This window comes from Haliotis asinina, chromosome 12 (assembly GCF_037392515.1).
Source record: "Haliotis asinina isolate JCU_RB_2024 chromosome 12, JCU_Hal_asi_v2, whole genome shotgun sequence".
Classification (NCBI taxonomy): domain Eukaryota; kingdom Metazoa; phylum Mollusca; class Gastropoda; order Lepetellida; family Haliotidae; genus Haliotis; species Haliotis asinina.
Window position 1 is genome coordinate 18,318,906 of NC_090291.1, and position 60,948 is coordinate 18,379,853.

At 40.3% G+C, this 60,948-nt stretch overlaps 3 protein-coding genes and 1 pseudogene across 3 annotated transcripts; all 4 read left to right on the forward strand.

The window, feature by feature from the left end:
* The first annotated feature begins 12,122 nt into the window (after positions 1–12,122).
* Positions 12,123–25,645, forward strand: LOC137258145 (uncharacterized). Its single transcript, XM_067795712.1, has 5 exons — positions 12,123–13,075; positions 19,659–19,946; positions 21,155–21,301; positions 22,348–22,568; positions 24,574–25,645. Exons 1-5 carry the CDS (start codon positions 13,009–13,011, stop codon positions 24,739–24,741), a joined length of 891 nt encoding a protein of 296 aa, XP_067651813.1. The 5' UTR covers positions 12,123–13,008; the 3' UTR covers positions 24,742–25,645.
* A 3,599-nt stretch (positions 25,646–29,244) lies between these two features.
* Positions 29,245–32,819, forward strand: LOC137257809 (probable E3 ubiquitin-protein ligase MID2). The gene is made up of 3 exons (XM_067795254.1): positions 29,245–29,282; positions 30,270–30,561; positions 31,031–32,819. Exons 2-3 carry the CDS (start codon positions 30,270–30,272, stop codon positions 32,002–32,004), a joined length of 1,266 nt encoding a protein of 421 aa, XP_067651355.1. The 5' UTR covers positions 29,245–29,282; the 3' UTR covers positions 32,005–32,819.
* A 6,730-nt stretch (positions 32,820–39,549) lies between these two features.
* LOC137257808 (protein wech-like) lies at positions 39,550–43,199 on the forward strand (annotated as a pseudogene).
* A 3,560-nt stretch (positions 43,200–46,759) lies between these two features.
* On the forward strand, positions 46,760–59,854 carry LOC137257810 (uncharacterized). The gene is made up of 6 exons (XM_067795255.1): positions 46,760–47,066; positions 52,155–52,391; positions 53,094–53,231; positions 54,403–54,638; positions 56,410–56,724; positions 59,004–59,854. Exons 1-5 carry the CDS (start codon positions 46,961–46,963, stop codon positions 56,704–56,706), a joined length of 1,014 nt encoding a protein of 337 aa, XP_067651356.1. The 5' UTR covers positions 46,760–46,960; the 3' UTR covers positions 56,707–56,724; positions 59,004–59,854.
* The last annotated feature ends 1,094 nt before the right edge of the window (positions 59,855–60,948 follow it).

The following is a 60,948-nucleotide window of genomic DNA, read 5'->3' on the forward strand; positions in this document are numbered from 1 at the left end:
GAAGACGAAAGTGGTAAAGCTCTTAGACCTGCTCCTCCTTGTGACACTAAGAAACACGGATGACGTCTTAAAACAGCAACATTAGGTGGATCAAGTATTTCTGTGGTGTAACAACATAATGTAACAGAATGTTTTTCATATCTCTTCGCCCAATATAATTTCATTGTGTAAGGTGAAGTGCGGAAGTTAACCATACTATTTAGAAGATATTTATAGTCTGTAGTTCTGTGCACAGAGCGCTATCAGAAATTCTTTGGAAGGGTGACCGTGTTTTACAGCTTGACTCCTGAGAGTTTGAAGATGTACAGTTCTGGGCCAAGATTTTCGAAGTTCTATTACCGGTAAGGTAATCATAAGTGCCATTCATTAACATTAACTTACGACTATCCTTCGAGCTAACAGAGCTTCGAAGATCTAGGCCCTGCTTCACAACGAACCACAAATGTATTCCTACCTTAGGCATGTGAGTTCAAAACTGCCTTTGTTTACCCAACGGAATATTGTTACCAGGAGGATAAATATTGTTACCAGGGGGATAAATATTGTTACCAGGGGATAAATATTGTTTCCATTAACCATCTAGCGCCTCCAAGGCAGCACGGAGGCAGCATCCGGGTAAATAATATCAATCATGTTGTATACACTTAGAACACGTCCTTGCGACAAGGATTTCAGTGTTTTTTAAGTGGCCATATAGTTATTATTACTACAGTTTCGAATGGGTCCAATATATTGATCATAATGATACCAGTCACAGTGTAACCGCGCCTTGATAAGGAGAAACATGTTTCTAAAGAATTCTCTGATATGTATTTGGTCTCAATCTACAAACACATGACTGATATTCTACATGATCCGATTACTTGGTGATCGTGATACGGCTACGATCCAAGCCTTTGAATTCAAAACGGGAATATTGACATTAAAGATCCCAGAAGTGGTTCTTGTCTGTGGCAACAGTCTTATATTCATCTGCTATCCAAGGTAACGATCTTTAAAGTCATAGCTATCTGTGGCATGGCGTTGTTGAATGCACGAGGGACGTTGTTCATGTTTTCATCAAAGCAACAGGAAGCAGAACCTCAGGAATGAGTTTTATTATTAGTGTCTAACTGCGTGATACACGGTTATTGAATTACAAGCCAGGGGTAGGACTGACAGAGACATTTGTTGCTAATGAAATTACATCTACACGAAGTTTCAGGAACCAGTTATTTCAGAAAAGGTCAGATGCTGAGGATATCAATAACATGAGGCTGTATTATACTTGATATAAAGGAGAATACGCGAAATGTCGATCACCCAATGTATCCGAAATTTAGTATAAACGAAACTGAGTACATAAAGGAGATATTCTGTAAAACATTTCTTTATCCTGAAATAGGTGGTGCTTTTTTCAAATTTCACCTTTTCCATGGTAGTAACCATTAAATTCACAAACAGATACATTTGTAACACGTTATAGTTCACGTGGCTCTGGCGTAACATACATACTGGTCAAACTGGTTCCAAAACAATGTTCTCACTAACGAAATTGCATCAAACACTTTGTTGTAATTACGAAGTGAAAAAGTATAGATGTGATGACTGGTGCTGTGCTCTAAAACACAAGCGCCATCGTGACCATCAATACAATGACGACGTGTCATTTGAAAACTTATGAATGTAGTTGTAAGCAGAGGTGGTCGATTGTACGAACACTGGTCTGTATTCCGTTCATCGCGACGCCTAAAGTGACGTAGTCATTCTTCAGTGAGTCTTGTCACTTTTTATTACTTTTTCCCTTTTTCTAAATTGAACTCTGAAGCCTGTTAATGTGATTTCCCAACACAATGTTGAATTGAATCCACATATTTTTCGGTGATTTAGTTATCTGGGAATTTCATTCCATTCAGAAACACGCGAAGCTAATATTATAAAAAAAATAACAAATATCTATCTTCAAATTCAAGTCGTAGAGGTTCTTTGAATATATACCTAGTGTAATCGGTATCAAATAAAGTGCAAACGTCTAATCAGTATCAAGTAGAGTGCAAACGTCGACTCAGTATCAAGTAAAGTGCAAACGTCTAATCAGTATCAAGTAAAGTGCAAACGTCTAATCTGTATCAAGTAAAGTGCAAACGTCGACTCAAATGTAGCGATCAGCTGTATAACCAGTAATATTTTCAGTTCACATGTATAGCTGTTGGGACATAGATAATTGGGATGAATCGAAACACTAATTGAAACAAATGTGGTGACGGTTTGATGCTTGGGTGTGGCTACATTCAATGTTTTATGATGGAGAATAGTCCTCTGTTTTCATGCGGCCCAGAAGTGATCACAACATTATTCATGGTGATGCATATTGACTTCATCCCGAGAACGATAATTTACGAAACGGACATGAGTCACTCGAAATAGCACGAAAACACGACGTCTAGGATATCCGTCGAGGTTCAAACAATCAAGTTCTTTCTTTTCTGATAAGCCCCACAGCACGGGATGATTACAACAATGTCAGAGTTCAACACAAGGCAAAACGGATTCATCCATCTGTTCACGGGACGTTACATTGCACAAACGGCAATGTGAGAAAAGCACCACCTGTTTATTTATGTTTTTTTGCATATGTTTTTTTTATATACTTGTTGTCTCAAGGAAGTGGAAGGAATTTTGGCAACTTTATATTTTGATGCCAGAACCGAGAAAAATGGTAGCCAGAAAGTCACTCTTATGGTCTGGGAAGGTATTATTCAACAGCACCTTGAACATTTAAGGCAAGGTGTATTGAAACTGTAAGCTCATCGACATCTAGGCATATGTCCTTTTCAAACTGTACTGTATTTCAAAATCTAATTCTGTCGAGCATCGGATGACGCTTACATGTCAGCACAAGTACTATCTGAAAACAATACTCCAATCTCCGTCAACAGAGCCAAAACATTTCTCCCTTGTCCCAGTTCTAACCCCTTCTTGCCTTTTCGCCAAACTCTTGAAATATTCACATAATGTTCGGAAACAATATCTTAATAACGAGATGAACTATCACGACTATGTGATTAGTTGATGCTTGAAATGAAATAACCATCAATAGAAGTGAGTGAGTGAGTTATCATTTACCTTCACATCGGCGATATTTCAGCCATATCGTGACGAGAACAATCTAATTTCAATGTGAAAATCAATAAAGTTAGAACATAAAAAAAACTCTCGTCGAAACACAGTAAAAATACTATCTACAGTATCACAGATACGCTGTCGTAAAATTAAATGACTACAGGCAGTACAAAATAATAATGGGATATAGATCACCAACAACTGAGCCATCCATAAAAAGTAAACCTTTTTAGCTTGTAGTTAGTCGGTTTCGTTGTCTTGCCATAAATGAAGGTGCCTAATTATATTTTCCGAACGGAACTTAAAACATCTCAGATTATGTTTTCCAGAAAAATGGGATTGGCAATGTAGATGATGGAAAGAGAACTTACCCCAATGTCCATGACATATGTCTACATTGTCATTTGGAAAACCGTACATTAACATATTCCACTGTATCAGGATGGAAAAGATTAAAATGCACTTTAATTCTCATCAGCAACGTTTGTTGCGTCTGACTTCTATATGTAATATTGAACCATTCTATTTCACAACCGAATCCATGACATATACGGTGTTGGAGAATACTAGCACCCTTTACAACGCATAAGTCTTAGGCTGATGTCGATCTCAAATAATGGAAATATTGTGAAGCTGTTTCATTTAGTGCTTGTCACACAGTTTCATACTCTAGCCAATGTATAATCAAATGTTTTATCAGAAAAGTAAACTATGAAGTGTCTGTCACGAAAGGATAACACAAAACGCAAAACGGAAACTACGACTCCGAAAGACGAAACCCAGTCACTGAGAAACTCTTGGGTACGGATAACACAAAATGCACAACGAAAGCTACCTTCCCGAAAAACGAAACCCAGTCACAAAGAAACTGGGGTACTTTGCCTTCGTTGTTACCCTTGCTAAGAATGATGGTGGAGTTCCTTTACATTATTTCTCAGACCAGTGTCTCATTTCTTTCAGATATTTCGTAATGACGATTCTCGGTTGTGTGTCGTACACGACGGTACCTTTACCCACCATTGTGCAGAGCGAGACAGACGTTAGAACAGATGGTACAGATAAACGTTTGTAAACTGTCATCCATTATGACAAAAGTGATGACACACACCTTCATTGGCTGTAACATTGCAGCGATTTGTTGTATATTAATTGTATATATAACAAACTGTAAACACAAACATCATATATTGGCAACTGACTACCTGCGAAAGCAAAATCACTAGTGTCTACTCATATCAATTATATCAACACGAGATGATGAAGCTGTCCGAGATTTTTCCATGATATTTTTACCCTTATCAACACGTGTAACATATGTTATATTTGGGATAACACTCTCTTAGTAAAGAGCAAATTCTAGCACGTTGTTGAGTTGAGTCCCATCATGGATTCGAACCCACACCCTCCAAGTCAGGTACCTGATCGCCACAAAGTCAGCCGTCTAATCCGTTCAGCCACCACGAGTGTTGATATCACTGATATCAGTAGACACGAAGGTGAGATTCTGTTATCATCAAAAATCATTCTTCGTGAGTTTTCAATGAAAAGTTCATCTCTCAGCACTGTACCACCATCTGTTCCATGAACTATCATGAAGTTCATAACGTCATATCATTGACAGGGCATTGTACAAAATCTACTGTCAAAACGATCTCTCCTTGGAGGTATATGGTCTCACACGAGCGATATCTATTGTGGATGATTAGTACAAATTAACCTATAGTATCAGTGTTACAGACAGAGAGACATAATAGTTATTATTGTGTCGCGTGAATGTACATATTGATCAAAATGTCAGGAGTAAAACAACATAGTTTCTGCAGACACCAGACAGGATGACTAATGGGACACACTAGATAATGTGCGCGTAAGAAGTCATTGGTTGCCAGCAGCTGGAATGCTATCGATTGAAACTTTAACCAAAGGTTTGAAGTTCGGAAAAAAGATCATGGATATAATATTTTCGAGTTTGCGTTACTCATATCGAAAACCTGGAAAATTAGGTACCTTGAAAATTTCCTGGTATACGGTATCTAGTATCTGGAATGAATCGTCAAAGAATGTTCAAATGTCCAATGAGCACATATTATAAACAACAGAATACCCAGAATGAGTGAGAGCGGATATTCCAGTTCAAATGTCGGACATTCCAGTATCCAAGTGGGAAATAGTGGTCTAAAAGTTGGCAAAACATCATATCTCTAATTATAGTACAGTTGTATTTCGATAACCAATTGGTCATGACCGTCATAGATATTCGGTTAAAACGGGTGCGAGATGATTGTGACGACATGAAACGAAGTAGATGAATTAATGAGTTTAGTTTTATGCCCCTTTTAGCAATATTACAATGTAACGCGGAGGACGCCAGAGAAATTGGGTTAACGCATTGTGTCCATACCGGAAAACGAACGTTTGTCTTATGTAGGACTAGCGAACGCTTTGTCTGTTGGGCTACCCTACCGCCGGAACGAAATAGAACTATCCATACGTTATAGTCACCTTATCAAATACAAATATTGGTCTCGTTTTCCAACATTACAGTTTATACATATAAGTGTATGAAATGATATGCTTACAGTCATATACATGCAACATTTACATCAGCACGAAACACGGTTCAATAAAGTATGATTGATCTAATGCAGTTTAAATTTCAAATATAATCATAATTTAGCAGTTTGTTTCACATTTTGTAATAATCATTATATTCGGGCTTTTAACGTAACAGGATTCAGATGGGTAATGTTGCTAATTTGGATGCGTACAAATGTCTTTTTGCGCGGCAAGGAGGTGTGTAGCAAAGGAATAGAACAGCTCTAAATGATAATTATCACCATCATTATAACGTTATATCGTTATGTGGTATTTAATCTCTGGCACATACTACAACCATCACAAGAGACATTTACCAATACTCTTGTATTTCATGTATATATTTCAGAATCATGTGTATATTTCAGAATCAGATATTCGCAGAAATCGATATACAATCTCCCTCTCTCACTCCCCCCTCTCTCTCTTTCTCTCTCTCTCTCTCTCACAGGGTACATAACCAAGTGCATATATGTGTGTATACATACATACGAAGTCACTGAGCTGGATGTTTACTTCCCATGAATTAATCACGAATTAGTCCCTCGTGAGCGTGCTCACTTTCAGCAAGATATTTCTCAGGTGTATTTCAAATACAAATATCGTGTTACCTTATCATATTCAACATAAGTATCTCCCACTTATGAAGTAACCAGAAGCAACCACATCGGTTTGACATGAAAGCCCATAAATACCAAGGACACGAATGTCAATAAATACCGTGGTATGAAAGCCCAAAACTACTATGTAGAAAGTCAGTAAATACTGTGGTAGGGAAACCCATAAACAATATGGTAGGAAAGCCCACAATGTTCCATGGTTGGATAGCCCATGGTTGGAAAGCCAGTACACACCAGACTAGGTGGAAAGGTCCCTAGACATCATAGCAGGAAAGCCCACACTAAGCATGATGGAAAGTCCATTGTCAGCTTGGTAGGAAGGTACATTGTCAGCATGATCGGAAATGTCATAAAAAGTCCATAAACACCGTAGCAGGATCGCCAATGAATACCATAGCTCGAACGGCAGCAGTGAGTCTGGTATGAAATCCCACTGACTCCACTAAATGACAGCTAAGGCTATGCCAGAAACACTCTCTGTAACCTCACAGTTATCTCACTAAGACAATGACCAAGTTGAGAAACCATCGGTGAAATAGTCATTAACTGATGATGGATGTGTTTAAGGTTGGGAGGAGAGAAAACAAAAGCTGATGTAGATGAATGCGAAACCAACAAGAATCAACTCTAAGACTCCCGAGCATTCAGATGGAAATATATAGGCACTGCGTCGTAGAATACTCAAATGTAACTGTAAGATAACTGAGCAAACCCGTTGCGAAGATTCCGCTGTATAGACGCTCTCTGACATGGGATTCCTAATAGCAAGAGATATTTGTACAGGATCGATACCCTCTGACGTACACAAACAAAGATGACATATGCAGCCTCAGCTTTGGGTGAACCTAATTAGCAAATTATGGAAGAATCTCCATGCACGGCTCCGTACAAATCTCCCTAACAAGCAATCACTAGGGCATTCCTCGACATACATGTTTGTAAGCGTATGCTTGATCTCGTTGGTGACGTATTCACATAATTTACTGAGACATCTTCTGTAACAAAGACATTAGAAGCTCTTTGAGGCATGACACACTCTTCCCAGAACAAATCCATCAATAAGTGGATGTCACTAATTACCAAGTATTTGGCCTAGGACGGTGAACATGGATCCTGCCGAGTCCTCCACAAGAATCATTGACTATTGATCTTACAGTGAAGAGCCACGGCTGTTCCATAACGGTTGAGCTGTGTACGACGCTTTTCCAGGCGTAGTCGCGTACGGCTGTGCGACAGGGCGGTCCCGTGGGACAGTTGCTACCTTTCATAGGTACAACACCTGACCTGTATGTTTTAATGGTCATGAAAATTTGATCATGCCATACCAACGGATAAATACCATCTGAAGAATTCTGAAATCATTGGCAACAAGAGAAACTCAGCTGTGTGGAATCGATGATGTTGAGAGCTTGCATTATGGTGGATATGACAGATTGTTTCATGTGAAGGGATTAGTGTCCATTGCGAAATGTGTTCTGGTGTTAATGTTGTGGATATGTCGTGATGTTGGCACACTTGTGCAGCTTGTCATGACAGGAAGAAGAGGTAATGTATTTGAAATTCCATCAAAAGTTTCAACACGCATCTTTATCAAGTAATTCATATTGTGGGTTGATGCGCCAACTTCACTTAACTTTAGGTACGCCAAGCTCGATGTGTTAACGTTCAGGTTTGTACACTGTAATCACTGGAACATGAGACTATTAGACAAGGTCAGCCGGACTATCTCTGTCTTTATGAAACGTCCTTTACCTAGACAGTCATTATGTATTGACAAAATGATTACGGCAAGCGTGCTTGAAAGCGAAATTTGCTGGCAAGATGGAAGCGCTTTCAGACATGTTTTGCCACTTATGGTATGTCCTTTATAGCACGTGCATGTAGATATGATTGGTTCAGTAAATGCTGTGAATATGTCATGGGATGACGTCAATAACCCTTCAGTGCTAGGAGATTTAAAACAAAAATCAATTCTCTTTCGAAATTAAACATCTATAGGACTAGATGATGAACAGGATAATCAAATAAACATAAACAGAAACATCAAGCTCAGAAAATTGCACCAAGCTAGTATGCACATGCTCTGTATGTTTTATGCACTCCAACAAACTGCGCTCCCACACAATCAATATATGTGCTAATTTAGGACTTAATAATTGAATTGCTCTACTGCCTGAGGAAAATTAGGATCAAGTAGCGCGTTGACACACCTGCTTGGATACCTGCTTTGGATACATGGTAAGTCGATTATGTCCGCGAGCATTGGCAAGTCCACCTTTTGTGAGAGTGTCTTGGTATGGACATGATAGTGAGAGTTTATAATTAAGCTCTGTTATTTCGGTGGACCCCGAACAAGTGCGCCTGGAAGTCAGTAGCAAGTTTTGTCAATGCCGTCTACCCAATCCCAGGTATGTCAGTTCTGATTATGACATCGAGAGTTAACTATTAAGTTAATTAATTTTATCGGTGAGTCCGTAACGTGTTCATTCTATTTCCAAAACTCCTTGACAAGTCGTGTTTGCGTCAAGTATTTTAATTAGTCATTTCAGATCCTGATAGTGTACATGTCCGTGAGTCGTGTGATGAATACTCAGTAAGAGTAATTCCGGTTCATACCTCCTTGTTTTTAGCAACTATAGATAGCAAAGAGTTTCTTGTTGGAAGTCGCAACTTAGTTAATATGCAATGTATCGCAATCGTCTAAGCATGGGTCTTTGTAAGGGACATAATGCTTTATAGTTGTGGACCTTTCACTACAAAGAGTGTTTTCTGAGCATATCTAACATGCTTTTTTTCTGTCACACGGAGCAACGGTCTGGTCAGTGTTTGTCTAAATGAACCAGGAAATGAGTTGCTGTAGTAACTACCAGGACACAATGACTGAGTGGAAATGCATTCTTAGACCATTTTAAGAAGAGTTCGCAGACAAGAAACAGAGTCTAATGCGTTGCGATCGATGAATTGGATTTTGTTTCGAGAGACTGGCCAATTAGACAAAGGTGCTAGTGAAGCCTGGTTCTCTGATCGCACACGTTGGACGGAAAGGATGAAGCCGTTCCTGTATTGATTACCTATGTCACAAGGGAGTCACACATCAGCTCAAATGTTTGTTCTTGCTCTATAAAGACACAGGACATATTTTCTTCCTTGTGGGTATTTCTCCTACATCAAAACTTTTGTCTGAAAAATTTGTCCTCGTTAGACGAGATACTTTTTTATCTAGACGTATATAATTCGTTAATGCAGTAAGGCTGCCTATCGTGAAATTCCTATGAAGGACTTTATTCCATAAAGAATTACATAGAACATGTACCCTAATCCTCATTTCGTCACCGAATGGCATCTTTGCTGTGTGCATGTCTACAGTGTATGTACACAGTTTGGTTAACTGTTGTCGAAGTAGTGCATTCTTTTTTGTGAGTTTGAGCATTCACACCAAAACTTGCACTTCGGAAAATTCTGTTTCAAAATTCAAATCAAATATTTCATATTTGCTTATTTGGCTTGTGGCGCTAGCTTCCTTCATCACCGGTACAGCTATTTGAACACAAGAACATCATTACGTTCTATAATGCTTTATAGTTGTGGACCTTTCACTACAAAGAGTGTCGTCCGTGTGATTTCTTTTAAATACTTCTAGTTTGACACGCCAAGCAGTCATTGTATATTTATACTGCTCTGAAATGCATCACCACCATTTGATTTGATTTGCTTTGTGGAGCACGGCGCCTTTGGAAGTCATACGAACCGGTATAATTCAATAAAGACCCTTCGAAACGTATCCAAAAATAGTTTACCCTACATAGCATCACGCTGCCATCAAAGTGACAGATTGTTCAAAAGGACGGTTTTGTCACGGCAGAACTGCATTTTTGCAACATGCATGTGTTTAGAGTCGTAAAAAGAATCATTTTCAAGGAAGAGGGATTCTATAGTGATTATATACTACTGATTTTGATTTTGTTAGGAAAACATATTGAAATCTGACATCGGATGTCTCATAGCATACTAGAATCTGCTGCCATGTGCCTTCATACTATCGTCCAATCGTGTGTATATCCACGGTATATTCGCCTTTCAATCCACCGTGTCCTTCTCTGCACAATGCTTGTTTCCGCTGGTTCATATATTCACATGATTGATCACTGGTTCGTTTGTATATCCACTAGTTTGCTTGTTCACATTATCAACTACTGGTCGGTAGATTCTTGTTACGACCTCCAGGTAGATTTCATCCCCCTTATATCTCACGGCCGTTTTCAAATTTTCGCCCCGTCTGTTGCTTGTCCTGCACCCATAGGCGGATGGACACTTAGTGCTTATTTTCTAAAATGGCTGAGACGCTAATTTACTCACAGAGTCAGCAAATTCAGAGACCGCCCAAATCCCTAAACCATTTATAATGACGTATACAAAATTCATTTGTTCTGAGTAATACTGTCAGATCGCAGAGGCTGTTGGTTTCAAAGACCGCTGTTACTTCTGGAACACAGCCTGGTAGATCATGGTGACATGGTAACATGAAACGAACCATCAATTTTTAAAGAAAGAAAAGCATTTCCTTGTGATCGATCAATGAAAGCTCACACGGTATGTTGCTGTGTAAGAGTAGTTTTTCGCAAGAGCTTCCTGTCAGAAGCATCCGTTTTAAATCCAGATAATGCATGCAACATTATGAAAGATTGAACTTGCTTTTAGAACGAAAACGACAGATTTCAGTGAGCGGGATAGACATCGCTTCCTCGTTGCATTTGACGATGTATAAACGTAATACAGTCTTAAATAACGAGAAAACGGTATTTTGCTTGTGTTCTTCGGAACTCTTCCTGGCTACAGCATTCACTTCGAGCTGTAAATACTATATTTTAAGGTGAAAACGTTTACAAATCATTGTATGTTCGAGAACCAGGTGACAAATTATGCCGAAAGATCTACGTATAATCGGGCTTGTTCGGGGCGATAAGCAACCAAATGAAGTTAAAATATTCCGTGTTGAAAACGTCACGTTCACCGTACAAAATGAATTTGTTTTCAGAGATCTGGTGACAAGGTACAATTAACGGAAGCTGTAGCAGACATCAGTTCCAAGGCGCCTCCACACCTTGTTCGCTGGAAGTATTTACAAGCTGAGTCAATAACGGAGACACAGACCGGAATTAGAAGAGTGATCAGCGCTTGTGTGCAGATTCCTACTGATAAATGTGTTCACCAAGGAAAGATTAATACATTGATACACTCTGATCATTAATCAATGTCCCGGCAAGATTGTGGAAAGGGGTACAAATTCAGGTCTGGCAAGTGACAGTGCTCGCGCTTGCGACAAGCTTACAAGATACACTGTCTAACAGGATAGAGCAATAGCAAAGTGAGGAGCAATGATTCTGTGACGTGTACATAACCTAGAATGGAGAAGGAGGTCTTACATAATTAATGATCAGCGCGATAACGGTAGCCAACAGTTGACAAAGTCAAGAAATATATCGACATTAGTGTATGCTATATGTGTATATGTTACAATGAATGTCATGTGAGGAGGTCATGTATTGATTCCCTAAAGAATGAAATACAAACAGTTTGTTTGGTAATTTTGACCAAGGTTATTCTACACTGGTTCTATTTTGTCACCAAATCCATTTTCTTGATTCGATGGCAGTTCAAATTTTCCTACTAATATCGTATTGCATTGGTTTCCGCAATAAAAAGACGAAATGTTGTTTCTTCACGAATGGTGTATGGCACATGCTGTGCAAAATCGACAAGAACGATTTTAGCGTTGGGCAGAATGTGAAATGGTGAATTGTTAATAGTTATTGTCACAGTGTGCGGCATCAAGGCAGCTACTTTATTACCATAAATATTCCTGATTCTGAGGTAAATTGCCATGTTATTATGGTTGTCGACCATGTTCATTTCGATGAATAGGAAAAGTTCTCGGTGTCAGTTCCCATATAAAGATTGAATCACACACCTGGAGCGTCATGGATTTGTCAAGAGAGTACAAGCTTGGTGACATTTCATTTGAAATCATTTCACCCGAAGCTGATACCATGTCTGATATTTGGATACAACCTCAACGATGGCCACAGGTACACTACCATTATATCTTACAGCTCAGACAGAGAGTGTAAACACTGCAATCTCGATTAATCTGTGAAACATCAGTGACATATATTAATCGTCAGAGACAGAGGTTTGAATGCAACACTTCTGGTGAACACCACTATAAGCATCACCTGAGAGTGTCGGGTTTCAACACAACGCCTTGGATGTTACTGATCAGAGCGTAGACTAGGAACACAGTGCCACTGGAGATCAAAGAAAATCAGTTGAAGGTTACAGTACAGGTTGTGAAGTTTTAACACATGAGCCAATGATCAAAATTAAACAATGATTGCAGTCTATTTTCAGTTGATAGTGTGAGGTTTTAGAGCACACAAGCAAATGATCAAAATTATGCTTCAGTTCAAAGTGTGACTACACGCGATGGCGCGTGTCCCGGCAGTCATATCACTATATGATCCTAGTGGATTTTATACATAACACATTGGTAATAAGACGTGACTCGACATCAGTTACTGGGACAAGGCATGTTCTTCGTCAGGAACATTCACAACTGTCGATGTGGCGTGGACGATAGATGCGTTAATTATTCCATGTCTCAACTAACATCAGCAGGGTTGTTACAAGTGCAATGAAGTTTCTACACAGCTGCCTTCTTCTCTCCGTCCACCTCCACCTCGTCCTGCCTCTTCTGACATGTGAGTAGTGTTTCGATAGTCATCAGCGTCCCATACGTCGCCCTTAACCATGTCTTCTAGATGTAACACTTGAATGTGTGACACAGTATATTTACTTTGGGTTAGCTTTCATATCAACAAATCCGTGAAGATCAGAGTTAGAAACTCATGCCTGCCGTAAAGGGCGACTGACGAGACTGGGTGGTCAAGCCGGCTGATCTGGTTGACACACGACATCGTATCTCAGTTGCGTAGATCGATGCTCATGATACTGATCACTGAATTGTATGGTCCAGACTCGATCATTTGCAGAGCGCCACGACGTATCTGGAGTGTGGCGTTAAACAATAAACCAAATCAAGTCACATACATGACTGCAACTAACAATGTCCATACACAACATATACCTCATGATGTTCCCGTCTACATCTCTTTCACTTGTGCCAAGACTTCATTTTCACCTCATTGTGATTTTCTGAATGTGATCTTGATCTTTGTATTGCGAGAACATTACCTGGGACGGGTACTTTTTTTAGAAAGGAGGGATGCGCAGCTACCAAGAGAGGTTGTGGGTGTATCATAGTTTCACGCGTTTTCTTTAAAATTTCTGGACGAAGGACGCACCTTTACACCTACCTCTGAATCTGACCATGATAAGAATGCACTTACGCTTGTGACCCCCAAATGGTTATATCACATTATAAAGAATACGTCAGGTTTCAGTGACGACATGTGGTCTGTTTGATATGCATTCAGAATACAAATCCTACTGGGCCTTTCAAACACTATAGCTTAATTACTAGTTACAGTGATGCCAATGTCGATTGAGAATATTGAAGGATGATTTTACCTTCAAGGAATATTAACTAATTTATGTATCACACGCAAAAGTAGACTATCTGTCATCACTTGCATACCACTTCTTAAATGGCAACGGGTTGTCGTACAGGAAATCTTCTATTCTAGGTTCGAATCCCACTTCAGATCATAACAGCATCACTCTATGTTGGAATTTACTCCATGCAGTTTTGGTTTCAAGGTAATTGAGGCACAGGACCAACATCACTCGCCGTCCTTCCATATCAAGGTGGCACATCTTAATATAACTGAAATGGTGATCAATTCAGCGTAAAATAAACCTTTGTCAGTCAATCTTCTTAGAGCCCCATTGTCGAGCCAATAGAAGGTCACTAGAGATAGTCATGTTATCTAGTTAGATTTAGGTTCTAGACAATGCAGTTTTCTGATCATAATGCTCCGGGCCCATTTATCCCATTGCAACGCTACATTGCCTCGCCATTACAACATTCCGAATGCCCATTTCCACAAAGCTGACAGTCAGTTAGTTTAATCGATCCTTAACGCTAGACATCAGATGTATGTCCGTGGGCTTGTTTGTCCCATTTCACAGACAGTCAGTTCAGCCCCCAATTCCCAGAAGTGTTTGGTCAGCAATTGCGCTCGTGAAGGCAGGGGAACTATCGGTAAAAAATCATACATTAACCGAGTCGTTTTTATACAGAAACTTCTCACACCAAGTAGGTTGTTGTTGTGGCACGTTCGGGTTGATTCTACCTTACAGTTTAATAGATTTAGAAGGGTGACAGATAATTACAATGGCATTTATTGGCCATGGTTTGCAATAATATGCGTAATGTACATGTATTGATACTGTTACATGTTCTGGAATTGAAGAACCTATCTACAAATTTCGCCCACTCTCTAACCACGTTCCCTTTTAATGGATCTGCATATATAAACAACCATATGTCTTCTAACGTAGTGGTGAAAAATGAACGTATTGTAACAATACAATAACTAACTATATAATTTTATAACTAATTACTAACTAAACAATTATATTCGACAGCGTTTATGTGGTCAAATTTAACCATTCCTCTTCCAGACACTGCATCCATGTTTGAACAGCTTCACCTCATTCGACAATAGAAGGGATGCACAACAAATTATTGATTTGGGCTTTAGTTACAGTTTTATTATCTCCACAACGCCGTGCAAAACCTTGTGTGTGTTCTGCATCAATTGCAATAGGGTATCCAAATACAAGAATTATGGTATTGGTGTTGTCTGCATATATTATAACCATGCATGATGTTCCGAGAATGGCTTTGTGTATCTTGCAGGGAACACATTCAGTAACATGCACTAAACCGGAGAGACAGTGTGCCCTTTTGCCCTAGGACACCTCTCATCTAGAAATATGCACATGAATATTTACAGAATACAGTCCTTATTATAAATGGCAATTATGAAAGTTCTCTTTGTTGATGTATATGCTTAGCAAACCCTTGGCATATTCCACGTATTGATGTGGAGACTGTTTTACACTGATTACAAAAACATTTAAGAAAACAAAATGATATAAAAAGAAAATTAAAGTCCCTGGAATTAGGTAACTTGCAAACTTCCTCTGAGAGGAATTCACAAAACGTGAATATCAACGATACCAAAAGGATAAAGGTATTCAGAACTACATCTCATTGTCGCAAAGTTCTCAAATAATGGTTGTTATGATTGTATGAACGACTTCTAGTGATCCATTGTACAAATAACGACTGTCAGTAACCATCCTCGACCAAGCTTTGAGTTCCCAGCGTTAGAATTCTCTGCAGTTTCTCATGGAATGGGTATTGTAATTCCTGGACACATTTAGTGGGAGAGTCTCTATCTTGAACCTGATGTTACAATGTTCGATGGGATTGATATAGGGGCTCCTTGTGGGCCATGTTAACGTTCCTTGAAAGTTGAGATCTTCCGTATAATCCCTGAAAATCGGACGACTGGCTGGGGGGTGGGCATCACCTTGAGGCAGGCTCGGCGGTACCCAGTACCTCTGTTCATAACGTTCAATACTAAGTGTGCCATATACTGTTCTGAGATTGATCATACGAAAATACTATTATTGAACCACTAGCAGCAAGTATACTACCCCTCAAAAGTTAAGACTCACTTAAAGTGAGTGAGTGAGTTTAGTTGAACGCCGCACTCAACAATATTCCAGCTATATGGCGGCGGCCTGTAAATAATCAAGTCTGGACCAGACAATCCAGTGATCAACAAGTGAGCATCGATCTGCCCGATTGGGAACCGATGACATGTGTTAACCAAGTCAGCGAGCCTGACCACCCGATTCTGTTAGTGGCCTCTTACGACTTTTATGGCAAGCATGGGTTGTTGAAGGCCTATTCTACCCCGGGACCTTCACGGGTCAGACTCACTTAAATCACTGATTATATGTTATGTATATACATGTGGTTACATCGAAGACTGACTTCCCCACTAGCTTGGGGCAATCAACTGCAGACTTTATTCTGGTGAATTGCTCGAGAGTCATGCTTCAAATTGCCGGAAAGCATATGCAAATATTGTTAACTGCTGCGTTGTGGGGTAGAGTTTTGAAAGAACTTGAAACTTTTCTTCATTTATTGACCTCATGGCAATAACATTTTCAAAGTTACGATTGTGTATTATAATGCATCAGTACACGTGTAAGCAATACCTTTCAACAGTAAAATCAAAATCAAGTTTAGAAACGTTGATTGAAGTGGCTACACTCCCATTATAGTGAGTCTACCTTTTTATGGATAGTATAGTTCAGATACATGGATCATATTCCTGGTGATATGGTTATTTAGGGCGTCTCAGCGAGACCACCGAACTAATCACCGCGTCCTCCAGTTGAGATTTTCTGCGGACAGACCTTCCTGTTTGTGAGGAAAGGACGTCTGATCGAATGACGTTCCTTTAGTCCAGCAGCCTTAGCCTCATACTGCTGGCACAGGTGGTGCCCACTCTCTACTGCCAGTTCAGTGCACACGGGAATGCGTCTTGCCAGACAGAAAAAGACACAGTCATGACGGTAACTGGCCTCTTCTGCCTCCCATGTTTTTGGCGATGTTTTACTTCACCGACGGCGACATGTTTTCAAACTGTTATTAATCGACTAATAACCGTATGGTTGATGTTAAAATTAACACACAGGACGTCCCAAGGGCATACATGTGAAGAACTTTAACATTCTGAAAGTCTTTTCATGCTAGCTCTGTCAAGCTTCTGAATACTGTAATGCTGCTCCTGCAACTATGAGGTGAGTTTGCGACCAATAGCGTTTGCGATTTTGCACATGCCTGATACACATGTGCTCATGAAGGCAGGGTATTATCATATTATCACCTGCTTGTACAAAATTGTTTAAAATATCACTTGTGCTCAGGTGGTGCTTGATTAATTCTTATGTGTATGTTTGCACACGTTTTGTTATTAGTACTAGTACTAGTCCGCTTGTATTGAGCTCATGTCCGGTCATCTCCCCGGGAACCATACAGTCATGCTGCCTGTTATGCGCAATCAACTAAACAGTCTCATTGCCAGCACATCCTCACGGGTACACATTTGGATCAATATGGATATCCTGTCCAAGGATACTACATAAATGTGCCCACCCCGGGAGCCGAATGGAGGTGCCTCCACCGGGGATCGAACTCGGGCGTTCATTGTGATAGGCAGATGCCTTACCACTGCACTACTGCGCTCCACATTGTTATAATAACCATTTCGTTTGCTGCTAGTAGGGCAAGGGTTATCTATAAGCTCTTCAGCGGTATAATGAACTTAACTATTGACCCATGCTCAACACTCAAACCACAGTATGCCACAATATAGTGAGCCTCTCTTCAAAACTTTGAACATCAAACAGTGTAAACAGCTCAGTGCTTGTTTAATCCCATACAGAGTTCGCTCGAATCTAGATCTGTCTGAGCAAATACAAAGAATATTGACATACTGGGTCTTTGCAAACTGCAGGTTTCATTATATGGTTAATATGAAGCACATGTGCACAGTCACTGCATCGACCGCAGGAAAACTGTACGGCTCCATCAGACATTACGATATTGAGTTTGTGTGTTACGGTTCTCGTGGGGAAGATACGTCCATTCTCATAAACCTAATGGCTTGTTGGTGCAACCATGTAATTCAACCATCGAGTAGTGTCGATGGGTCTGGCCATCAGTTGATTAGCAATCGCGATTGAGAATCATATTGTGCAGGATTTACATGCTTAAACTTCAGATGCGTTCATGCTCAACATTTAGGTTGTGGAGGTCCCTAGATAAATCGATGGGGTTGCAAAGTTGTTTGAAGGATTGAATTAACACTTTCTTTCAACTTTTAATGGCAGTGCGGTCGCATTACGGTTTGGTGCGTGCGTGCGTGCGTGCGTGTGTGTCTGTGTCTGTGTGTGCATACGTGCGTGGGCGGTCCGCATGGTTTACATAAGGATTTATGTATATGTATAGATGATACAAAGGAGACAAATTTGGAATTCAAATCATGGTTAGTTATCGGAGAATAATTATTGTCACAATGCTTTAGATGTTCACCCCGGTAATAAAACTCGTGAAGGTCCAGGTTTGACTTGGTCTTCAATAACCAATGTTTGTGATGACATCGTTCTCAGTTGCGTAGATTGATGCTCATGCTGTTGATCACTGAATGCTTTTTCTGGATTCGATTATTTAAGCCGCCAGAATATTGCTGACTGATGCGTTAAAGAACAAACCATCCAAGCAACATATAGGACATGTGCTCCAAAACACAAGGTTGCTCTGTAGCGTAGTGATATTGTTGTCACTTAAGGTAGTTCTAGGCGTGATGCAAACGTCATGGAATAATATTCGTCTTGCGTTGTCCCAACAGAAGGGTTGGTGGATTCATGGTGACACGTTACTTTTGACATGGACGTATTTGCGTTTTGCTTCATGTCAAGTAAGGGCGGTGGTGTAACCGAAGTTCGGGTTTGATTCCCCACATAGGTACAATATGTGAAGTCCACTTCTGGTGTTGCCGGTGTTGCTGGAACTCACCAACTCACTCACTGCCAAACATTGAGACCATCTATTACAGTGTCTAGTTGTAAAATGTGAAATCGTTTTCTTCAGTGTTTCACAAAATACAACTTGTAATACAAGAGTCCTGCGTCATATATTCCTTAAAAAAAGGGAAACATTTTTTTACACTGAATATTAGCCAGTTCTCAGGAAGTAACACGAAAGCTGCAAATGAGTGTTGACCTTTGCTTGGGTATCATTACGATTATGTTTTAACTGAACACTTGTAAACATTCATAAAGGATACTGTGACAAACTGGTGCCAGACTAAGGTCAGGTCAAGCATCCAGGAATAATATCAAACCATTTTTGTCATGTATTGTGAAACCAAAAAGCGTCAAATGACTGCGTTGAATGTGATTTACGAGCTTAAACATGGAAAGCAATTGTGTGTACTGCGTCGAAAAAGAAATGCTTTCAGTTCCTTTTTCAGGTGATTAAATTGTTTTCTCTCGAAGACGGTCATGAACTGCATCCCGGATGCATCATGTCTGGCGTTTTAATAATAACAGAATAGACATAAAAGCACGGGTCAGTCGGGAGTAACTAGAACTTATTAACACATGAACTGGCTGCCAGACAGCCTGAAATAATTGACTCAAGATGGTTTCAGTGAACATGTGCTCGCGCCTTGTCTCATTTTTGTTGCATTAGCAGATGGAAGGTTGAGCACGTTGCGTCGATCTCTGTTTCAGACTACATGACAGAATGGTGCTCTATGGGTGTGCTAAATATGATGGACCGTCCAATCTCTGCGGGAAGGCTGCGTCTCACGTACGAGAATGAACGATACCGGAAGGACATGTCTTGCACGATGTCCATCCGGACACCTGCTGACCATCACCTGATGGTCAGATTTCTGGACATGGAGATCGAAGGGTTCATGTCGGAGGGCTGTGAGTCTGATTACTTGATCCTCTATGATGGTCCGGATGACAAGAGTCCTTCTATGGATAATCATAAATATGTCGAGCAATATACAAGTAAGTCTGAAGTACCAGTTTTCGGGGTGAGTGGATTTAGTTTAATCAACCAACATTCCCCCTGTATCACCTCCGGGGAGATCAGGATGGGTTTTCAAGTGTTATTAAAATGAACCATTTCCGTTTTTTAAACTTCTTTCTAAATTCAGAGATCGTACCATTGCGATATGAATGTTTCAATAAGTATATTTTCAATTTTCAGTTTTACAAGAATGAAAAATAAACATCATTGGTCTCTGTTAAATAGCATTTTACCTTTAATTCTAATGGCTTTACGTGTTAAAATTGCACGATCACGAATTGTGACCTCATCTAGTGTATGACAGTGTTCAGTGTGACGTCATGTGTTTCGCACAGGTGTTTGAGTACACGTAGGATTTCTCCACCATTTATAGAACATCACCCTAATCACAGATTCATAAACATTGTCAGATAAGGTTCGATCAACCACCCATATAATTAAACTCAATAAAGACTCTTACAATGAAAAAAAATTACACAAACGGCAGGTTAAACAAGCAGTTTAGTCAGGGCTAAATACAGCCGTAAACCTTTTACAATGATTTTTAACACAACATCTGGATGCAATAAATTTGACCATCATTGTGCCGATAGTAATTCCCTGTTTTGACATCCTCCATCGTACAATGGACTTAAGAATTGATTTGCACCACAGTTCGTTTCTTCTAAGAAAAAAACACGTTAACGCAGTGAATGTTAGAATAGTATGCTTCTCAACATGTTACATAACCCTATGAGGACTGCAAGTTACAAGTGTCCAGCAGCACTGGATCAGTGTCTTATCAGATTTCTCCACAATTTTGTTCGGGTTTAGGAAGGGACGTTAACATTATCCTATGGCATTATTATTTACCATAATACTAAGCCACCTAATAAGACATTTAAACCATCAATATTATATATAATCACGATTAATGAAAGACGGTGTTTCAGTATTACATATTTTAAGAACACCTATGCCAGAGGCAGGACATGAGATAGTGTGACAATATTTATGGACAATATGACTGTGATTACATGACTGTGGTACATGTATGTTTCGAAGAGCTGTGCGTGCGTGCGTGGGTGCGTGGGTGCGTGGGTGCGTGGGTGCTTGCGTATGTACATGCTTGTGTGTTCATGTGTGTCATTTGTGCTTGTTTTCCAAACGTTGTGACATTTGGGAGATTATATTTTGTGTGTTTCAGAAACGCCCATAACAAACAAATTATGTGGGTCTCTCACTCCTCGCGCAACGTTTGTCACCACCGGCGATGTCGTCACATTTGTGTTCTTCAGCGACATGACAGTCGAATACAGAGGATTTGACCTCATTTTTACTGCATTCCATACTGGTAAGATTCTCTCTCACTGCCATTCAAAGTGTTATGCAGCGTTGAAGTGATAGGAGCGTCGACAGTGCCAATGCTTGACCGTGAATGACCCACTTGTCCTGTCTGCGATTCTTTCCTATCCCGATCATTCAAATTACAAAAATACAACTTGGAAGTTATGTCCCGTAGCCGTACAAGTATCCGCTTGTCGTGCGTTGGAGTAATTACGATTACAACCGTTCACAATACAATACTCTGTGAAGTATTACAAACATATTTGTGAAGGATTCTGTAATCATTGTTCGAATCACTTATTTTCCTCGATTGTTTCCTGTTTTTGTTGACATCCATGCACAGCAAACGCCTGGAACCTGCCTGATTACTTGATGTCCTGTAAGTCAGGTTTATGACTAATTCTGCTTGAATCCAAATAGTTCAATCGCTACGACTCCTTTGCTTTTCTGTTACCAGTGCAAAACGTCCCCATCTTCTTGTTTTCTTTTTCGTCTTATGGTCTGTCGTTTATCTTGGCACATACAGTGTGTAGTAGTTGTGACAGTACCAGTGCGTTCGGAGAGACAAAGACGTCAATGGTCCTCCTACCACGAGCCTCTAGGGACATATTTGTGCTGTATGAGAATGAGTGTAGCGTTAGGTCGCATTGAGCAATATTTCAGGAATATTACAGGAACAGTAGAAATGGACTTCACAAATAATACCCATGTGAAGAATCGAACCCGGGTCTTCAACGTATCGGAAGAACGCTTTAACCAAAAGGCTACCTCACCGTCCCTGTGGTGGATGCAGTGGCGATAAAGTAATAGATGCTGCAACTGGTCTTCAGCAAGCTAGGCTTGTCGTCGTCCGCGGCGACATGCAAGACTTGGCTGATGCAAGTCCCGACTGCGTTGATCATTGTTCCGCACTAGTCCAGACCCGTGTACTCACAGTCCTCAGTCTTGAAGCTTCCTTATTATTCAGTTGAGCTAGACGACAAACAACAAACATGTAAGCAATACACGCTTCAATGTTTATTTTGTAACGTAGGTTTGTCAATACTCTTGTAGGCAAATGTGATACGACAGAGTTCAGGTGTGACAACAAACGATGCATCAACACAACCCTCCACTGTGACGACTTCAACAACTGTGGCGACTACAGCGACTGGTGCGGCCCCAGCACCATCCTCATGGTCCTCATCATCGTCATTTGTGTCACAGTTTTCATCCTTCTCGTCTCATCTGTTGTCAGATGTGCTTGGAAAGAAAAGGCTCGCAAGTTTTCAAAGGTAATGTCTGTCTGTGTTTGGTCTCTTTAATGGCCAGCTTACATATATTGTTGGCATATTACAGCAGTCTGTAAATAATCAATATTTACAAACAAACCAGTCGCTGATATCATGAGCAGCGTTCCATATTCGCGATATGCGCAAGTTACTGTGCCTTCCCACCCGGGGATGTGGGGTAGCGAATGAAGTGTTCACTCGTCAAGCCGATGACTCGGGTTCAATTCTCTACATAGGGACAACGTGTGGAGCCCATTTTATGATGTCACCCGCTGAAATATTGCTAAAAGCGTCGTAAAACCATACTCTCTCATTCATTCCTTAGAATGCAATCTATTTACTCGCCTTAAACGATAATGTTGGGTTTCTTATTTGTGTGGTTGGATTTATCTTCAGAAATAAAATGGGGACAACATGCAAATATGAATTGCTACTTTACGTAACACTGCATTAACGTATGGCGATATTGTTAATAGCGATCCCCATCTTAAACCATAAATATTTAATTGCATACACAACATTCTCGCAAATACAGAGCAATATGTGCTCATCAAATCGATTTTTCGATGAAAATATGTAATGTTACAATATAACATTTTCACTGTTGCTTAGGGTTATGAAATAAGGCCAGTGAATCAAATTGATCATTCTAGTCTGCAGATTTAAATGTTCTGAGTGGTTGACGCTCATGTATTGCCCACACGGGCTCAGCGAGCGAGTTGTTGCATGTGATCTTGGGGTACATTCTTCATATTTGTCCTGTACTACCTTAGAATATTGATTTACCATCTTGAAGTATTCATTTACCAACATGGAATGCATATGTTCATTTGCCATCTTGGAATATTTATTTGACATCTTGCAGTGTTCATTTACCAACATGGAATGTTCATTTGACAACTTGGAATATTCATTTACCATCTTGGAATATTCCTACATCACAGTATGGCCTGAAACCTTTCATTGCATGTGTTCTTTGCCATCGGAAAGGAACACCCACACCGCCAATCCCGTTTGAACAGACACATGATGATCCTCAGACACCCATACTTGGTCTCTGATTTATTATCAGGGGAATAGATGGCATTCAGTTGTTTGATTTATTGTCAGTTGTCTTTCGCTGACGATCTGTAAATAATCGACACAATCAAGTGGTTGACATCATGGGCCTCCATCTACACAGTTGGGATACAATGAAATGTGTCAACTAAGTCAGCGAGTCTAATCTACCCTGTTAGTCGCCTCTTACAGCAAGCATGGGTTCCTGAAGACCAATTCTAAACCGGATCTGCATGGTTCATGATCCGATGAAACAGAACCGTAATCAAAGGACTCACGATTACATTACGACGCGATAAGCCCTCATCGTGCGTTGTATGACGAACATTTTCTTTCAGTTAAACGATGTTTTTAATTTTTATATAGCACACCGAAAAAGCTGAGAGTTTTGTTGATACAATTCACTGGCATCCGTATCACCACCTTAGCTAATGACAATGTCTTCATCAACGGTAGCCATTTCACTCAGATGTATGTGCAATTTAGAATTACAGCATACAAAATGTTAAGTTGCCATAACCACAATAATACAATATATACTGGCGTCTCCTATTCTCGCGGTACTTACGAATAACAGCGGAAAAATAATATAAACAGTTCCTTTCGTATGTATGCTTGTTGTTTTTAAATGAAGAGATTCCCCCTTTAACATCTGCATCAATCAACTGCTTGATTCATCACACATCGGCAACCTCCGCAGAAAATGTGTTTACCGCGAGAATAGGAGACGGCCCTATATCACTGTCAATAAACGTAATGTTTGGGAAGGTTTAAACAAAAAAAATCGGATTGAAAGATGCCGCGTTCGTTCTTGTCTAACTTACATGTATGCTTTTGGTTCCAAAACTCAGTTCACTGAGGTTAAATCTGCAACGGAACCAAATCTACATCGAGCGTCCTCCTCATCGTAGTTTTACCTCCCTCTACTTCCATTACTTTCTCTTTGCAGAGCGGTTCATCGGGGGCTGATAACGACCTCATAACGACCAGTACGGGCATGCGCGTGTCTTCCTTCCGGGGCCTCTCAGGACGCAGGTCATCAAGCAGTTCGAACTTGTCTTCAGAGCCTCTTGCACAGCAGGAACCTCTCCTGAATGAAAGTCAAAGTAGTGTCTGACACATTCGGGTCCGTACTTTGAAAGGAAGATTCTTATGCTGTGTTGTGTAAAGTGCGGAGAGTGTCACGTCACGAGCAAACGAGAGATTCATCTAATATCTTTATTTCACTGAATTGGAAATTGAAATATGATTTCCCAAATTGCCCAACACAGATGTATTCGATTTGGGTGTAGCTTAATGGCGTTCAGACATGACACTGTGTATCACGTAACTGTCCCTAAAGATACGGCTTTTTATTTTCATTCGGCTGTATACTCATTATGTCATCTTCCGAGTATTTGGAGGCATCGACATTGCGTAACTGATTAAAGGGTTTACTTAGCACAACAGAGATGGAAATGTGTCAAATCTAACGCAGAGAAGTTTCGTAAATTATGAAGAATTAACGAAAGTGGTATTTCACCCTACACTTCAGACGAGATGCCCCTTCATTTTTAACACAGCCAAGCTCAACTTCACTCGGTAACGTGTGGTTACCTCTCATGTTCCTGTTGCTACAGGTCACTCGGGAACGTTCCGCTTTCAGCGTCAGCTTGTGTGAACACAGTCGATAAACATGTAATTGTATTTCAAGTCAAAACAGTGTTTTGTACGCCAAGGCGACAGAACTTGCCTAAGTTATATCTGATTGAACACATGGGTGTGATAAAAGCTCTAGATGAGCTGAAAGTGAAATGATTTGTTCAGGCACAGCCTGTGTGTGACCTATGAATCGATGAATGGAATTCTAACGCCAGTATGCTTTTCGTCACTTAAATTGGAGTATTCAGTGGCGGATTTACGACATGAGCGATGCGAATGATCACAGCAAGTCCAAGATGTGATACAACTCAGATAACCAACCAGATGAGGAAAAAGTGAACATATTTTCGATACATTTTCACTAGGTGTTACAATTTTTGTTTCATGCTGATCAACAAAATTGTTAGTTATTTCATCGTTTTTACTATCGTCAAATTGATAAATGGCAAAATGAACACAAAGAATTGAAATGACATCATACGTAGTTCAAAACTTCACAGGCTGTTTTCTGCGACGTCGATTTAATAATAGATTGACGGACAACATTTGTGAAAAGGAAACATGTTTTTAAGTAAATATATTATATAACCCGAGAATGATAATGGTAATTTACGAAAAATACAAGTCGGAATTACGTGTTCTCTACATCTGTACGAGGGGAAGAACAGGGACATCTCGTCTCCCACACCAATGAATTCACTTGTTGGCAGATTATCCTTAGCAGCTTTTGATCTTCATTCTAATTTCAATTTGATTTTGGAACATCAAATGTTATTAAGTATAAAGAGTGTTTGTAAGTGAATCAAAGAAGACAGCCCGAGTGGACGTTTTTCCTGACATGTCTGTGCGTATAAGGGGCGGAGGGGTGGCATAATGGTTTAAGCGTCAGTTCATCACGCCCAACCCCATCCCACCCTACCCCTTCCCGCAGTATTATTCCTGGAAGCGGTGTAAACCATGCACAGTCACTCATTGTACGTATAGTTGTTCTCAGAATGATAACGAAAAAACATATCAGCAACCCATGGAAATTGCCTCAGTTACCGACCATTGACCAGTAACTGGATATTTGTTGGAGACATGTTTTTCACATCTACAAAAATACAAAAATATATATCATGCATTTTTCTTCCAAAGGTCCGATACTGCAAGCCTTTTACCGTACAACGACATCGTTATTGTGTCCTCGAATTTCCTTGAATAAAATTTTTTCTAAAAAATCACAAATCATCGGTCCATATGGAATGACGTGTCACTGCTCATTTTTGTAAAAATAATTATGTTTATTGTGATGATATGGACAGTTCATGCGAATTAATATATTAATACTCTCAACAGTTCTACAACTAAAAAGCGACAGTGTGTTTTATTGATGGATCACCTGTTGATGTAAATATGTAGCCTGAACGCCAGAACCGACGATGACATTTACCTTGTCTTTTCCCCGTTTTTGTTGTTGTACTAAAGAAACACACCTGTCTAAGTTTGACAATATTGACAATGTGTTTCAGGAATAAAAACAAATTGCATTCATGTTAAAGTAATACGACTTTGTTATTGACCATATAGAATTTTTCTCTTACATCTTATGACATATTGGACCCATGCTTGCTATAAAAGGCGACTATGCTTGTCGTAAGATGCGACTAACGGGATCGGGTGGTCAGGCTCGCTGACTTGGTTGACACATGTCATTCATTCTCATTTGCGCAGATCGATGCTCGTGGTGTCGATCACTGGATTGTCTGATCCAGACTCGATTATTTACAGACCGCCGCCACATACCTGGAATATACCTGGAGTGCGGCGTGGGTACAGTGTGGGAAGCCCATTTCTGGTGCCTATAGCTTTGGTACCGGTATAATGTTGCAGCGAAAAATGTAAACTCACTCATGATATATACCGTGAACAATTAACGCTAAGAACTTCCGAGGAAAACATGAAAGTGAGCGTGGCAATTAGTTGTTGTTTTGTGACGCAGTAACTGACGCTCAAGGTATAACACGGCGGCCTCCAGATAATCGAACCTCGATCACGACAAGCAATGATTGATAGCATGAGTGACATCGCGTTGGGAAACACTCGAATTCCGATCCTCATAATAGCCATCAGCAAGAGATGCAGAAGGGCAATTTCCCTAAAACTACAAAGAGAAAATAAAAGAGAAGGCATTATTGTAAGGTTAACACATGTGATTACACGATGCCATTTAGAAAGTGGTCAAATGCAACATATGTCATATTTGACATATTTACTAAGAAAGTGAAATCCCAAATATGACATATGTTGCGTTAACACATGTGTTGACTGACAAAATGCATGTCAGTATCAGAGCGTTCTACTACTTGAGGTAGGGGTGGTCATGTAGATACGTGTTCGCCCATCATGCGGAAGACCGGAGTTTGATTTCAAATAGCTTTACGATATGTGAAGCTCTTTCATGTTGCTCCTAATTGTGAAACAGTCCTTACTGTCACCAAGGCTGACACAGAATCGTTCACTCAGCATCTGTCTTTGTGTAATGATCACAAACTAGGTGATCTAAACAATCAGTTAATTGACTCCAACAGTTTGTGGAAGCCGCAGTCATTTAGATGTTTGTCCATGTGAGGACATAGCAATGGTCGAAACCAGTTAGAGGGACTGATGAGGTGTTAACGGCGCATACGGGACATGTAGATCATCGAGATCAGCAATAGAGATTGACATTAGAGACGTTGATGGTGCAGATAGCAAGCTGCATTTCTTAATAAGACAAGAAGAGTTGCCTCCCTTACACTATACGGCTGAACATTTATACCTGAACGTTTCTGGTGAATTTCAATATCGATTCAATTTTCCTACCCTGTTTGTACGACATCCAGTTTTTGTTGGAGCCGCATGGGTACGATTGATGAATTGGAGAGCTGGCGAACGTGACTGACCCAGAGGGTGTTGGTCAGAACCTCGGAGGTGACATAACAATGTACTACAATCTGTACCCTACCGAGGCAGATTAATCATTGTCCAACAATCTTGCATTGGAATTGTTTCTGTAACTGTCTATGGAAGACTACCTTCAATGAAGCTTTTGTTTATTGTTTTCAAAGTGCTCACAAAAATACTCGGTATAAAGATTAAGACGGTAAAAGTCCTGTAAACAATGTTCCTTAGTGACACATGTCATCGGTTTCCTACTGCGCAGATCGATGCTCATGCTGCTGATCACTGGATTGTCTGGTCCACACTCGATTATTTACAGACCGCCGCCATATAGCTGGAATGTTACTAACTGCGGCGTAAAACTAAACTCACTCACTGACTTAGTGACACATGGATGTTTGGATGGGATGGCGACCGAACTGATTAAATTTGCTTAGAAGAGTAACCTTTCTTGCACCATTTAACGCAATAAGCAGATCCCGTGCTCAAATAACGCATTATATTTCACAAACGCCGATGTGCTACTCAAAATGAGTATCTATTTCGTCAGTTGGAAAAGATTTCTTCTGTACAGCTTGTTTCCTGCAAAAATGCTCAGTAAGTAGTAACCCGTCCATTTGAGGATGCGAAAATAATTGAGATCAGTAAAAGAGGTTGACACGTGGGGACAATGAGGTTGTCGATAGCATGTTCTGTGGCCTGAAAAGACGGTAAGAGTTGCTTGCCTTACACCACACCACCCAGATTAGTGGCGTTTCTGATTCGATGCACTTCCATACACCTTTTCACAATTTAAAGTATAATTTTTCTTTGCTTGCTCTTAAGACACAGTGATTAAACATAATCACAAATGGTATCGGGCTTCAGCACTCGCTACGATCAAACGTCTCAGATAAGGCAAGTTAATGGACTGCCTTACAGGTACACAAAGGCTAGAACAATGTCCTTCATATCATCAGAAATAGCCAGGATAGGTTACTAATATTTATGATTCTAATTCCACGCCGAGGAAACCTCTACATTATTTCAGTTTCAAGCCATTTCCCACGGGGTCCAATCTCCCTCTTCACCGCTCTGTGGATCGAGGAAGTGAAGGTGGGGTGATATGGTGTGCCTATTCTTCTTGGTTATATGTATATTACACCGTTAACAATGGCAAATTTAGTCACATTATTACAGAGATAATTATAGACAGTAAGTGACGTGAAATTCAGCATTGTGTGGTTCAGCTTCACGTATGCATCGTTCACCCGTGGTGTCTTGTTTTGTCTACTATCGTCTTGTAAACTACATCTACTATTATCTCACGCACGTTTGGTTTCGTACAGATGCATTCACTCAAGATATACAACCATTAAGTCCGACATGCCTGCCTGTATATGCACAGCTCATTGTTGAGAAAATATTGATGTGTATTAAAATGTGTAGGCGTTTGTCTCTGAATGCAATCGGCAAACATTCAGTCTACTTTCGTTATGTAAATGAGAGGTCATAAGTAGGTCCGCGTACTATCAGCATAACGATACACGCCCCATACAGTATCAGGAGGATTTTGACCATATATTCGTTGTTACGTTACTTCATTTTTTTGTTTATTGATGTATTTACAACAGAAATACTAATTTATTACATAAAATATACATTGTTAAGGTATCTTATTGTTGATTTACTTCAATATTGTTGGACCTAAAAATGAGGACTATGATTTAGGGATATTCTTATTGTACTCAGTTAGTGTATAGCCATAAATCATGGTCCTCATTCTTCATCTGCTCAACTTCTAGAATGCCTATCAAAGATTGAGGGACCTGTATGTAATTATGCATACCCTATATGCAGCTTGATGATGAAATGTCATGAAGTTATACAGCAAAATATATACATTTATTTTCTTATATGCGTATGCTAAATACACCTTAATGATGAAATACTACACATATCAAATTGAAAATATGATCTTTATCTTATTTCTATCTCAACCATCCAACAACATCTATTCGCTTAATTCATACTATTTCCAATTTTGAAATGACCAGTGACTACCGGTGTGTAGAACAAATGCGTCTCTTTGTTTATTTGTAGATGGCAACGTCCCAGAAACTGGAGGAACATTTCCTCACATGCACCATATGCACAGAAGTGTTTGACAATCCATGCACACTCGTCTGTTATCACACCTTTTGTCGAAAATGTGTAGTCAACTACACCAAAACCAAACCAGAAGCCATCAGTGCCAAGTCTCTTCTGTGTCCATTCTGCAGCAAGATGACGAAAGTGTCAGATCCTGACAGACCAGTGGAGGAATGGGCGGATGACGTCAATCCAAGCTTTGTGATCCAGGGACTATTGGATTCCTTTGGTCCGGGAAGTAAAGGTGAGGATTGGGTTGTTTATTTCCTCTAAACTTTCGAAATTGCGGCACGGACATTGCCGTCAGTGGTGTACTTTCATATTCTGTTTAGTCTAAGGTATCTGTAAAAATCCTGTGAATCAATCAATTGATCTTAAGAGAGTGGTGATGAAATCAAGTGTTCGCGAAATGTATGTTCCGTCCTACAAATACAAACGCCACGCTTTAGCATCCAACAATTTTCTTCATAAATTTACCCCCTAGTTGTTGACAAATGCTATATGTCTTTATATGTTTCGTTTAAGCAACTACGTGTTTTGTTACAAGGATTTGTAGATCTATAGAATCTCCAATATCATATCTAACCAGACAGAATATTAATGGATTAGTCATAAATCATGACACATTTCATATGGTACTTGAAGAATGTAGAAACCTTTAGTCTTTTTAGGAACTTTATTCTGGTATTGCGGATTCTTTTTACTCCCTCAAGATACAACAAACTGCACCTGGTGTCACGCAGAAGGGGACATAACTCCTGCATGTGAATGGTGCTCAGTGTGTGACGAATCGATGTGTGGCCGATGTTCTAGAATGCACAAACGCTTGCCATCTACTCGTCATCACCAGGTAATTGACCTTTCTGGCGAGGTCAGTATTCCCAAGAAGCGAAAGGTTATCTGTAATGAACACAAGGATGAATGCGTCAAATTCCTGTGCAAAGACTGCAAGAAGGCCATCTGCCAAACCTGCTGCATTATCTATCACAGAAAATGTGAGTCAGTTGTCACACTTGAATCGGAATTACCTGCTTTAAAATCCATGCTGCTGAATGAGAAAGAAAATCTACTAAAAAATCAAATCCTTATGGAAAAGAAAGTCAATTTAGTCAAATCGAATGTCATCACCGAGAAAGATCGATATGTCCAAATGGAATCGAAGATTAAATCCTGCGGGCAAAAAGCTAGGGAGAAAATCACCCACAAGGAAAAGAAACTTTTAGATGAATTAAATGAAATCTCAGAGAGACACATTAAACAGTTGAATGCCGATATAAAGTCAGCGGAAATATCAGTACAGATGTACCGACAACAGGCTGAACTAATTGACCAGACTCTACAATCTGAGTGTGACATGGATGTGTATGAGATGTACCAGGGATTTGATGCTGCTGGTGATGTGAAGGATGTTGGACATACAGACTTGGAGGAGAAGGGAAGAATAGTTAGGATCACGTTCCGAGAGGACTCGGACATGCTGAGTAGAGCTTTGGACGATCTACATCTGGGTGAGATAAACGTTCTGCATGACGGCGAGTTGGACCTGGCGGCTACACCCGTGTTGCGAGACACGATCACCGTCACTGTAGCAGCAGATGGGAGAGGTGCAAGGCCTCTTGACGCGACCTCGGCCGTGATACATAATACACAGGTTCCAATTATCCTCCCTGCGGTATTCTGGAAATGACATGAAACGTACTGAGGTCAATCGGCCCACAGTGTAGTGGAACGAAGATTCTGATAAATCCTTACTTTCTTTGCACCACAAGAACAGGTAACATTATTGTGACCGACTTTATTTTCCAGCGTGTCTTGTGCCTGACACCTGAAGGGGACGTTGTGTTCACCTACCCCGCGACAGGACACACAACACATATAGAGCCTATGGGTGTCACGAGTACCAGCACAGGTGATATTCTAGTTGCTCTCAGGTATCCGCATAAGGTGGTTCACCTGACTGAATCAGGCCAATTTGTCAGGACCTTACTGTCAGAAGGTGACGGTGTCCATTATCCGTACGGAGTTTGTGCAGATGAAAGAGGTCATGTGTATGTTTGTAATCACAACTCCGGTGCCATCAAAGTATTCTCATGTAGTAACAAAGAATTAATAGGTATTTGATTCATACTTAAACCTTTCTTCAAGTGAACCATGGACACATATTCGGCTATAATTAAGGTTGTTCCAAGCCAGAGAGTGTTTATCCTCTGAATGTCGACCACCGTGTGTACACATCCAACAAAGAAAGAAAGAAATTGAGTTTTTAACCAGTAAAGCTTCATCTTCAGGCATTGAATTGAATTGGGAAAACCATCCAAATGTATGTTTGAACACAGAACAAATCTATATTGATCAAACATCCATAGAGTGACTTTAACATCTTGATTTTCGTGTATTCTGTTATTATGTGTTTACATGTAAATTGGAATTTAGTTACATAATGTCTCCTTGTAACTAAAGACGGAATACTATTCATGTCAATAAACGTGAACGTGAGCCAAAGACATCTCTTGATGGTGGATGGTTGATGTCGGAGGTGGTAAACAGTTGCATAGATTGCCTATGTTGTTTGATGAAACGTTGAAGAAAGATTACATTGTAGTCAAATCTGATATTGTATGCTATGTAACGTTTTATTTCGCGTGAAATGGAAAAACTCATATGCGGATATGAGTGCTGTTCAATATTGGAGCATAAGGAATGAGACAGTCAATAGCAGATGGTTTACATCAATATGGAACGAGAGCCTATCTTTTGACCTATACTATACATGAGTTCTTAAAGATACGTTAGTTACGATTTCACGGAAGAATGTTAAACTCTTGTTCCTATGAATGTAAGATTCCTTTTGTCGTACTACAACCCACGACCTGTTTATAATACGTGCACCACCATAACCTGTTTTGGCTATTTTAATACATTCCAGTATGTGATACTATGGCAAATGATGGAATTCTTTTGAAAGTAAGTTGGAAGAATTTGTGAAGCATATACATATACAACCAGCCGTTCCTCTTCTATTGGCATAGGAATATTTGCTACAACAGAGGGGTTGTGTGTAAGTGAGAAATGTACAAATGTTCTATGTATCAATACCAACCAATGATAATACCAGATGTTCCCACGAAGGTCAGAGTATCCTGTATCGTGCGTCACCGGTCTCATCCATCAACAACACATGCACAAGCAGATCTCCAGTTTAATTCCTTACATTAAAGTATAATCCTGTACACGCACAAAACTTCTTCCTGTTCATTTGGCCTCCTGAATACGTATGTATACAGTTACCTTAGTAACAACATCGTCAAGTAGATATTTTCAATAATGGCACGCTATATATCTGTGTGAAACCTGGCATTGTATTGTGCTTTGTGTTTCGTTCGCATATATTATAAGCTGTTATGTGTTTACATGTAAACTTGAATTTAGTTACATAATGTTATCCTTGTAACGAAAGATGGGATAGTTTTATGTCAATGAACCTGAAATAAATTACGTGTGCCAAATAGTCTTGATGGCTGATGGTTGATGTTGGAGGGGATAAGACATTGCATAGATTCTCTATGTTGTTTCAAGAAGCGTTGAAGACACATTTGAAAGAAAGTTGGATAAATTTCTGAAACATACATATACAACCATCTGTTCCTCTCCTATTGGCATAGAAAGTAATTGCTACAACAGAGGGGTTGTGTGCAAGTGGAAAATGCTTTATGTATCAAATAGCAACCAATGATGATACCAGATGTTCGCGTTAAGTGTCAGCGTATCCTGTATCCCGCCCCACCACACGAACAAGAAGATCTCCTGTTTAATTCCTTAAGTTAAAGTATAATCCTGAACACACACAAAACTTCTTTCTGTTCATTTGAACTTCTGAATAGGTATATGTACAGTTAGCTTAGTAACAACATCGTCAAGTAAATATATCCAATAATGGCACGCTATATATCTGTATGAACCTTGGCCTTGTATTGTGCTTCGTGTTTCGTTCGCATATATTATAAGTTGTTCACTGTTTACGCGGAGGGCTTGGTTAGATTTACCCTTGAGGATCGCTAATCTTCTCTGAACTCAAAGGACGAGAGGAACTTCAACAAACATCCAGGACACATCAACCCATGGCCGTGAGGGACCCGCCAGCAACTTACTTAGCTTACCGAACCCCTCAAAGTTAATCTTTGATAGTTTGAAGCACAGATTTAAATTCTTTTGTAGCCATCATTAGATTTTGCAGACAGGAAATACACACATATAGCTGTCTCCCTTACATTTGCAGTTCGCAAAACATCAGTGATTTCCAAATATCAGAGAAAGAGAGACAGAGACTGAGAGATAGATAGGTGTTAAGTAAGTTTCGACACCTTGAGATACTGGTAGCTATGACAACGAGGTAAAAGTGTCCTGTTTGGCACTAATCCCAGATCTCCGTCAGTTCCGAACAGTTCATAGCTCACGACACGACAGTATCTGCTTTTCAGGCTGACAATCAAGAAGCTGGGCAGCTCGCGCACGCCTTCGCACAGCCGGATCACAGGAACTCATGTCATTGCGAAGATTAAGGATGTTTTTAATGTAAACATTTTGAGATAACCCCAAAATGACATGAAATGCTTCACAGTACAATATATCTAAACAAGGCTGGACCCTTCCGTATACTCCACATGCCTGTTTTGCCGATCGCTACGCTACCATCACATGCAATAAATTAAAACGTCATCTAAACATAATCATGGGTGACTGGCCTATCGATCACCACCCATGACACCTACCAGTTCTTTATTGTTATCTCTACCAGTCGATTGAAAGCCGATTTTGACCATCCACTTAACGATCTTGGCACAAATGGCGGACGATAGCAAGCGTCGACTAGTGAGAGGGCTTGGTTTGACCACACCTCCTTTATGCATCCTTACGTCCTTTATGCGACCCATATGTGAGCCGGATGCGTTCTAACGTTCCGTTTCTGCGTTGAAAACGCATTTCCTTTTACGTCTTCAGAGGTGTACTCGGTATACATTTGTACAATTACAAGTGAGAGAGTGAGGTGGGTGTTCACTTTCAGCAATATTCCGGCCAGACCACGGAACAGGGAAACCATAAACGGGCTTAAACATTGTACCCATGTGGGGAACTGAGTCCAGGTGTTCGGCGTGAAGAGCAAACATTTTTGCCACTAGACTTCTCAAAGTAGAAACCAAGGACACCACGATGTATATAGAGGCACCTGTACATTTGTGTACAGTGTTGTTCCCGTGGAATCCCTATTCATGTAGCGGTGCAAAAGTACTCTGTGAATACAATGTGAATTTATTCGCTACTTTTAGAAACATGCCAGCAGTATCACGTACCGAGGGACTCAGGACAAGGGTTTCATACATCGTACCGATTAGGGCAATCAAAATCGGGTCTTCGACTGTGTCAAGCAAATGATTTAATCACTATGTACCGGGGCACCCGTTTAACCGTTTCACAGGCTATAGATTTGTCAGAACGATACATGCACATTACATGAAACACTGAGGAGGGTTGGTCTAAGTTAATGCTGTTCAGAGCACCTGCATTTATTTCACTTTTCAACTTACTGCGGCCATCCCCTTGTAATACAAACTAAAAATACTGATGTGAATCTATGATCGTTTGCTAAACTTTTATCCTAAGTTGAATATAATTCTGAGATGTAAATGTTAAATTAGCAAGATAAAATGACTAGCAACAAGAGAAATCGCACTGTGTCTGATTTACTCTTTTATTTAAATTCATCGGTACCTTTTTACTGCAAACAGACTATACACAATGCCTAGTGGCTGACCCACAACGTCGATGATAGCTTCGTGGCATTTTTTCTGTAACAAGCAACCAACTACGTACCTACGTAACCAGCAACCAACATTTGACGTATTAACTGACTTACAAACGCTGAAATCAACCATACATCACTAGATGTATTTGAAAAAAAGTGTTTTGAGCGCAGTTGATGCATTCCGGGAAACACCAAGCAAAGCAAACCTGGATTGTTTTATACTTAAAGATGTCAATATGCTAAACCAGAGGCTAGAGGAGCACTTACGCTGCAGAAATACTAAATCGGTTTCAAGCAGACGCAATTACTGTGAATTAAGAAATTAATGTAAAAGTGAATTTAGGAAAGCTAAACATATATTCCAAACAAAGAAGGGCGATATGTTAAAATCATCTCTTTATAATAGCTCTACCTTTTGGAAATAATCAGGAATTCGATTCGGAAGCTTAAACCATCCTCGAAATACATACGAGGGGATGTCAATAAGTTTTGAGCCTTGAGCATTTTTCATACCCAGGTGTTACAGCCTATGGTACGACTTTGAACCTTGGGTGTAGCTGATGTGATATATACCTTTTGGTATCCTACTATGCTTATAGATGAAATAAAGCAAACAAGGGTCGCCATAAGCACCTCCATGCTAACCAGATACAACAAGAATCCAGAAGGTTTTCACTTTAGGCTAGTAACATGTGATGAAACCTGGATCCACCACTATGATCCTGAGAGGAAACAAGAATCCATGGAATGGAAACATGTCACTTCTCCCAGGACCAAAAAGTTCAAAACCTCCAGATCAGTGCAGAAGGTAATGGCGACAGTCTTCTGGGATAGCAAAGGCGTCATCCACATAGATTACTTACCAAAAGAAAGAACAATGAATGGGGAATATTACGCTAACTTGTTGAGGCAAGTGCAACAGTCAATCAAGGAGAAGCGCCGGGGCAAGATCAGACGTGTACCCCAAGGTTCAATGTCAATGTATGAAAAATGCTCAAGGCTCAAAACGTATTGACATCCCCTCGTATATGTGAGTGCTTGAGTTCTTGTATAAACTCAACTCAGTTCTTGTATAAAGACAGCCAAATTTAACATACCACCTACTTGGGAACACGTGTGAAGTAAACTTGCCACTATCTGAATATATTTCAGCATACACAGAGATGTCTGAGTACACATGTAAAGTAAATGTTCCGGTGCTGGTTTTGTGTTTGTTGTTTCAATATAACAGGGCAATATTAACTGTCGTAATGTTAAAGGACTACTAGGAAACACCTACTAGGGAAAACACGGTGCGATTTGCTGCACTAACCCACAATTTAAACATTTTTAATGTCTGTGGCAGCCCTTGAGTGACGTCACTTATCTAAAGCATGCAGTATCCAGTACATCTCATCGGGAAATCCGGGATCGATTCCTGCTTTATCCGTTTCACAGGCTATAGATTTGTCAGAACGATACCTTGTAACCAGCACACCGTCTCGATAACTTTGTTAATCATCCTCAACTGAATCTTTACAGAAACATTGAAATACAGTAGGGTTGTGTTTTGGCAAATACATAGCATTGCAGTATATGCTGATTACGATAGGTATTGTGATACATTGGGAACTTCCTCATGGTCAATACGTTCGTTCTTCACGCGGAAGTCATATTTTTTCGATTCCCTACACGTGTACAGTGTGCGATGCCCATTTCTGGTGTCCATAGCTTTGATATCGGTAGAATGTTGCAGTGGAGAAGGTAAACTCACTCACTCTTGTCATTTAGATGATACCGTGAACAATTACACTAAGAACTTGCGAGAAAACCAGGAAAGTGAGCATGGCAATTGGTTCTTGTCATGTGACGCTCAAAGTATAGCATGGCGGCCTCCAGATAATCGAACCTCGATCAGGACAACCAATGATTGATACCAAGAGTGACATCGTGTTGGGATACGCTCCAAGTTACAAACTACGATCCTGATAATAGCCACCAGCAAGAGATGCTGAAGGGGAGTTTCACAGAAACCACAAAGAGAAAATAAAAACTTAAGGCATTATTGTATGGTTAACACAATATGTATGTCAGTATCAAAACAGTCTACTACTTGAGGTAGGGGTGGTCAAGTAGTCAAGTGTCAGCCATCATGCTGAAGACCGGAGTTTGATTCCAAATAATTCACTCACTGACTTAATGACCCATGGTTGTAAAGGTGGATCCGCGACCGAGTTGATCAAATTTGCTTAGAAGAATAACCTTTCTTGCACCATTTAACGCAATAAGAAGGCCCTCTGCTCAAATACAAATGCAATATGTTTCACAAACGCCGACGCGCTACTCAAATTGTGTATCCATTTCGTCAGTTGGAAAAGATTTCTTCTTTATAGCGAGCTTGTCTCCTGAAAAAATGCTGAGTAAGTAGTAACGATGTTACCCGTCCATTTGATAATGCGAAAATAATTAAGATCAGTAAAGGAGTTTGACTTGTGGGGACAATGAGGTCTTTGATAACATGTTCTGTGGCCTGAAAAGACGGTAAGAGTTGCTTCCCCTACACCATACAGCGAATCCGTTACCTCAATTGTCCCGATCAGTGGCATTACTGATTCGATGCATTTCCATACACCTCTTCACAATTTAAAGTATACTTGATACTCAGTTCTTAATTTTGCAACATATTTTTGTTTAGCTCTTAAGACTTAAGCTAATTTACATGTCATCACTCAGTGATTAAACACAATCACAAATGGTATCGGGCTTCAGCACTCGCCATGATCAAACGCCTCAGATACGAAGGTACAGTCTAAGGAAAGGGCCTTTTTTAGCTATTAACATAAAACTTGATGAGTTGTTGGCACCATCAGGCAGAGTAGTCAAAGCTATCAACTTGATTTGCTTTGTAACGATTGGAAAAGGTACACAAAGGCTAGAATTATGTCCTTCATATCATCCGGAATGGCAGGGTAGCCTCGTGGTGAAAACTGTTGGTCGTCAGAACAAAAGACCTGGTTTCGATCACCCAGAAGGATAATGTGTGATGTCGGTATCTTGTATTCTCCCGACGTAATATTGCTGAGTATTGATAACAATCACATTCACTTATTGATATTATGGGTTAGTTTACGAAAACGTCAGTCATTTGACAGTAACCAAAGATGTCTTCAACAACGTGGTATGTTTATTGAAAATGTAAATTTATCAACAATGTACCTATTACATTTTTATGTACACTTCTAAATAATGAGTTTGTTTCAGACTGTTAAAGTACCAGGGGCCGAAGCCGTTTCCATCGTAAGTGTTTCTTTTTAGCATTACAAGAAAATACTTGCGAGGTATATACTACTATCTGTGATTCTGATTCCACGCCGAGAAAACCTCTACATTATCTCGGTCTCCAGCTATTTTCCACGGGGTCCAATCTCCCTCTTCACCGCTCTGATAATCGAGGAAGTGAAGGTGGGGTGATATGGTGTGCATATTCTTCTTTGTTATATGTGTATTATACCGTTGACAATGATATACTTTAGTTATTACACAGAGAATTATAGACAGTAAGTGACGTGAAATTAAGCAACTATATCAGCGGTTGTGTTGGTTCAGCTTCACGTACGCATCGTTCACCCGGGGCGTCTTGTTTTGTCTACTATCGTACTGATAACTAGATCGACTTCTAATATCTCACGCAAGGTTTGGTCTCATACAGATACATTCACTCAAGATATACAACCATTAAGTCTGACATGCCTACCTGTACGTGTACAACTCATTTTTGAGAAAATATTGATGTGTATTAAAATGTGTAGGCAGTTGACATGAAAGTTCATACGAGTAGGTCAGCGCACTATCAGCGTGGACGATACACGCCTCATACAGTATCAAGAGGACTTTGACCATATATTCCCTGTTATGTTACTTCAGATTTTTCTTTATTCATGTATTTACAACACAAATTCTACTTTGTTACATAAAATATACATTGTTAACGTATCCTATTGTTGATCGATTTACTTCAATATTTTTGGTCCTAAGAATGGGGACTATGATTTGTGGATATACAACTTCTTTTATGCAGTGAGTGTATATCCATCAATCATAGTCCTCAGTCTTCATCTACTCAAATTTTAGAATGCCTACCAAAGATTGTTGGACCTATATGTAAATATGCATACTCTAAATACAGCTTGATGATGAAATGCCATCAATCTCAACACGAGAAATATATATGTTCTGTTATGTTAATTATCCCTCGCAACAATTAAATTGCGTAGATATAGGAACGAGGTTTCTACATTCATCTGTTTATATCATACTATTATATACCACATCTACATCTTTGTGTTGATGGCAGAGATTGGAGGAACATTTCCTCACATGCCACTGGAGGAACATTTCCTCCATATGCACAGAGATGTTTGACAATCCATGCACACTAGTCTGTTATCACACCTTCTGTCGGAAATGTATCGCCAACTACGCCAAACCCAAGCCGGTTTTGATGCATTAATAAACATATTCTAATGTATTGTGTAAGATAGCCATTGATATTGTATTATTTTGATTTAATTCCGAATTGATGGATCCTCTTTGCGTTTTAGACATACAGCAAAATATTACATTTCCTTTCCTAGAAGCGTACATTAAATACACCTTAATGATGAAATACTATACATATGAAACATAAAATATGATCTTTATCTTATTTCGATCTCATCCATCCAACAACATCTATTCGCTTAATTCATACTATTTCCAATTTTGAAATGACCAGTGACTACCGGTGTGTAGAACAAATGCGTCTCTTTGTTTATTTGTAGATGGCAACGTCCCAGAAACTGGAGGAACATTTCCTTACATACACCATATGCACAGAAGTGTTTGACAATCCATGCACACTTGTGTGTTATCACACCTTCTGTCGGAAATGTGTCGTCAGCTTCACCAAAACCAAATCAGAAGCCATCAGTGCCAAGTCTCTTCTGTGTCCATTCTGCAGCAAGATGACGAAAGCGTCTGATCCTGACAGACCAGTGGAGGAATGGGCGGATGACGTCAAGCCAAGCTTTGTCATCCACGGACTGTTGGACTCCTTTGGTCCGGGATCTAAAGGTCAAGTATTTTGGATTTGTTTCACAACCAAACCGCGGTAGTATATGTGGTATGGTCAGAATCGTTAGTGGATTACATATACATCTTGTGTGTTGTTATTGAGAAAAAGGGCGAATTATCTGTGCTTCTCTTTGGAATAACTGAATGCACCAAGAGATAAGTGATGACAGCAGGTGTTCACATAGTGCATGATCAGTCCTATCAATGATCCACACAGCGGTATCCCACAATTTTCGTCCGAATGTGTCTTTATCGTTTGTTTTATAAGGTACTTGCGGTAGGATGACAAAAAGTAACCTCTCGTCTCTGTATGAACACATTTGTCCTTATAATTTGGAAATTGCCAATTAGATCCTCAATTTCTTTTATTATTTTCTCCCTCAAGATACAACAAACTGCACTTGCTGTCAGGCAGAAGGGGAGACAACTCCTGCATCTGTATGGTGCTCCGTGTGTGACGAATCCTTGTGTGACCGATGTACCAGAATGCACAAACGTTTCCCATCCAGTCGTCATCATGACGTAATTGACCTTTCTGGCGAGCTCAATATATCCCTGAAGCGGAAAGTAATATGTGATGAACACAACAATGAATGCGTCAAGTTCGTTTGCAAAGACTGTAGGAAAGTCGCCTGCCAAACCTGCTGCATTATCTATCACAGAAAATGTGAGTCAGTTGTCACATTGGAGTCGGAATTGCCCTCTTAAAAATCCAAACTGTTGAATGAGAAGGACAGTCTACGACAGAAACAAATCCTTATGGAAACTCAAGTCAATACCGTCAAATCAAATGTCATCACAGAGAAAGATCGTTATGTCCAAATGGAATCGAAGATCAATTCCTGCGGAATCAAAGCGAGGGAAACAATCACTCACATGGAAAATAAACTTTTAGATGAATTAAAAGAAATCTCAGAGAGACACGTTCAGCAGCTGAAGGCTGACATTAAGTCAGCGGAAATATCAGTACAGATGTACCGACAACAGGCTGAACTAATTGACCAGACTCTACAATCTGAGTGTGACATGGATGTGTATGAGATGTACCAGGGATTTGATGCTGATGATGTGGAGAATGTCAGACACACAGAATTGCAGGAGAAGGGAAGAATAGCCAGGATCACGTTCAAACAGGATTCGGACAAGCTGAGTAGAGCACTGCAGCTGGACGATCTACATCTGGGTGAGATAAACGTTGTGTATGACGGTGTAATGGACCTGGCGTCTACACATGTGTTACGAGACACGATTAACGTCACTGTAGCAGGAGATACGAGAGATGCAGGGCCTATTGACGTGACAGCGCTAGTGGTACATGATAAACATACAATTGTAACCACAGATTTTAACAACATGAGTGTGAAGTCTTTCTATACCAGAAATAATCAGTCATGCCATAGCAAGCTCAACTTGGATTTGTACCCGTGGGGTCTGACAAAGTTACAACACAATCAAGTGGCAGTCACAGTACAGAATAAAACAATCATAACGGTTGAAGTCAACCCTGACCTGGTGATGTTGTCAACTATCACAACGAACAAACAGTACTTGAGTATAACATATCTGACCCCATCAACACTTGCGGCAGGTTCCAATTATCCTCCCTGTGTAGACATTCTGGACATGACAGGAAACGTACTGAGGTCAGTCAACCCACTCTGTAGTGGAATGGAGAATCTGCAAAATCCTTTTTTTCTCTGCACCACAAGAACAGTAAACATTATTTTGTCCGACTATGGTTCCAAGCGTGTTTTCTGCTTGACACCTGAAGGGGACGTTGTGTTCACCTACCCCGCGACAGGACACACAACACATACAGAGCCTATGGGTGTCACGAACACCAGCGCAGGTGATATTCTAGTTGCTCTCAGGTATCAGAATAAGGTGGTTCACCTGACTGAATCAGGCCAATTTGTCAGGACCTTACTGTCAGAAGGTGACGGTGTCAATTATCCGTATGGAGTTTGTGCAGATTAAAGAGGTCATGTGTGTGTTTGTAATCACAAATCCGGTGCCATCAAAGTATTCTCATGTAGTAACACAGAATTGATAGGTATTTGATTCATACTTAAAACCTTCCCCATCTGCCAATGGGATGGTTAACAAACTGCAATGTTTAACTGGTGCACATGGTGAAACGTGGACGTCAACCCTTATTCTGCTATAATTAAGGCTGTTCCAAATCAGAAGAGTTTATCCCAGGAAATGTCGACCAACACGTGTACGCATCCAACGAAGAGGGAAAGAAATTGAGTTTTTGACAACTAATCTTATTTACCAGTTGAGCTGTACGATCAGGCTCATTCCTCGCGCTTTAAATGTGAACATTAGCAAATCATAACGCCAGATTCAAAGACACGTGAACAGTTTAATTTGTATTTCATCAAGTCACCATGGGCAGCAATGCTTGCTTCAGTGGGGAAGTTAGAAAGTCGTATTCAGAGTTTCACATTGCCATTAGGGCAATCGAATCTGGGTCTTGGGCTGTGACAAGAAAATGCTTTACCCCTTAGTGTGTAAAAGAACAGGTGAACAATTAGTATTTTGTCAAGTCACCATGGGCAGCAATGCAGTCTTCAATGGGGCGAGGCATACTTCTGATGAAAGAAGTTAGAAAGCCATGGGTATATATAGTATTCCCAGAAATTATTGAGAATCATGTTGCGTCATGTAACTCATTACGTTTATTAACTTCTGGCGTTTTACTTACATAAACATGTTAAAACATCATCCTTTTACAGTCTCAGTCTAGTCTCAGTCTTTGTTAGACCTCCTCGCTCAGCAATGCATGCCTGAATACGTCTAGGCACACTACCCATCAAAGTTTGTAGGTAATCGTGTGACAGGGTATCCCAATATTGGACCACCTCGGCCTTCATATCTTCAATATTTCTCAGTCCCTTTTGGTTTTTTCTGTCCTTCATGACTCCCCACACATTCTCAATTGGGTTTAGGTCTGGGCTGTAACTGGGCCAGTCTAAAACTTGAACATTGTCGCCCGACAACCACTGTTTTGTGTAGCGCGCAGTGTGTTTTGGGTCATTATCATGCTGGAAAATCCAATCATCTTCATACAATGTTTGTGCTGTCGGAAGAAGGTGACCATTTAGAATGTCAACGTATCTTTCTTTTGTCAAGTTTCCCGTGAAAACACACAATGGCGTCACTCCGCGAGCCGATATGCCACCCCACATGTGAAACTTCGGGCTATGTTTTGGTCGCTGGTAGATAGGTTTGACAGTATCTTTGTTCCAAATTTTCACACAATTAGGGAAAATCCAAAGAGAACTTTCATCCGAAAAGAAAACATTATCCCAATCTTGATTTTCATGAGCCCGACACCAGTTTAAACGTGTTTCCTTTTGTGCATCTTTCATCAACGGCGAGGGAATTCCACGTTTTTTCACCCAATTAAGTCTCTGTAATTCCTGCCTAACTGTTTCATTGCATACCTGAGGACTTCCTCTGCTAATCATTTCATTTCTGATGTTCTCAACACTTTTCAATTTGCCCCTACTCACAATCTGCCCAAGTCTTCGGCGATCCACAACACTGAATTTCCTAGGCCGACCTGCCCCTGCTTTGTGCTCTATCCCGGTTCCTGTTTGAATATTCTTCAAAGTTCTGTAAACTGTAGACAGAGGAATACCATGTCTACAAGCTAACACTTTAGCATCAGCCTCACCCCTTTCAAAATCATCTAGAATGAGCTTTCTTTTCTCTCTTGCTGTAAATTCTGCCATGTCAATACAGGAAGCCGTCTGCTAAGACAAGGGAGATAACTCTTGACGTAATGAGCTGCCTTCTAAGCCTTCAAGAGTTGTCTCCCTTACTTAGTGCATAGTGAAAGCCCTTTTTCCAATCTTAGCATCATTAGAAAAAAAACAAAGATTTTCTCAAAAATTTCTGGGAACACTGTATTACCAAAGATCCTTAGAAATATGTTTATAGTTCACGCGTTTGACCTGTTACCCGCGATTAAATCCATGACTGTCGTGGTCCGTGCTGTCTCATTATCGTACAACCTCTCCTTTGACTTCAGCACTATTTGTCAGATTTGTCTTATTCGCACTTTCCTTCATAAGTCCCCAAACATTTTCTATTGCATCTCCCATTCTCGCGGCATGACAAGGAAGTGTCGTTATGAAGTGTAAGGAAGAGGAATCCTGTCGGGAAGGACGGGAACAAGTTATGATTTGTCCACCTTGGTGAAAAGTCACCAGTATTCATTAAATTGTGATCATTCGCAGCCTTGGGCCACTTTGTAGTTACCGGCCAGTGATATAAAGAACCGCTAATTATCGCGCATCGGCGACCTCGGCACAAAAGTGTTTAGAGTGAGTACAGGAAACTCGTGAGAATAGGCGACGGCCCTATAGAGCATCCTTAAGTCTTTAGCTTTGCCTGTTCGTGTCCATGTTTCGTCAGACTTTAGATCTAATTCATAGCAATTCTCCGAAAAATTTAACGAACACAGACGACCGTCCAGACACATCGATATCGCTGTATAGACATATCAAGTACTTATTATTATATTATTATTATAAGTGTTCTTGTATAGCGCACACATCAAACTGCAAGGCAATTTCTCTAGGCGCTAGGTTCTTTTTCCCTCGATCACCGGACGTCAATCTCAACAGCACATCGTATTTCAATCTCAACTCCCTGGGGAGTATACAACTCTTGCTGCCACTAGGCGCACCGAGTTTATTGTGGCTCTCTCATCCTCACCCATTTGACAGCTGGGTGGACTGGGACACATAGTCACAGCACTTTGTCCAAGTTTACTGCACGTTGCTGTACCCGCAACTAGGTGTATGCAGGTGTTCATGTGGCCACCATCTGGTCATATACCAACGGATTCGTGGGTTCTTTTAAGTGCACAGGATTGTGTACTGTACACTAGGGTTTGTGACAACACTGAAAGAGTCTGCACACAAAGTTGACTCCAAGGTTTTTTACACCCGGTCACAGGTGGGCTCGATCCCGAAACCTCAACCTTGCTGGATCACTAGCCTGGCACCTTAGCCAGCTCGCCCACCATGCCCCCTAGCTCGTCCACCATGCCCCCTAGCTCGCCCACCATGCCCCCTAGCTCGCCCACCATGCCCCCATTTACACAAAGGTACCCACACGGAACATGCTCGGCTATCTTTTGAACGCTTGCCAATATATTCTTCCTGAAACTTAGTGACCGTTCATAATTTATGCCTAGCGTGTGAGTTTGGGTATTTACATGAAGAAACATGTTACAGTGTGAATGACCACCCAAACCCACCCACACTCAGCGGGCACAGACCGTCAAACCACGCATCCGTTATCCCCCAGTACATCCCCAGATCGCCCATTCCCACGTGTGATAACCGTCGGTGTTACAATTAAACTGATCAATAACGTTATTATTACACACTCATGCTTGTTCATAAACTGCTGTTCATATGGTATAAACATTGATGACAACCGACTCAGCGACACAGTAGAAATATTATCAAATCTATAACTCTACCGCGCTGGCTAATCAGTAAAACAGTGCAGGGGCACCGACGTCTTCAAATAAGCCCATTGCGCAGTCTCCTTGTCCAACCCATTCGTAACCACTCGTCCCTTTCCGCTGATATCTTCTATGACGTTACGGAAAGGAACGAGTGGTTACGAGTGCGTCCACCCGTGTCGCCATGCGTCACTGTTCCGACAAACCAGTATCCAGCTGACGTAGCGAGGCTAAAAATAACCGGACTGGTACACTGCTCACATGACGCACATGAACAGGTCTGGATTCAAAATGGCGGCGTCCTACATGTTGTTATTTCTCGCAGCTATATACCTGTGTGTTTCTCGTGGGACAGCGACGTTCACATGTAAGTGTATATTAACGGACCTTTGAAACATGGTTTTTAATCACCCAATGATGATTTTATGAATGAACGCGTGAGCATATAGCCCAGGTAACTCGGTATCATTGTTTACATAAACACAGGCGTGTCATCCCCTTAGTCATCGACGCGAGATACAGGTGTTTTTCTTTGTGATTTTAACTATAACGATACACCTCTGCACATATACCTAAACCCTATTGACATTTATCGAATAAGAGAGAAAGAGAAATGTGAATGTATTGTCACGACGAAAGTGAGAAATGAATAGCATCAGCGTTGCCGTTATGTGGTATGCCGCGTTCAAAATCAATAAACTGAACATATCTTCATAATGACTTTGCGACAGGTATTATTGCGTACTACAATGGTGTGGCCTCGTCACAGGGAATTACCTTTGAAATGGAACAGCACGATTCCCAACAAATTTGTATTGTTGTATCAATTACTAAAATTTGTAGATCGATATGTTGCCGAAACGTGGAATAAGGTGTATTTTTGTTTGATTGTTGTTTAACATCGCACTCAGCACTAGTCCAACTATATAGCCTATGTCTGTAAATAATCGCGTCTGGACCAGACAATCCAGTGATCAACAACAGCATGAGGCTTGATCTACGCAACTGGGATACGATGACATGTGTCAACCAAGTCAGAGAGCATGGCCTCCCAATCCCGCTAGTTGTCTCTTAAGTGAATGAGTGAGTTTAGTTTAGTTTTACGCCGCACTCAACAATTTTCCAGCTATATGGCAGCGGTCTGTAAATAATCAAGTCTGGACCAGACAATCCAGCGATCAACAACATGAGCATCGATCTGCGCAATTGGGAACCGATGACATGTGTCAACCAAGTCAGCGAGCCTGACAAACCCGATCCCGTTAGTCGCCTCTTACGACAAGCTGAGTCGCCTTTTATGGCAAGCATGGGCTGCTGAAGGCCTATTCTACCCCGGGACCTTCACGGGTCCGCCTCTTAAGACCAGCATGGGTTTCTGATGAACAGTTCTAACCCGGATCTTCTTTGTCCCTAGTATAGTGATCTACTATTATGATGCAGATAAACCGATTCACCATTACTGAAATATATTGTTTTGGCAATGAAATGTTTGTTATATTTGTAAATGCTTAGATTTTCGTTTATAAGAGGCCTCTTTCGGAAATAGTCAAATTTCATGTTTTAAAGGTTTTCAGACAACGTTTACTATGGACATGGCTATAATCACATCATGACTCAACGACTCAAATACTACTATATAATCATATGTTTCATATACTTACTAGATTATCGCTTATAATCAAAACCCTGAAATAATTATATCTGGCATGTATGAACAATTTATCTGTTTTATTATGAATATGACTGTAGTAATGGAACAGATTTCATGAAAAGGTTATTTTTCCGACATTTTTTCGTTTCGCTCCCATTTTACTGCCCCCAGAGAAGCAACTATCCAACACTGGATATAACCTCCTCAATATACCCCACTGCAAATGGGGACAAAAATCACAAATTTCCCTCAACTGAACAACGAATTAGCGATGCTATATTCCAAGAAGGGAAGCGACTGTGGTTTGTGCTTCTTTTTTGCCTGTCCCCACCGAAAATAGAAGAACACGGACAATCGTGTATGTGAAAATCAAAATCAATTAATTGAAAACTGTCACAAAGTTGGCTCGAGTCCATGCATTGTTTTTAAATGCTGTATTAATTTGAAAATTGAAATCCATCTTTCTTTTGAATGAAAAATTGACAAACCCTCATTCAGGAACAACTGTCGTCTGTCTCAGCCGCTGCATCACTAAAAACGTTTTTCACAGGTCATTTGAAGAAACAGATACGTTAGATAATAAAACCCAACGATCTTTTCTGTATGCAACAGACCTCATTCTAAACACCTGTTTTCAACTTATTAAAAAAATAAATCAACACATCTCATTATCATTTTATGTATTGCTAAGTTTGTTATTGAAGGTTTCTTCAGAGGTCGAACGGTCGCTTTTTCTCATTAATTCGACTGTTTATTCAGAATTTCCTTCCGGGTCATGGTAAATTTAGGGGGTCGAACTATTGTCATGTTAACAGCATCTTATGGCCTCGTGTCTGTCTACTTCATGCAGTAGTGTAATGTTCATATCAAGTTATTCCTCCTGTAAGCTTCGTTCTCTCCGCTGTTATCAACCGGCCGTGGTTAATCTAGATTATAAAGCGTTTTCTAGTCACGCCGAAGACCCAGGTTCGATACCCTACGTGGGAACATTGTGAAACCCATTACTGGTGATCTCCGCGCGATGTTGCTGAAATATTTATAAGGTGATAAGAGCATTCATCCCAATCCATTCATTAGGTCACTACAAAACAGACACGGGTCAATGGATGCCGCTCCGTAAAGCTTCCCTGATTCATCACGCTGACGACCCTGTTTGAAACCCCCCTCGTGTGTGAAGCACAGTTCTATTGCAAGAGTATTAGTAAAAGTGGCATGAAACCCTATTGACTAATTCGTTTCGGTGGTGGATACATACAAAACCTCTAGACAAATGTATCAGGGAACATCGGAATAAAGCCTAGGGGTAGGCGGTAGCTAGGGAACAGACACAATACGGACAACCTCACCAAATGATACATTTTCAATAATGCTAAGCGTAATTACACAAGTTCCAGAGCCCTGTTGACACCGGTAGTGACTGACACAAAGCCCGCAGGTGGGTAGATGAGTGCATATTTACATGACCTAAACTTACTGTCACCAATCTCTGTTGTAAATCTAGGATAAATTCCGGCGGGTATATATATTACCAAAGATCCTTAGGAATATGTTTATAGTTCACGCGTTTGACCTGTTCCCCGCGATTAAGTCCATGACTAGGTTTTCAGTTTGTTAGGAACACGCTCGTATTTCATTGGGTTTGTCAGAAACAGATCTAGATTCGTATGTCATTGAGTTTGTCAGAAACAGACACGTATTTCGCAGTAATATTTTGTGTGTTTGTTTAGCACAGCAACCGCCGCCGTAGTGTAATAGTAAAATGAAGATTCATTCTGAGGTACCAATCCACAAAGCGTCTTAACGTTACGACCTGTCGTAAATCTATAGTTTAGCAACATGCTTACGAATGTCGTTGTAAGAACGCTTTGGGATCGGGACCCCAGTTTTGATTTTTCAGGTGGTTCTTTGTTGACTAGGTGTGGCTGATTAATTTTCTCATTCCCATTAGCCCAATCAAATACATGTACGAATGCATCTAACATTTATCTAAACTGCTTTCTGTTTGTTAGCATCGGAAACAAAATTCCATTATCTTCATCAGTTGTAATTACTTTAAGCTAAATCAGCTAACATGATCACTAGCTATCGGTGAATATGCTTCTGGACATCACTCACTATAATCCAGCCAATTCCAGAACCAGTGGAGTTGTAAATAGCTTTTCGAGCACTGGGCGTGTCACTTAAAGGAAATCACTGTCCGAATAAATCCCGTGTAAGTCCGACCTTTGGATGGGTGGCAAAACAATCTGGTCGATTTGTATGTCGTTAAGGTCTACAGGTTCTAGACAGTAGACAGTCAATATTTTTGTCTGTTATAACCGGACGGTTAATGCTAAAATATTCAACGGAAAACAATTGAACAAGGACGACGTTGTAAAATTTCTATTTGTGCATTCATTGCGACAGTGATTTCTATTATCTACATGATAATCCAAATAATCCATATGCATGTACTCATTGTAGAAACTGTTGATCTGCAGTTTTGTCTGGATGCATGTCCAAAAGAATCATTCTTCTTTTCTCCCTTTGTTCCCAAAGCACATATAACCATTTACATAGAGGTATCTTCCACCACGAGAAGTAGAAAGAAACTTGTAGTCTAATTGTGCATTCTCCCTAATTGGAGACTGGTTGTGGAAATATTGATGAAAACTGTCACTGCTAAGCAGTTTTGTGTGAGAACTTGAATACCTCAATACTAATGAAATGAGTGAACTAAATATTCATATTATCAATCAAAATCATTCACTCACGAACATGAATTCACTCATGCACTGGCATCCACAGGTACAGATGTCTTTCCGTTTCCTGAGTGATCACATTTTACATTTTATGGACAACCAGTCTCTCAATCCCTCTAAACAACACTTTTGTCACAACATCAAACAAAGTATTTAGGACTCAACCCAAAGTTCTAACTTACGCGACTTCCCCTTAATCATTATGTTCGTTTGTTCATTAACACCACAGGCACGCGTTATTCAGTCATGGCCAGCGAATTGTGGAAATGACATCCGAATTCCATTTAAAACTATGGCTGCATTGCCAATTAAACATCAACGCTTCAATTTGTTGATGACAATGGTTACATGTCGAGGTGACTGCATGTTGAGCTCATCCTGAGTGAGTGAGAATGGCTTTAAGCTGCTCTTAGCAACATTCCTGCAACATTACGACTGGGGACACCAGAAATGGGTTTCACGCAATGTGCTCCCAGCTGAAGTGAGAGAGAAGGGTAGCCGAGTGGTTAATGCGTTTGCTCGTCACGCCGAAAGTGTAGGCGCGATTCCCGACATGGGTGTTCTCTAGAACGTACCATTTCTGGTGTCCCGCGCTATAATTATGCAATGCTGTTAAACATGGCGTAAAAATATACTCATACATCTGTGTCAGCGCCTTGAACAAGCACCTATTGCCTGGATATGTGCACTTATAAATATTCTATATTAATAGTCATTCATTTACTAACTCACCGTTATGATATAACGTTTGTCATTCGGTTGATACATACCAACACCATAAAGCTGGAACATAGTTTAAACTATAAACAAATACACAATCGAATCAAACCCACCGTTGTTTCTTGTTTAGCCATATCCCCTGAAACACCGTCACAAGAAAGTCTTTACCTTGAATCTTCTATTCTCCGTATCCGTTGAACCACCGTTATCGCAAAATTTTACCTAAAATCTTCCGCTGGTCACCAGTCATATCTTGTATTCGCCATTTTCCTTGAAACACCGTCATAACAAGGCATTTAGCTTAAATGCTTTAGTGACAGATATCTTCATGTATTTAACACAGACACTATGGACAATTATTGTGATGGTACCCTGGCCATGGACAACTATAAAATGGCTTCAATGAAGCTGCGACTGACCTACTCCAGCAAGTACAGAAGCAACATGGACTGTAAAATGGTCATCAGGACCAGCCTTGGCCAACGCTTGTCGTTCAAGTTCCTCGATATGGACATTGCTAAAATCTTCACCTGTGATGACTACTTGGAGATACACGACGGATCGTCTTCCTCGTCATCAAGTGAGTGCCATGCAAATAGTAAATCACAGGTTCTTTTGGGCACTAATAAGCGAAAAACATAAGTCAAAGGGTTTGGATATCAACTAAAGTTATTAGACAAGACCATTGGGTGTCAGATCTTTACTTCTCCACATTAATGATAGTATATGGACAGGTAAATGTCCGTTCCTGTCTACATCTTACATTTATTCAATGCTTGTCGGGTGAGGGCTTTGCAAATAGTATTTGATATGTTCTTTGAAGGGCATTATGTAGTGTTAAACTGGAATTAAAGGGTTTTTGGATGTCAACGAAATTTATTAGACACGACGTGCGGGACTCAATTCTTTACTTCAAGTGAATGATACAAGCTGATTTTGAATACATTCATTATGTATCATTCATATCCCCCCCCCTCCCGTCTGTATCATAAATTTATTCACGCTGTGTGAATAAACACTACGTGCTTGCTCTCTCACCAGTTCCAAGTACATGGGTATGCTTTCTGTCTTGCTCATCTAAAATGTACTAGGAAATCATGTGCAGTTCCTATTCTTCAGTTGCTATTTTAGGAGATGTTTGCCTGATTTGTTTACGACTGTGAATTATAAAATCTGCTGAACAAAATCACCTAAAAACCAACACAATATTAACGCTGTTTCCGGAGATTTGATAAATCTGCGACAGGAGAAATGTGTTTTGTTTTTGTTTTTCTCTTTTCAGTCTTGGGTTCCCGAATGTGCGGGGAGCGCAAACCATCCAGCCTCTCAACAAGCGGTAGAAACGCCTTCCTGAGGTTTAGAAGCAATTCCTTAATTGAGGATGACGGTTTCACCATCCTTGTGACCAGCTTCAACACGGGTGAGCATTGATAGAGGCGCCATCATCATCATTTGATGCTGGTAAAATGATTTGGTTGGTTGGGAGTTTAGTGGAATGGATTGTGTGTATGGCAGGGGCTTCTAAATACTCGAGTCTAGACCGGTTAGAACTGGTCCTCATCAACCCGCCCTTGTCTAGGCGACAAATTACATAGGTCAAATTACATTACGTTGGTCACTCTCGCTAACGTGGTCATCATGTCCCAGTTTGTGATCAGTGGATTGTCTGGTCCAGATTCAATTATTTACAGACCGCTGCCATATAGCTGGAATATTGCTGTCATAAAGTAACCAACCAACCAACCAACCAACCAACCAAAAATACTTCTGTAATCATGCAAATGATGTGAAATGTAAGGTTGGAATGCATATGACATGTACAAACCACATGGTTTTATCTGTACCTGGTAGAAAACATGTAGTTGTCCTAAGAATGTTGTCACGGATTCATGGAGTTGTGAAAATAACCATATGAATCATGTTAGAGTAAATCATTCATCTGCCTTATGAAAAATGAAATATACCCGGAAGAATCGATAAATTTAATAACGAAATTGATTTCGTCTTTTAATTCAGATATGAACAGTGAGTTCAGGACAATGACAACTCATTATATTTAACATTTATACGAGGGTCTTGGTTAAACATGAGTGAACACCTATTTGCTGCAGTATCCTGTCAAAATGCAGAATGGTCGGTTCAAACTTTAGTGGATATTTATTTATGTACATTATCTACACAAAATTCATGTCCTCAATTTTAGCCACAAACGTTTATATTTAGCTATTACCATCCTGTCATGGGTTTCAGGTTCAAAAGATCTTACCTAACTCATCATCATAGTTGGTCATCATCACTTCGGGTTTTCCTCCTCCATAAAACAAACGTTTATATTTAGCTATTACCATCCTGTCATGGGTTTCAGGTTCAAGAGATCTTACCTGACTCATCATCATAGTTGGTCATCATCACTTCGGGTTTTCCTCCTCCATAAAACAAACGTTTATATTTAGCTATTAGCATCCTGTCATGGGTTTCAGGTTCCTGAGATCTTACCTGACTCATCATCATAGTTTGTCATCATCACTTCGGGTTTTCTTCCTACATAAAACAGACAGTAATGTAAGTGAAATATTTGCCGTTTGTTACAGATTCGAAGTGTAACAGCTACGAATTTTCTTGCAACAACGGCCGGTGCATCGACAAAAGTCTGTACTGTGACTCATACGACAACTGCGGCGACGACAGCGACGAGTGTTATAAGGATCATACATGGTGGATCTGGATGGTCATCGGCATCGTTGTCTTCATCATACTCTGTGCTGTCGTTATTACTGTCATCTGTTGCTGCTGCTGCAAGAGGGCCACTCGTGGATCAGTAATTAAGGTAGGCTTGCAACATCCGGTCTCTATCCCGCTGGTCACAGCGGTTGAAACCCTTGAAGATCTGGGTTAGATCTAAATATAGAATTAGTCAGTAACCCGTGCTTGTCGTAAGCGGCGACTGAAGGTATCGGGTGGTCATGCTCGCTGACATGGTTGACACATGTCATCGCATACAAATAGCGTAAGTCGATGCTCATGCAAATGATTGCTGACTTGCCTGGTCCAGACTCGAATGATTACAGACCGCCGCCATATAGCTGGGATACTGGTGAGTGCGGCCTTAACCCACACTCACTCATTCACATATTCACAGCGTTCTCAAACGAACGTAAGTGAGTGAGTATGACTTTTACACCGCTTTGTCCACTATTCCAGCAATATCACCGCGGGGTTCACACGTTGTAGCTATGTGGGGAATCGAACCCTGGTCTTCGGCTTTGACCATTAGCCTCCCCAACCGCTCCAAACGAACGCGAGACAATAACATTCCGGTTGTCCTTCAATGGCCGTTTGAGCACATTTGTTTCTGTTTAAATCCGCACTCAACAGTTTGCTAGCTACATGGCGGCGGTCTGTAATTAATCGAGTCTGGATGTGACGGTCCAATGATCAACAATATGAGCATCGATCCACGTAATTGTGTCAACACATGTGTGAGCCATGTCAGCGAGCCTGGTCACCCGATCCCGTTAGTCGGCCGTATAAGACCTATTCTAACCCTCATCTTCATGGACTGATTATGTAACCAGTGAATTACAACCTTTACTCGGAGGACCACAGTGACCGTTGCATCGATACTGTCGCGCCTCACATTCCATTGAGAGTTGGAGTAGCCGAGTGGTTAAATCGTTTGCTAGTCGAAGACTCCCTACATGGGTCCAATGTATGATGTATGAAGTCCGGGGTATTTCTTTTATGGTGGTCTACCTTCAGCTGTTGGCGGTCTATAACCCGTTTTTATCTTGTATCGCCCCACGTAGTTAACCTGTTTTAGATTTAATTACTAGTAATAAATATCTATCTGTGCTAATCTAACCGTTTTACTGCTCTTCGTAGACAGATTTTTACCATACACTATTATGTATAATATTAATGGTTCTTGTCACAAAATGGTTGAAATATTGCCGATGTGACGTTAAATATCAGCTCACTCACTCAATATTGGCTTACGCCGTTTTAGCAATAGTGCAGGTATAGCACAACTTAGGGCATCATTTTGGAATTGAACCCGGGACTTTAGCCTAACAATATTGCCGATGTGACGTTAACTTAATGTTAACTCACTCACTCGCTAAAAATACATTCTAGCTAGTGATACTCTAGATATTTTACGGTCCGTCGATGACTGGTTCTTTAACCACTTGTATTTATTGTGCATCTACATCATTTCTCGTCTCTATATGGCCGGAGAATTGCCGATGTCACGTTAATTTTAAACTCACTCACTCACTTTTTTAGCCTAACTCATGAACTCTTGAATCACTGGGTTACCTCGTCACCATCTTAACTACGTAGGAAAACTAAATGTGGACGGGCAGCCTAGTGTTTAAAGCTCATCACGCCGAAGGTCCGGGTTCGATTCCTTTCATGGATGCGGGGTGTGAAGCCCATTTCTGGTGTCCCCGCCGTGTTTTTGCTGGAATATTGCTAAAAGCGATGTAAAACTATACTCAGTCACACATGAATGAAGCTGCGAAATACCTGTAAACATAATGTCCTCTTTTAGCACAGACGTCTCTTGAAGCTGTATAGTGTGGCTGTTGGATTTTCAGACTACAGATGTCACCTACAACGCAGGTGCACAGGCTGTCACCAATCCCTGGTGCGGCAACACAAACAATCAGATCATGACACAGACGACGTTCCCGGCACCGCCACCAAACGAAGCGATGGCACCTCCCAGCTATACTGCGGCTTCAGGAGGCCCTACCGGGTACCCGCAGCCTGGTGCTTATCCACAACCAGCCGCCTACCAGCCTGTCGCCTACCCACCCCCAGCCGGCACCGGGAATTGGCAAGCCCCTCCCCCAAATGCCCCGCCTACGTACGCACAGAAAGGGGAAAACTGATATCCCTCATAGAATACGGTATGGTGTACATCAAGGTCTGTGCCTTCAATCAGCCATTTTGCTGACTATGCAGATTTACCTATGGTGACACTGATCATGTTAACGGCAGTTCCACAGCAATAGTCAGACATTTCGAAATGATTTTGCTCAAAACATTTATTTGTAAAACAGATTATTGAGACACCATTTATAACGTCTTTCGGTGATAGAGCATTTTTTATTTTCTATTCTTTGTTAATATTAACGGCATTATTCAATAGGCAGTCGTTTTGAAATATTTTTGCTGAAAACGTGCATTTGTAAAACAGATTATTTGGACACCACTTATAATGTCTCACAGTGAACGGGCATTTTTTATTTTCTATTTTTTTCATATTATTACTTTTTATAAATTTTAACAATGCTATTCAATAGACAGACGCTTTGAAATGGTTCAATTATCCATTCTTTGTTATTTTTAACGATGCTATTCAATAAACCGGCGTTTTGAGACGATTTTGCTCAAAAACTGTATTTGTAAAACAGATTATTGAGAGACCATTTAAAACGTCTTTCGGTGATAGAGCATTTTTTTTATTTTCTATTCTATGTTAATATTAACGGCATTATTCAATAGGCAGACGTTTTGAAATATTTTTGCTAAAAACGTGCATTTGTAAAACAGATTATTTAGACGCCACTTAAAATGTCTCACAGTGAAGGAGCATTTTCTATTTTCTATTTTTTTCATATTATTACTTTTTATAAATTTTACCAATGCTATCCAATAGAGAGACGCTTTGAAATGGTTCAATTATCCATTCTTTGTTAATTTTAACGATGCTATTCAATAAACAGGCGTTTTGAGGCGATTTTGCGCAAAAAATGTATTTGTGAAACAGATTATTGAGGCACCTATATTTGTTGTAACTTTTAACAATGCTATTCAATAGACACTTTGAAATTATTTTGTTTTGAAAACACACTAAACAATACTCAAACATCACTGTTCAAAACAAAACAGCACCAGTTTTTTCTGGCACAACTACATGGGTACATGATTACATGTATGCAGATCGGAAAGTTAGAGTATTCTTTATCCTTGCTTGCTGTCCAGTATATTCGATAAGTTAATGTTGCTGGTGGCTATAATTAGGAGATAAACATACTGTGTTGGAGAAATCAGAGGTATATAATGAAATTATAATAGCTCTAAATTTGATTTAATACCGAACGCGTAGCACAATACGTTTATCTCCATTCTACCATTACCGTGTTATTCAGATTTTAAACAAATACTTAACGTGTTGGAAAATCAGAGGTATATAACGTGATTATATACCTCTGGATGACTTTGATTAACCAAACACAATCCAGTATTTACTGAAGTCATGGTAGAATGACTGTTCAGAAATTGGGCGTTGGCATTGCCTTGGGGTAAACACGTTCATCACGCTGAAGACAGGGTTCGAGTGCCCACAGGGGTACACTATGTAAAGCCCCTCTCGTGTTCCCTCCATGTTATTACTGGAATACTGTTAATAGCTTAGTACGACCATACTCACTCCCTCATAGAAATGTATTCTTTGTTTTGAAGCACTGGATGATCTTAACGACAAGTCCCAAATGATTTCAACCTTACACTCTCTGAAGGCCTTATTTTTATCCTTGTACATAAACTTATATTATATTTACTCTCACACTATGTGAATGTGATATTTGGTTACCACATCCTCAAGTTATGATCCTTTTATTTTCTCACCTCCTCCGACTCTAGTCCCTTGACTGATAGTACCTTTGGGAGCCCTTCATGATTATCCTGGAACTGTCACAGCCTCTGACTACGATCCACTGACTGTCACAGTCTCTGATTATGATGCTTGAGCTGTCACAGTCTCTGATTATGATGCTTGCGCTGTCACAGTCTCTGATTAAGATGCTCGAGCTGTCACAGTCTCTGATTATGATGCTTGAGCTGTCACAGTCTCTGATTATGATGCTCGAGCTGTCACAGTCTCTGATTATGATGCTTGCGCTGTCACAGTCTCTGATTATGATGCTTGCGCTGTCACAGTCTCTGATTATGATGCTTGAGCTGTCACAGTCTCTGATTATGATGCTTGCGCTGTCACAGTCTCTGATTATGATGCTTGAGCTGTCACAGTCTCTGATTATGATGCTTGAGCTGTCACAGTCTCTGATTATGATGCTTGCGCTGTCACAGTCTCTGATTATGATTCATGGATTCATACAGCATGTGATTGTGATCTTTGGGCTGTCACCTCTTTAAATGTAACATCTTCTTATTATTTTCTCAGGAATATCACAGACTCTAACTGCGATAGACGGAATGTGAGTACGGTCCGTCATCTGTCGCATCACTCGATTGTGATCCTTGTACCGTCCCAGTCCACTCCACGGTGCGTCTGTTAGCCTTAGAGTGCGAATATGATCCATGGGCTGTCACATGATCTCTTTGCGATCCTTGGCCAGTCACAAACGTCTTCATCAGTTAGGAATGGCTTCCTTAACTTTCTGCTGAAACGGCGTCGAGCCCAAGTAACTCCCCATTTACATTCACATAGATGTTACGACATAACGGGCACGGGTAATTTAACAGCATAAAGATAAACACGTGGTGAATTATGTATTGACGTTTCTCATAAGGTTTATTGTATGTCAAAACAGAGAACCTCAACTGACTGCATGCGACATGTGCAAACCTTGTATTTTCTCACTAAAATGATAACAAAGACAGCAGTTCATTCGTGCAAGTGATAAATTACCTTAATATCGGTAACAGTATTTTCAAAGCCGAATCTCTCCTACACGGTAATCCCGAAAACAAAGTAATCTCAATATTGATCTGTATTCGATGAATTTTGATGTGTCAATCTGGACCTTTATTGAGGTGAGACATATCGTTTTATTAAAATCATAATTATTATATTGTTTGTGGTGTCACGTACTTGTAAATATGTGATTATATTTTGCAGTGATATGACCCTGTATAAACAGATTCGTGGGGTGATTTATATTTACCACATAAGATTATTGCATGTAACGCTGGTCGTTTGTTGATATGTTGGTGTTTTCTTGTATTCTTTTACTGTTTTCACTGTTACCACATACACCAAGAAGAGTAATAAAATCATTTGTTTCAATGACAGCAGTTTTCAAGGTTTTAGTGTCCACACATAACTTTCTGGTAAGAAGATATTTGTTGCCAAGTCAGTCGTTAAACACTGGATGTAGCTACACGTTTCAAGTGATTTTTTCACTTGACTTTGGTTTTGAATATCATATGCTGCATATTTTGATACTCATGCATTTATGACTACACTTAGCGACGAATGAGTTGCGCTGGGGTAGCCCAGTGGTTGAAAGGTCCACCCATCACGCCGAAGACCTTTTTGGATTCCCACATGGGCAAAATGCGAAGACCTTTGCAAAAGAATATCAAGCTGTATCAAAACAGGCATACCCAGGCCATTAATACACTGAGAGAAAAAATAAGGCAACGCCGCTTCAGGGCAGTGTTCCTTTATTTGTTTTTTCAGATTTCCTCCCACGGTGATAATCAAAGCTGGTGGTGAAAAGTGGAAAGTATTAAAAAAAACACTTGAATATATCCCTGTCTTTTATTTGTTTCCCTTAGTATGTGTTCTGGTGTCTGAAGGTAGCTGTTGCAGAGGAAGCCAGGCCAGGCAGCATTTTGACACCTTTCAACGTCGGCTCCTCGTGACCATAACAGCTTTTCCGTACGTTTCACAAATTCACTGTTGGAACCCACGGAATATACTGTTCCGTACCTTCCTATCGTTACTGTGACAACAAAAACAACGTTTCATGAAATTCTGTTTCGGTAAATATCGAAACTGAATATTTCAAAACGTGGTTCTTATGTTAGATGACACAATGTCACGCTTTTAGACAATAGTTCGATCTGTAATATGCATGTATATGTAAGTGAGTGAGTGAGTGAGTTTAGTTTTACGTCGCACTTAGCAATATTCCAGCTATATGGCGACGGTCTGTAAATAATCGAGTCTGGACCAGACAGTCCAGTGATCAACAACATGAGCATCGATCTGCGCAATGGGGAACCGATGACATGTGTCAACCAAGTCAGCTAGTCTGACCACCCGATCCCGTTAGTCGCCTCTTACGACAAGCATAGTTACCTTTTATGGCAAGCATGGGTTGCTGAGGGCCTATTCTACCCCGGGACCTTCACGGGTCATATATGTAAGTACATATATG

Bases quoted from the DNA above. Each gene is read 5' to 3' on its own strand.
- LOC137257809 (XM_067795254.1), top strand. From the start codon at position 30,270: ATGGCAACGTCCCAGAAACTGGAGGAACATTTCCTCACATGCACCATA. The intron at 30,562-31,030 runs GTGAGGATTGGG...TACTCCCTCAAG, and splicing joins CTTTGGTCCGGGAAGTAAAG to ATACAACAAACTGCACCTGG.
- LOC137257810 (XM_067795255.1), top strand. From the start codon at position 46,961: ATGACGCACATGAACAGGTCTGGATTCAAAATGGCGGCGTCCTACATG. The intron at 52,392-53,093 runs GTGAGTGCCATG...TTCTCTTTTCAG, and splicing joins ATCGTCTTCCTCGTCATCAA to TCTTGGGTTCCCGAATGTGC. The intron at 53,232-54,402 runs GTGAGCATTGAT...CGTTTGTTACAG, and splicing joins TGTGACCAGCTTCAACACGG to ATTCGAAGTGTAACAGCTAC.
- LOC137258145 (XM_067795712.1), top strand. From the start codon at position 13,009: ATGAAGTTTCTACACAGCTGCCTTCTTCTCTCCGTCCACCTCCACCTC. The intron at 13,076-19,658 runs GTGAGTAGTGTT...TCTCTGTTTCAG, and splicing joins CGTCCTGCCTCTTCTGACAT to ACTACATGACAGAATGGTGC. The intron at 21,302-22,347 runs GTAAGATTCTCT...ATACTCTTGTAG, and splicing joins TTTTACTGCATTCCATACTG to GCAAATGTGATACGACAGAG.